Here is a 72,089-nt window from a genome sequence, read left to right as displayed (position 1 = left end):
TGAGATAGTTTTTTTTCATGACGTATTGCACTTCATGACAGTGGTAACATTTATTTCTGAAAATATCGGAAATTTGGCAGAAATTTTGAAATTTTCAAAATTTTAATTTTTATGTCCTTAATCATCAGAGTTTTGTCACATAAAAGAGTTAATAAATAACATTTACCACATGTCTATTTTACATCAGCACAATTTTTCAAACATGATTTCTTTTTGTTACGTAATTAGAAGGGTTAAAAGTTGATCAGCATTTTCTCATTTTTCCATAAAATTTACAAAACCATTTTTTTTACAGACCACATCACATTTGAAGTGACTTTGAGGGGCCTATATAACAGAAAATAGCCAATAGTGACACCAATCTAAAAACGGTACCCCTCAAGGTGCATTCGCAGCATCTCGAAAATAGCAAAGGGTTAATAATAGGACCCTTGAGCGCTGCGAGACTGCCGACCATAGAGAAACTTCATGTAAATGGAAAAACCTGAGGCAAAAATAGACGTATATGATCAGCCATACAAAACCAAGTATGGCAAGTGTCTCTACACACCTGAGTTATACAGATACTATTTGCCTTTTTGTTTTACTTATTGTCTGGGATATACTCTACTCTACCCTCCTTATTTTGATACCTGACAACCGCTTTAAGCTTTATGGTCACCATATGTATTCTATGCTATCCCTTTGATACTCTATATCACTATGGTAATTTATGTCACTATGCCCTACTTTATTTTTACAGTTTTCACGGCTATTGTTCAGTTGACGTGATGAGGGCCCCGCATGCACTATTTCTTCTGTTCAGCAATTGTCGGATTATCCATTTTCGTTTTTATTTTTTCTGTCTAATGTCATGCTATGATATATGATCAGTGATGTATATTTTCATCTTGTTTTTGTTGTATTTTATTTACTTAGGTAAATACCTTGACAAAGGCCTAGGCTTGGCCGAAACGTTGGTTCTGTAAGGCTGATCATATCAATAAATATATGAATTGTGGGGAAAACGCTTATTTTTCCCTCAGGTTTTTCCTTTCACATTAATTTTTTTTCCTGATAGTATTTTCTACTGTGGATTGCTGTCCTCTAACGTCATTGCTGCACCAAACCCAGGAAGCGCCGATGTTTATCTACAGTGGGCGGTTGGGAACCGGTTAAGGCTGTGGATATACAAACTAGTTCACTTGTGTCTTGCTCTTATTGAAAGAAGCAAAATCCAACTGTTAGGTGGATTCATAACTGGCTTAGTGATCGGACCCAAAGAGTGGTTGTAAATGGCTGCACATCCAGTTGGAAGAATATCTCAAGTGGGGTACCACAGGGCTCTGTCCTGGGCCCTGTATTGTTCAACATCTTTATCAACAATTTAGATGAAGGAATTGAGGGTAAACTGATTAAATTTGCTGATGACACAAAGCTAGGAGGGATAGCTAATACTAGAGAAGAGAGAGAGGATTCAAAAAGATTTAAATAAACTGGAGCAGTGGGCAGCAACGAACAGAATGGTTTTTAACAGGGAAAAATGCAAAGTACTACATCTGGGCAATAAAAATGAAAAAAGCATATACAGAATGGGAGGAATAGGGCTAAGCAACAGCACATGTGAAAAAGACTTGGGTAGACTAATAGATCATAGACTGAATATGAGTCAACAGTGTGATGCAGCAGCAAAAAAGGCAAATGCAATTCTAGGATGTATTAACAGAAGCATACAGTCTAGATCACGTGAAGTAATTATTTCCCTCTACTCCTCTTTGGTCAGACCTCATCTGGAATATTGTGTCCAGTTTTGGGCACCACATTTTAAAAAAGACATCAACAAACTGGAGCAAGTTCAGAAAAGAGCAACCAGAATGGTGACCGGTCTGCAAACCCTGTCTTATGAGGAAAGGTTGCAGGATTTGGGAATGTTTAGTTTGCAAAAGAGAAGACTAAGAGGAGACTTAATAGCTGTCTACAAATATCTCAAGGGCTGTCACAGTCTAGAAGATCATCTTTATTCTCATTTGCACAAGGAAAGACTAGAAGCAATGGGATGAAACTGAATGGGAGGAGACACAGATTAGATATTAGAAAAAACTTTTTGACAATTAGAGTGATCAATGAGTGGAACAGGCTGCCACGAGAAGTGGTGAGTTCTCCTTCAATGGAAGTCGTCAAACAGTGGCTGGACAGACATCTGACTGGGATGATTTAGTGAATCCTGCTTTGAGCAGGGGGTTGGACCAGATGGCCCAGGAGGTCCCTTCCAACTCTACGATTCTATGATTCTATGATTCTATGATTCTATGTATCCCTTTAAGTCAATGAGCATTAGTAATTTTTTTATATTAATTAACCTGATGCTTCTAAGAATTAAAAAAAAAAAGAAAATCAGTAATGTAATATTTTTCCTTGCATACAATCAAAACAATACTTATAGCAGAAATTACAATTTTTTACTCATGGAAAAATATTTTATACATTTAATATTTTTAGGAAATGAAACCAAGTAGCAAAGCAACAGCTGTTGTATGTGTCGCCGTTCTGGCTCCCTCTGCATTAGAGACATTATTGAGTATGACAACCTTGCATGTTTAACCCAGTATGATACTCTCGCTTTTAAATAAATAATTCAGGAAAGTGAATGTGTCACCATTAATTGTATGCAAACTATTTCTGTAAATGTACTAGCTGCAGAACAATTGATGACATTTATGCATTTCAGCCTCATGGTAAAAATCATTTAATAAGTGTATAATGTATGCATAAAATTAAAGAGTGGTTGAAACCATTCCTCTGAAAAGACTTCAAAATATCTCTGCTAATTTTTTTTTGTTTGAAACCTTCAATAGAAGAACAACCTCCAGAACCTTAAAGGAGAATTCTCAAGGTGCTCTCGAAAAGCTCAGAGCTATACAGTATCCTATTACTTCCTGGTTGCTTGGTGTGGAGGGTGCTCCTCCTTGACAGTTCTGAGGAGCAACTTCATTTTACTACTACATCTTAATGGTCTGTCAATGTTTGTTCTGAGTCTACATTGCTATCACTATATTTGCATACAGTGATAACAAGGCATTTTTTAACATGCACACAGCTCAGGAAAGTGAGAGCCCTGATTAGGAGAACTGCTGTGGAAACTGCTGATGCAGATGGCTGGAGGATTGTGATTCAAATGCAATGATAGAAGCTTAATCAGGAGCTGAGACAATTATAATTTTGTCCATTTTTCTTTGTCAGAAAAAAAATACAAAATTTATTGCTTGGAAATTCAGAGACATGTTGTCAGAAGTTTATAGACTAAAAGAACAATTTACAAACTGAACATTTGAAAGTGATCTCTTAATTTTTGCCAGCGCAGTATCTACTGCCTTCTATTTTAAAGTTTTTCTTTTTCGTGTTAATGTATTTCTGGTTACACAAAAAGAAATAATATGGATGGAAAGTCAAGTTTTAAAATGACATTTTATGCTTCATTGATTGCAGACCGATCAGCCAGTACTCTAATATTACTAATACATGAAGTGAATAAGATTGATTACTCAAGACAATGGCGCTTTCAAGGACTGAAAGATATTAAGCAAGTGGATAGTGACTAGTAAATGAACAGTCTGTTCTTGAAGTTGATGTGCTGGAAGCAGAAGAAATGGACAAGTATATTGATCTAAACAATTTTGCTAAAGGCCAAGGTTTCATCGCTATACAACAGGCACAAAGCTGGGAAGAATCAACAAGTAAACTAGAGACATTTCCATGGGGGACACACAAGGCTTGTATTGACAGACAAAGTTGATTCAGTCTCACAAATGAGCTACTGTTTTATACTGTAAATTGTTACCCTGGGACTAGCTGCACAAGCAACTACCAACACCTTCATACTCTGCTAAAAGAGGAAGTTACTGTGCAAAACATCATTTTCCACATTATCCTCTCTGAAATATACAGATTTGGGAATCATCAGCAGGGATGAACTTAGCCTCTCTGCTGCCTGAGGCGAGCAACAAAATGACGCCCCCCCCACACGCAAAGTAAATTTTCATATCTATCCTGTAAAACCCAGTACAATAGTGGACATTTTGATTTAGATAAATAGAAAAAAAAGGTGTCCAAACACAAGGATGTCAGCGCCATCACACGCACATACAAGAACAACACAGAAGTATCCAGAACAAGGGTCATTAATGGCAATGGTAGGCCTGGCACAGGGCCGGACTGGGACAAAAAAGCAGCCCTGCCACACAAATCCCACCAGCCCACAAACTATAGCACTCATCAGCCCCGATCAGTGAATTTTTGCTATACTTTGTCATCCCCTCATCACTCTCTTTAAGGAGTTATTTGAAGAGTCACATGTGAATGGCACCACAGTTCATATGATTGACCACAGCTCTATTTACATGGTGCTCTTCAAAGCTACATTTCCTAGGATCATGGGGGTCCCAGCGGTCAGATCCACAACAAACAGAAAGTCATCCCCTATCCCCACATAATGCTCCATACAGTATGATGTGCCACATATATTACTGCATACAGTATAATGGGCACCATATATTACTGCATACAGTATAAAGGGCCCCAAATATTATTTCATACAGCATAATGGGCACCATATATTACTGCATACAGTATAATGGGCCCCAAATATTATTTCATACAGCATTATGGGGCCCATATATTTCTTCATACAGTATGATTGGCCCCATATATTACTACATACAGTATAATGGGCCCCATATATTACATCATACAGCATAATGGGCACCATATATTACTTCATACAGTATAATGTAAACATTGTACACAAATGGCTCCACTCCGTAAACCTTGTACACATGCGGCTTTGCTCCATACACCTTGTACACACTTACTTTCTCAGTTCAGATTCGTTTTTTATTAATTTCATTGTGCATTCAGTGCATATATGGGTGTGACCGCCCTCTTGCTGAGCTGGGAAAACCATCCTGTCTGGCCTAAGCTTTTACTAGTGGTTCAGCTGCTCGATCCTTGTTCACATTCACGTCACTTGGCAAGTGAAAAGGTTTTAAATACTAGAGTAGGGACTGTCCCACAAGGGTTGCCGTGACGTGGCGGGATGGCTTGTACATTATTTTGATCAAAATTATGTTTACTAAATACCCTTATTATTATTACCTTTATTCATTATTTGCAGTTTATATTTTACTTTTTAGTTCAGGATATTTGTGTTTTTTGCTTTTTGTTTACCTTGTACACACGCAGCTCCGCTCCATACACATGCGGCTCCGCTCCGTACACACATGGCTCCGTACACCTCGTACACGTGTGGCTCTGCTCTGTACACCTCGTACAAATGCGGCTCCGCTCTGTACACCTCTCACATGCACTGCTCCACTCCGTACACCTCGCACATGCGTGGCTCTGCTCCGTACACCTCGCACATGTGCGACTCCGCTCTGTACACACACACGGCTCCGCTCCATACACATCTATGCTCCATACACCTTGTACACGTGCGTCTCCGCTCCGTACACCTCGTACACATGCGGCTCTGCTCCATACACCTCGTACATGCACTGCTCCGCTCTGTACGCCTCGCACATGTGCTGCTCCGCTACGTACACCTCGCACACGTGTGGCTCCGCTCCGTACATACACGGCTCCGCTCCGTACACATCTCTGCTCCGTACACCTCGTACACATTCGGCTCCACTCTGTACACATCCGGCTCTGCTCTGTGCACCTCGCACATGCGCTGCGCTGCTCCGCTCCGTACACCTCGCACACGTGCGGCTCCGCCCTGTACACCTCGCACACACGTGGCTCCGCTCCGTACACCTCGCACACGCGCTGCTCCGCTCCGTACACACACGGCTCCGCTCCATGTAGATACACAGCTCCGCTCCGTACACACACACAGCTCCACTCTGTACACATCTCTGCTCCGTACACCTTGTACATGTGCGGCTCCGCTCCATACACCTCGTACACGTGTGGCTCCACTCCGTACACCTCGCACACGTGCAGCTCCACTCCATACACCTCGTACACACACACGGTTCCGCTCCGTACACCTCGTACACACACGGCTCCGCTCCGTACACCTCGTACACATGCAGCTCTGCTCCTTACACCTCGTACACATGTGGCTCCGCTCTGTACACCTCGTACACACACAGCTCCACTCCGTACACCTCACACACTCGCGGCTCCGCTCCATACACCTCATACACACACACGGCTCCGCTCCGTACACCTCGCACACACACAGCTCCACTCCGTACACCTCACACACTCGCGGCTCCGCTCCATACACCTCATACACACACACGGTTCCGCTCCGTACACCTCGTACACACACACGGCTCCGCTCCGTACACCTCATACACACGCAGCTCTGCTACTTACACCTCGTACACAAGTGGCTCCACTCCGTACACCTCGTACACACGCGGCGCCGCTCCATACACCTTGCACACACAGCTCCGCTTCGTACACCTCACACACATGCGGCTCTGCTCCGCACACTGTGTAAGCCCCCCTTGACCCCACACATAAACTTCCCTCATCCAGCACGATGAGAACCAGCACAGACAGCAGAGTCCTGCATAAACCAAGGGCTTGTGCGCACAGGACCTGTGATGAGGTCACAGGAGGGGAGGAGTCAGGGATCACATGATCAGGGGGCCCTGACTCCTTCCCTCCTGTGACCTCATCAATTACAAGCCTCTTGCACGACCGCACCAGCACCAACACCAGCGTACAGAGGCTAAATTGTAGGTGCTGCGGGTAGAGGAGCGCATAATGCCGCCCTCTGCTGCCTGCTGCTTGAGTAGCTGGCTCAACTTGCCTCATTATAGCTGCACCACTGATGATCAGCCCTGTGTCAAGGAGCCCACCTCAGACTGTATGATACACACTTGGCGTCCTTCCAAAATATTTCCTTTTGTTACATTTTTTCATATTTTAATTGGGAGACTTTGTGTGTGTGTAATTAGAGAGGGGAAAGATGCTCATAGTGACAGAAAGCTTGGCTGAGTAAGGAATAACTCGAATAGCATACTATTTGAAGAGTGCCGAATTTATTTGTTCATCACTAATAAAATGATCGAGGATATCAGAAATTCTCCATTAAATGTCACATGATTAACCCCACAGGAAGTAAAGTGCCACTCAAAACCACTAAACCAGACAAATCATTGGGCCCGGATGGCGTATATCCCCAAGTACTGCAGGAATTAAATACCATGATAGACAGACAATTATTTTTAATTTTCAAATATTCAATAACAACACGGTATGTTTTACAGGTCTTGCACATAGCAAATGTGTTGCATGGAATTTTAACCTCTACTGTGGGTAAAATCCTTGAGGGTTTCCTAAGAGATGTTGAAAATGTTCTAGAAGTATTTCTCTCAGAAAATTATTGCAATTACACATTTTTTTATATACATGTTTGTTTCCTTTGTGTGTATTGGGACAATACAAAATACAAAGAAAGAATGGCAAATTAAGCATAATTTAACACAAACCCCAAAATTTGGGCTGGACAAAATTATTGGCACCCTCAACTTAATATTTGGTTGCACACACTTTGGAATAAATAACTGCAATCAGTCGCATGCTATAATCATCAACAAGCTTCTTACACCTCTCAACTGGAATTTTGGACCACCCTTCTTTTGCAAACTGCTCCAGGTCTCTCATATTTGATGGGTGTCTTCTTCCAACAGCAATTTTAAAATCTCTCCACGGGTGTTTAATTGAATTTAGACTCATTTCTTGGTGCTTCTTTAACCCCTTAACGACCGCCGATACGCCTTTTAACGGCGGTAGTTAAGGGTACTAAAACCACAGCGCCGTTAATTCACGGCGCTGTGATTTAAGTGAATAACGCCCCCCAGTGTCGGATTTTCTCTGGGGTCTCGGCTGCCACGGGTAGCCGAGACCCCAGATAACATGAATTGGTCGGTTTTTACCGACCCCCGCTTTTGCGATCGCCGTTATTAACCCTATAACGGCGAACCCAAAAAAAAAGCCGCGATTTTACTTTTAATTTCTCTCTCCTCTGATGTGATCGCACATCAGAGGAGAGAGAAATAGGGTCCCCTGATCCCCCCGGTACCTCTCCATGGCCCTCGGTCCCCTCCCGATGGTCCCACGTCCCGCCGGCATCCTCCGATGGGCGCCGCCATCTTGAAAATGGCGGGCGCATGCGCAGTGCACCCACCGGGAATCTGCCGGCTCCGGCTGGCAGATTCCCTTCATTATTTTGATCACTATGATAAACGATCATAGTGATCAAAATAAAAAAAATAGTACATAACCCCCCAGTTTATCACTCCCTTATATAGGCCAATATAATGAAATAAAGAAAAAATTTTTTTTTTCAGTTTTACATTAGGGTTAGGGTTAGGGTTGGGCTAGGGTTAGGGCTAGGGTTAGGGTTAGGGCTAGGGTTGGGCTAGGGTTAGGGTTGGGCTAGGGTTAGGGTTAGGGTTGGGCTAGGGTTAGGGCTAGGGTTAGGGTTAGGCTAGGGTTAGGGTTAGGGTTGGGCTAGGATTAGGGTTGTGCTAGGGTCAGGGTTGGGCTAGGGTTAGGGCTCGGGTCATGGCTAGGGTTAGAATTAGGGTTAGGGCAAACTAGGATTAGGGTTAGAATTAGGATTAGGGATTAGTGTTGGGATTAGGGTTAGGGTTGGGATTAGGGTTAGGGGTGTGTTGGGGTTAGGGTTGGAGCAAGAATTGAGGGGTTTCCACTATTTACCAACTTTGGGGGTCTAAAAATTGGGGTCTAAAAAATCTCTTTTGTGGAAATAAAAAAGACTTTTTATTTTCACGGCTCTGCGTTTATAAACTGTTGTGAAGCGCTTGGGGGTTCAAAGTGCTCACCACACATCTAGATAAGTTCCTTAGGGGGTCTAATTTCCAAAATGGGGTCACTTGTGGGGGGTTTCCCCTGTTTAGGCCCATCAGGGGCTCTGCAAACACAACATGATGCCCGCAGACCATTCCATCAAAGTCTGCATTACAAAATGGCACTCCTTCCCTTCCGAGCTCTCCCATGCGCCCAAACAGTGGTTCCCCCCACATATGGGGTATCAGCATACTCAGGACAAATCGCATAACAACTGTGCGGGTATGATTTCTCCTGTTACCCTTGTAAAAAATAAAAATTTGGGGGCGAAAAGATCATTGTGGAAAAAAAATAGATTTCTTATTTTCACGGCTCTACGTTATAAACTTCTGTGAAGCCCTTGGGGGTTCAAAGTGCTCACCACACATCTAGATAAGTTCCTTAATGGGTCTAGTTTCCAAAATGGGGTCACTTGTTGGAGGTTTCCACTGTTTAGGCACATTAAGGGCTCTCCGAACGCAACATGGCATCCGATCTCAATTCCAGCCAATTCTGCATTGAAAAAGTCAAATGGCGCTCCATCCCTTGCGAGCTCTGCCGTGTGCTGAAAAAGTGGTTTACCCCCACATATAGGGTATCAGCATATTCAGGAGAAATTGTACAACAAATTTTGTGGTTGATTTTCTCTTTTAACACTTGTGAAAATAAAAAAATTGGTTCTGAAGTAAATTTTTTGCAAAAAAAAGTCAAATGTTAATTTTTTCCTTCCACATTGCTTTAGTTCCTGTGAAGCACTTAAAGGGTTAATAAACTTCTTGAATGTGGTTTTGAGCACCTTGAGGGGTCTAGTGTTTAGAATGGTGCCACTTTTGGGTATTTTCTGTCATGTACACCCCTCAAAATGACTTTAAATATTATGTGGTCCCTAAAAAAAATGGTTTTGTAAATTTTGTTGTAAAAATGAGAAATCGCTGGTCAACTTTTAACCCTTATAACTTCCTAACGAAAAAAAAATTTTCTTAAAAAATTGTGCTGATGTAAAGTAGACATGTGGGAAATGTTATTTATTAAGAAATTTGTGTGACACATCTCTCTGATAAAAATTTAAAGTTTTAAAATTTCAAAATTTTCAAAATTTTCACCATATTTCCGTTTTTTTCATAAATAAACACAAGACTTATCGAAGAAATTTTACCACTAACATGAAGTACAATAAGTCACGAAAAAACAGTCTTAGAATCAGCGGGATCCATTAAAGCGTTCCAGAGTTATAACCTCATAAAGGGACAGTGGTCAGAATTGTAAAAATTGGCCTGGTCATTAAGCTGCAAACTGGCTCTGTCGCTAAGGGGTTAAGTATGTCTGGTGTAATTGTTTACCCACATTTTTGAAAAAGTGCCAACAATTTTGTCTAGTACATTTTTGAGGGTTTGTGTGAAATTGTGTACAATTGCCTTTTTTGTTCTCTGTTTTTTGGTGTTACATACATTTAAAGGAAATAAACATATGTAAAACAAAATATGTAATTTTAATAATTTTCTGGGACAAATACTCCATTTTCATGAACAATTTCAAGGGTACCAACACTTTTGGCCATGACTATATATATATATATATATATACATATTTCTATCTGAACTTAAATATATTAGATATCGACTGTATTTCATAAATTATATACAAGGTATTGTTTAGTGTTCACTTAATTTTTTTGAGCAGTATATTAACACATCTCCACTGCTGGATAAAGGTCTAGCCTTTTTGGAACTTTCCCAGTGCCTTTTGTCCCTATAGATATTTTATCCACATATAGTAAGGAATTACAATAAGCCAATGATATTTGTATCAAAATAAACAAATAAATTGGATAAATACATACAAAAATAAACAAAAGCTATTAACCCTTTTACCTCTCAAGCCTGTTTTCAACTTACCAACCAGGCCAAATTTAACAATTCTTACCAGTTTCATTTTACGAGGTAATAACTCTGTAACACTTTAACTGATTCCACTGATTTTGAGACTATTTTTTGCATGACATATTGTATTTCATGATAGTGGTAACATTTGTCCAATATGGCATGTGTTTAATTGTGAAAAAATTGGAAATTTGATGAAAATTTTGAAAATTTGTCAATTTTCAAACTCTTAATTTTTATGTCCTTAAACCAGAGTTATGTCACACAAAATAGTTAATAAATAACATTTCCCACATTCCTACTTTACATCAGCATCATTTTTTAAACATAATTTTTTAGAAGGGTTAAATTTGAACAGCGATTTTTCATTTTTCCGAAAAAATTTACAAAGCCATTTTTTTAGTGACCACATCACATTTCAAGTGACTTTGAAGGGCCTTTATGACATAAAATTGACACCATTCTAAAACCTGCACCCCTCAAGGTGTTCAAAACCACTTTCAAGAAGTTTTTTCTAACCCTTCAGGTGCTTCACATGAGTTTTTGCAATGTGAAAGGAAAACATCAACAATTAACTTTTTTTACAAAAATTTTACTTTAGACAAAAATTTCTTTTTTTTCACAAGTGTAACAGGAGAAAATGGACCCTGTATGTGGGGTAAAAGTACTGTTTAGGTGCACGGCAGGGCTCAGAAGGGAAGCAGCAACGTTTTAGTTTTTGAACGTAAAATTGGCTGGAATCCAGAGCGGATGCCAAGTCGCATTTTGAAAGCCCCTGATGTGCCTAAACAGTAGAAACCTCCCACAAATGACCCAATTTTGGAAACTAGACCCTTCAAGGAACTTATCTAGATGTGTGATGAGTTCCTTGAACCTCAGGTTAGTCACAGAAATTTATAGCATTGAGCTGTGAAAGCAAAAAATCTAATTTTTTCCACAAAAATGTTCTTTTAGCCCCAATTTTTTATTTTCACATGGGAACATGAGAAAATGGAAGCCAAAAAGTGTTGTTTAATTTCTCCTGAGTACTCCGATTCCGCAAACTTTTGGGAAAATTACTGTTTGAGTGGAGAAATTGCACCATACAATTTGTTGTATATTTTCTGCTGAGTATGCCAATACCCCATATGTGGGGGGAAAACTACTGTTTGGACACATGGCAGAGCTCAGAAGGGAAGGAGCACCTTTGACTTTTTGAATGCAAAATTTGGTGAATCATTAGTGGACTCCATGTAGCGTTTGGAAAGCCCCTGATGTGCCTAACCAGTGGACACTCCCCACAATTGACCTGTTTTTTGGAAACTAAATCCCTCAAGAAATGTATCTAGATTTGTGATGAGCACCTTGAACACCCAGGTGATTCACAGAAGTTTATAACACTGAGCTATGAAAATTAAAAATCAAATTTTCCCCACAAGTTATACCCAATTTTTTTATTCTCACAAGGTTAACGGGAGAAAATGGAACCAAAAATTTGTTGTGCAATTTTTGATGAGTATGCAGGTACCCTATATGTAGAGGTAAACCACTGTTTGGGAGCATGGCAGGGCTCAAAAAGACTTTGATAGAGTGGTCTGCGGGTGTCATGTAATGTGTAGAGAGCCCCTGATGTGCCAGAATAGTTAGACCCTCCCAACAAGTGACCTCATTTTGGAAATTAGACCCTTCAAAGAATTTATCTAGATGTGTGGTCTGCACCTTGAACCCTCAGGTGCTTCACGGAATTTTACAACTTTGATCTGTGAAAATGAAAGAACTTTTTTTTCCTGAAAATATTCTTTTAGCGCCAATTTATTTTTATGTTCACAAGGACAGCAGGAGACAATGGACCCCAAAATGTGTTGTGCAATATCTCCTGAGTACACATAGGTGGTAAAAAACTACTTTTGAGGCACAGTGCAAAGCTAACGCTGGTTTCACACTTGCGTTTTTTTGCGCTCTTTTTTAGCGCAAAAAAAGCATGTGTTTTTTTCCCCCTATCTTTTACATGGGTGCACATAGGTGCGCATACACATGCGTTTGTACGCGCATGCGTTTTTTGTAGTGTGCGCTCGGGTGCACAAAATGCATCCTGTTGCATTTTTTGTGCGTCCGACTTGCCCCCAAAAAACGCATGCGCGCGCAATGCGCATTTTACAGCAAAACACCCATTATAGTCTATGGGTGCACATACGTATGCATTGTAATGCACACGTATGCGCAAAAAGAGGAATGCGTTTTTTTAAAAACGCACTGAAACCTGATGCGTTTTTTTCATGCGTTTGTGTGCGCAAAAAACGCACCGCAAAAAAACGCAAGTGTGAAAGTAGCCTAAAAAGGGAAGACACGCCATATTAGAGTTCAGATTTTGTTGGAATGATTTGAGGGTGCCATGACACATTAGTAAAATAGTAACATAGTTAGCAAGGCCGAAAAAGACATTTGTCCATCCAGTTCAGCCTATATTCCGTCAGAATAAATCCCGAGATCTACGTCCTTCTAAAGAACCTAATTACTATAAGATACAATATTGTTACACTCCAGGAAGACATTCAGGCCTCTCTTGAACCCCTCGACTGAGTTTGCCATCACCACCTCCTCAGGCAAGGAATTCCAGATTCTCACTGCCCTAACAGTAAAGAATCATCCTTCTATGTTGGTGGAAAAACCTTCTCTCCTGCAGACGAAGAGAATGCCCCCTTGTGACCGTCACATTCCTTGGTATAAACAAATCCTCGGAGAGATATTGGTATTGTCCCCTTATATACTTATACATGGTTATTAGATCGCCCCTAAGTTGTCTGTTTTCTAGACTAAATAATCCTAATTTTGCTAATCTCTCTGGGTATTATAGTTCCCCCATCCCCTTTATTAATTTTGTTGCCTTCCTTTGTACTCGCTCTAGCTCCATTATATCCTTCCTGAGCACCGGTGCCCAAAACTGTACACAGTACTCCATGTGCGGTCTAACCAGGGATTTGTACAGAGGCAGTATAATGCTCTCATCATGTGTATCCAGACTTCTTTTAATGCATCCCATGATCCTGTTTGTCTTGGCAGCCGCTACCTGGCACTGGCTGCTCCAGGTAAGTTTATCATTAACTAGGATCCCCAAGTCCTTCTCCATGTCAGATTTACCCAGTGGTTTCCTGTTCAATGTGTAATGGTGATATTGATTCCTTCTTCCTATGTGTATAACCATACATTTATCATTGTTAAACTGCATCTGCCACCTTTCGGCCCAAGTTTTCAACTTATCCAGATCCATCTGTAGCAGAATACTATCTTCTCTTGTATTGACTGCTTTACATAGTTTTGTATCATCTGCAAATATTGACATTTTACTATGTAAACCTTCTACCAGATCGTTAATAAAAAAAAGCTGAAGAGAATAGATCCCAACACTGACCCCTACAGTACCCCAATGGTCACAGTGACCCAGTTAGAAAATATACCATTTATAACCACCCTCTGCTTTCTATCACTAAGCCAGTTACTTTCCCATTTGCACATATTTTCCCCCAGACCCAGCATCCTCATTTTGTGTACCAACCTCTTGTGTGGCACGGTATCAAACGCTTGGAAAAATCAAGATATACCTTGGTCCAGTCTATAGCTTACCTCTTCTTAAAAACTGATTTGATTGGTTTGACAGGAGCGATTCCTCACAAACCCATGCTGGTATGGAGTTAAACAGTTATTCTCTTTCAGATAATCTAGAATAACATCCCTCAGAAACCCTCAAATATTTTACCAACAATAGAGGTTTGACTTACTGGCCTATAATTTCCAGGTTCACTTTTAGAGCCCTTTTTGAACATTGGTACTACATTTTCTATGTGCCAGTCATGTGGAACAGACCCCTCGCTATAGAGTCACTAAATATAAGAAATAATGGCTTGTCTATTACATTACTTAGTTCTCTTAGTACTCGTGGGTGTATGCCATCCGGACCCGGAGATTTATCTATTTTAATCTTATTTAGCCGGTTTCACACTTCTTCTTGGGTTACATTGGTGACCCTTAAAGGGGTTGTCCGGGCTTTTCACATAATCTCAGTACATATCTGGGCTGCAGAATTATGACAATAAGTAATTTACTTTCTGCCAATAGTTTGAACTAGTTCTGAACAGAACGTCCAAGGGGGGTGTTATGGCATTGAAATGAGAACTAGTCGTAACCTAATACTCTACTCCAAACATGCCCTCTATAGCAACAACCCCACCCTCCATAGCTACAGGCCCTCCTGGTCCACATGAAGCAGCCCTCATCACACAGTAACGAATTCTTCCCCTCCAGCAGCCTCAGTGCAGAGAGCAGAGGGCTGCTCCTCCCCCAGACACACACTGAACAGTTATCTATGGAAAGTGAAACTAGTGAGGAGGAGGGAAAATCGTCCTGTATTCTGGGCCACTCCATGATTACAATACATAACTCATTATCAGTAATTCCTTCCCTCACTGTCCCAGGCTGCTGGCAGCAGTGAGAACAGACTGTGTGATGGCCAGTGATGGGGATCTGCAGCTTCTAATCTGCACAGGGGATGGCAGTCACTGATGTAATCTGTTCTGTGACAAAGCCTCTGCTGTGTGATTGAGACAGCTCTGTGTCACTGATGTCTTCACACAGCAGCAGATTTGGTGCAGTGTATTTGTGAGCACTGTGTCTCTAATGACACAAATACTGATACTTCGGAGCAGCCTGTCCCAGAATACAGGATGATTTTCCCTCTTCACTAGTTTCACTTTGCATAGATAACTGTTCAGTGTGTGTCCGGGGGAGAAGCAGCTCTCTGCTCTCTGCACTGAGGCTGCTGGAGGGGAAGAATTCGTTATTGTGTGATGAGGGCTGCTTCATGTGGACGAGGAGGGCCTGTAGCTATGGAGGGTGGGGTTGTTGCTATAGAGGGCATGTTTGGAGTAGAGTAGGAGGTTACGACTAGTTCTCATGTCAATGCCATAACACACCCCCCCTTGGACGTTCTGTTCAGAATATCTAGAAAACCGTGCAAACTATTGACAGAAAGTAAATTACTTATTGTCATAATTCTGCAGCCCAGATATGTACTGAGATTATGTGATAAACCCGGACAACCCCTTTAATATAGGGTTTTCTTTGTCTCTCGGCATTTCTCCTAGCATTTCATTTTCCACCGTGAATACTGTGGAGAAGAAGGTGTTTAATATATTAGCTTTTTCCTCATCATCTACAACCTTACTTTCCTCACAATATTTTAAGGGGCCTACACTTTCACTTTTGATTCTTTAACTATTGATATAGTTGAAGAAGAGTTCGGGATTAGTTTTACTCTCCTTAGCAATGTGCTTCTCTGTTTCCTTTTTGGCAGCTTTAATTAGTTTTTTAGATAAAGTATTTTTCTCCCTATAGTTTTTTAGAGCTTCAATGGTGCCATTCTGCTTTTTACTGTTAATTGTCCCTCTTACTTCTTTGTTTAGCCACATTGGGCTTTTCCTATTTTTTTGTCCTTTTGTCATTTGGCAGAGCCCCTGAGGTGCTAGGCGAGCAGAAACCTACATATATGTGACCTCAGTTTACAAACTACACCCCCACAATGAATTCTCCTAGAGGTGAATCATATTGACACCACATGTGCCTCACAGAATTTTATACCATTAGGCAGTGTAGAAAGAATAATTACATTTATACCACTAAAATGTTGTTTTAGCAGCAGGTTTTTAATTTTTACTAAGGGCTAATAGGAAAAAATTGACCTCAGTCTGTTGTAAAAATTTCTCCTTAGTCTGCCAATACCCTACATGTAATTGGGAAATGCTTTTCAGGCACAGTGCAAAGGTCAAAAGGGAAAGAGCGCCATATTATAGTGCAGATTTTACTTTTATTGTTTGCGGGTGCATGACCCAATAGAAGAGCCCCTGAGGTGCCAGAACAGCAGAACTCTTCATAAGGGAGCCATTTTACAATCTACGCCTCTCAGTGAATTCAAGTAGCAATGCAGTGATCATATTGACACCACAGGTTTGTCACAGAATTTTATTCCATTGGTCAGTGAAGAAAAAATAGTTACATTTTCAACACCAAAATTTTGTTTCAGCTCCAGATTTTACATTTTCACACTGGTAAGTTGGTAAAAATGGCACCAAAATTTGTGACACATTTTCTGCTGAATATGGAAATACTTAATTTGTGGCTGTACTGTAGTGATTAGCCATACAGCGACACTTGGGAGGGAAGGAGTGCTATTTGCCTTCTGTAGCGCTGATTTTCTGAGAATAGTTATCAAATTCCATATACAGAGCCCCTAAGTGCTAGAAAAGCAGAATCTCCCCTCAAGTGACTTCCTTTTGGAAATTATACTCCTTTGGGAATTTATCTTTAGGTGTAGTCATGATTTTGACTCCATGGCAGTTTTCCAGAAATAAGCAGCAGTAGAGATTGCTAAGTGAACGTTGCAAACTGCTGTTGTAGTCCTCAGTATGTTGTAGTTCCCAGTACGTTGTAGTGACCAGTACGTTGTAGTACCCAGCTCATGCTTCTGAAGACACGCACCCATAAATTAGATGGGCTCTGATAGCTACAGAAATGACAAACATGTCTATACTAAATGTGGTTTAGGCACACTGGAATTCAGAAGGGAGGGGGGTATTTGGATTTGGGAATGCAGAATTTACTGATTTTCTTTTGGTGCAAAAAGCCATTTAGATTTTCCAGAGCTTTTGTGCTACCAGTAACATGCAAGTTCCCTATATTTCCATTGACAGATGATGGACCTGAGTGTTTTTTTTTTCAGATTGATTTGAAGCTTTTGTTAGGAACATTTTACATAACATTTTGGATCACATTTATCCTACGCTCAACGCTGAGCACTTATACTGGAGTTTCTATCTAAATATATGCGTGACGTGATACCTCCAAAGGATCCATTCACTATAATGAAACAGCAGAGTTTGTCTGGATTTTGTCTGACCTCTGTTTCTCGTTTGTTTCATTGTGCATTCTGTGCATATAAGGGTGTGACCGCCCTGTCTGAGTTGGAAAATCCATCCTGTCTGGCCTATAGTATTACTGGTGGTTCAGTCCCTCTGTCCTTGTTCACATTTTACATCACTTGACAAGTGGAAAGGTTTTAAATACAAGAGTTAGGACTGTCCCACAAGGGTTGCCGTGACGTGGCGGGATGGCTTCTACATTATTTTGATCAAAATTATGTTAACTAAATACCCTTATTATTACTATTATTACTACTTTCATGCAATTTTTGCAATATATTTTTTTACATTTTTTTACTTTTTTATTCCAGGATATTTGTTTTGTGTTTTGTTTTTGTTTTTCTCTGTGTAATGGTCATGTGTTCATATGCAATTACATTTTGCATGCACATTAATTTACTTTTTCTGCTCAGACCCAGTTTCTCGTTTGTTTCATTGTGCATTCTGTGCATATAAGGGTGTGACCGCCCTGTCTGAGTTGGAAAATCCATCCTGTCTGGCCTATAGTATTACTGGTGGTTCAGTCCCTCTGTCCTTGTTCACATTTTACATCACTTGACAAGTGGAAAGGTTTTAAATACAAGAGTTAGGACTGTCCCACAAGGGTTGCCGTGACGTGGCGGGATGGCTTCTACATTATTTTGATCAAAATTATGTTAACTAAATACCCTTATTATTACTATTATTACTACTTTCATGCAATTTTTGCAATATATTCTTTTACATTTTTTTACTTTTTTATTCCAGGATATTTGTTTTGTGTTTTGTTTTTGTTTTTCTCTGTGTAATGGTCATGTGTTCATATGCAATTACATTTTGCATGCACATTAATTTACTTTTTCTGCTCAGACCCAGTTTCTCACTATAATGAAACAGCAGAGTTTGTCTGGATTTTGTCTGACCTCTGTTTAACAGTGTCCTTCTTTTCAAAAGTGCACAAAACTGTGGCCAATGCACTCTTAAAAAGATGGACACTGCCGAATCATGACATTGTGAGAAACACCAGCAGCTCTGATTGGCGGTAAGATTATTACCACCAGTCAGATAACTGTGGTTCTCACGCTGTCAGCTGATAGTGTGAGCCAGCAGCTGTGACCAGCGGTAAAAAGTTTAACACCGGTCACAGGTGTCAGGTGATGAGAGAGTACTACTTGCATCAGCCTACGCCTGCTGTCACTGATAACATTTTGGTAGAGACCGTATATAATCGAGTATAAGCCAAGTTTTTCAGCACATTATTTGTGCTGAAACCCCCCCCCCTTGGCTTATACTCGATTGAGGGTCCCAGAAGATGGATGTGGAGTGGCAGCGGTGGAGCAACGGGTACAGGAGGCAGGAGCCAGCCGCTGCTGCAAAAGCCTATGCCTGCTGCTAAAGAGAAATGAATATTCACTACGCTGGCACAGTAGTCGCAGCCATTGGTTTCCTGCAGCGGTAGGTCAATCTCGAGTGCTTGCTACTTAAAGGAATGAATATTCACTGCCTTCCATGCCCATGGGCATGGAGGGCAGTAAATATCAATTCCCTTAAGTAGCAGGCACACATGATCTCCCTGCTGTTCCAGCTGCTGGCACAGGGACAAAACACTGCAAGAGACGCTAAGTGGAATGGTTTATTTCTTTTTATTTTTTTCTGATGGGGGCCATTTATACAAGGAAATAGATGAAGAGCCATGCATACCAGGACAAGTATGAGGAGGCCATCCATACCAGAATAGGGATGAGGAAGCCATGCCTAAAAGGAAAAGGATGAAAAGCCATGCATACAAGGATAGAGATGAAGAGCCATGCAAACAAGAATAAGGATGAAGAGCTGTGCATACAAGGATAGGGATGAGAGGGCCATGCATACCAGGATAGGAACGAGGGGGCCATGCATACAAGGATGGGAATTAGCAGCCATGCATACAAGGATAGACATGAAGAGCCATGCATAAAAGGATAGCAATGAGGAGGCCATGCATTCCAGGATAGGGATGAGGAGCCATGTATACCAGGATGGAGATCAGAAGCCATGCATACCAGGATAGGGATGAGAAGCCATGCATACCAGGATAGGGATGAGTGGCCATGCATACCAGGAATACCAGGATAGGGATGAGGGGGGCATGCATACAAGGATGGGGATGAGGAGCCATGCATACCAGGATAGGGATGAGGAGCCATGCATACTAGGATGGAGATGAGAAGGCAGTGCATACCAGGATAGGGATGAGGAGCCATGCATGCCAGGATAGGGATAGAGAGTCATGCATACCGGGAGAGGGATGAGAGGGCCATGCATACAAGGGTAATGATGAGGGGCCATGCATACAAGGATGGGGATGAGGAGCCATGCATACCAGGATAGGGATGAGGAGCCATGCATACTAGGATGGAGATGAGAAGGCAGTGCATACCAGGATAGGGATGAGGAGCCATGCATGCCAGGATAGGGATAGAGAGTCATGCATACCGGGAGAGGGATGAGAGGGCCATGCGTACAAGGATAGGGATGAGGGGCCATACATACTAGGATGGAGATGAGAAGGCAGTGCATACAAAGATAGGGATGAAGAGCCATGCATACAAGGGGAAGGATGAGGGGGCTATGCATTCCAGGATAAGGATGAGGAGCCATGCATACAAGGATAGGGATGAGGGGCCATACATACCAGGATAGGGATGAGGGGGCCAAGCATACAAGGATGGTGATGAGGTAGCCATGCATACCAGGATAAGGATAAAGAGAAAAGCATACAAGAATATGGATGAGGAGGCCATGCATACCAGGATAGGGATGAAGATTCATCTATACCAGGATAAGTATGAAGAGCCATGCATACCAGTATGGGGATGAGAAGGCCATGCACACAAGGATAGGGATGAGGAGACACGCGCACCAGGATATGGATGAGGAGGCATGCATACCAGAATAGAGATGCGGAGACCATGCATACCGTATAGGGATGAGAATCCATGCAGACCAGGATAGAGATGAGGGGCCATGCAGACCATGATGAAGATGAGGAGGCTGCACATACCAGTTTGGGGATAAAGAGACAATACATACCAGGCTTATACTCGAGTCAATAAATTTTCCCAGTTTTTTGTGGTAAAATTAGGTGCCCCGACTTATATTCAGGATGGCTTATATTCGAGTATATTCAGAAAGTGTATCTCTTTTCTATTCTGTTTTGGCTCCTTGGTTATCTCCAATGTGGCTTTTTCATACGTCTATTCTCTATTAATAAATTGGTTTTGCAAATAAATAGCATCTTCTTATTATACCTTTATTTTTTACAGTTGCAACCTACGTGAAGAAATTGGCTTTTTGGGATGCTATTTAACCAAATAGGTAAATGACAACTTGTTATTAATATGAAGGTATTCAAATCCACTTTTTTGTTGTAGCTTTTGATACAAATATGTCAAATGTTTGTTCTCTATATACACTGTTAGATCCAGAATGTTAAAACTATATTTACTATAAGTTGGGGTAATGTCGAGATTCATTTTTGGATTCATGACAGCTCTGGCTCTGCTTTAATTTAAACATTGTTTTTTGCTTTCATGCCAGCAAGGGTTAATGTCAGTTTACTTTTTGGTAGCTGCTGTGTTGCTGGTCAGCTGATGTGGATGGTGACCACTCCCGCCATCCTTTAAATAGACACATGATACATCAGCTGACTGTTGGTAATATAGTTCTCTATGTAGACCAGCCTTGCAGTTGCAGCTGTCTTGTGTCAGTGCTGAATCTGCTACTTCAGTGGAGTTCAGGTTCCTGATTCCGTATCCTCTGCGGTGAGGAGCTTGGCAGCCTGGAGCTAAGTTGCTTGTTTATTTACTTTGTCTGTCTCATGCTTGTCACTATCCCATGTGTTTGTACCATCTGCATTGGTGAGGCTAGCATCCTTGCTGGCCAGTGCACTAGCCGGGTTTTAGTGAGGTGACAACTAGGGACCGGGCACGTGATGGCCGCGGGGGGAAGGTCGCGCATAGGGCATTGGGAGAGCTCAGGGATAGGCACAGGGTGTGTTAGGAGGTGCCCCATCCCCTGTTCCCTACTATTAGGGCCTTCCTCTACCTTTTCCCATCCCGTTGTTGGTGTTTGTTGTGCCGTCCACTGGACCGACCCTTATGGTTTGAATAGAGAAATCATATGTGTTAATATATAATAAAGAACATTCCATTTGTGTAGAGTAACTTACCCATGAGTCCACTTGCATGATAATTTTGTCAGTTCCAATTATTTCCAATTGTAATCCCTAGTACGATTTCTGAGATTTCTTAAAATGACCATAAGCAAAGCAAATTATACCACTATCACTGCTGGTAAGTCCTGTAAAATTAAACTGCATGTACTTAATCTAATCTGTAATTGTTTTCTATAAAAAGAAAGCACTCAAATGATTCACTTTCACAGGTTTTCCCATTTGAAAAAGTGAAGATGTTTTGCTGTGCCATTATTTTATAATCAGTAGAGGTATGAGCTGTAAAACTCTCATTGAGTTTGAAAATGAAAGGGTCACATGGCTGACTAATTATTGTATTCCCTTCTAAGTTTTGACAGCACAGTGGTGCTTCCATCAACTGACATTCATAGAATGGCAGTCAGCCCCATTCAGTTGGATGGGGCAATGCTGATGGACAAGGCATCCCTGTGCAGCAGATCTATGAAATATAGACAATATTTTTCCTTCTCCCTTTTTATCCGATTGGAGAGATCCAGTCTTCGCTAACCATTAAGTGATAACAATAACAAAAAATGACTGGCACATCCAAGTTAGTGTGAATAGGTGCTAACTAAGGAGCAGCTATCTCCGTACAGAATATACAAAAAAGTTGCGCTCTATCGTGTTAAAGCACGTCAATGTGAAATATATGAAATATGAATAGCTATACGGCTTCTGAATACTAGGAAAAAAAATGAGACGCTTTGCACACAATTTGGCTGTTATGTCTGCCCATCAACCAGCGTCAAGATGGTCTCAGAAAAAAACGATGGGCCCTATCCATGTGAATACCTCTCTTAAACTGATGATTGAAATCCTGGGTGAATGTGGACACCTCTCTCAGCATTGCCTGCATTTATGGGTAGGTAGGAACCTGCTGTAATTAACTATTAAGTGATGGCATATCCTATGAGCATACCAGTTCTTGCAAATATTTCTGTGTATTCTTCCCACACAGGCATTTAGGTATTTAAGGTTCAGATGGATTTAGAGCCTACACCTAGAAGAACCTGGTGAGTAGATGGGTCTACAGAGTGAGCCATTTATATGGATATGTGAAAAATGAGGATGAATGAACTCATGGAGATCAACATCCAACACTGCGGAGACACCATCACATGTTTCTCAATGCAGTGATTCTAGAACATTGCCCCCATCCCTTATGGAAAATATGTAAAATATGCAAAGCACAAGCCGCGGAGACACCATCACATGTTTCTCAACGCAAGCAATGACTAGCCAGGTCTTTCCCTGGGAAGGAACAACCACGGGAAGGGCAGTCTTCAATGAAGGAAACCACCTATGCCAAAACATGGTATCCATCCACAGACAACTGCTTCGGGATATTGCCCCTCATCAGTGTGGAGTAGGAAACTGGCCAGTAGGAGCAATGCCTAGTAGAAGACTGTGAAAAATGAGGATGAATGAACTCATAGAAATCAACATCCAACACTGCAGAGACACCATCGCATGTTTCTCAGCACAGTGATTCTAGAACATTGCCCCCATCCCTTATGGGAAATATGTAAAATATGCAAAGCACAAGCCGCGGAGACACCATCACATGTTTCTCAACGCAAGCAATGACTAGCCAGGTCTTTCCCCAGGAAGGAACAACCACAGGAAGGGTAGTCTACAATGAAGGAAACCACCTATGCCAAAACATGGTATCCATCCACAGACAGCTGTTTCGGGGTATTGCCCCTCATCAGTGTAGTAGGAGTAGGAGTAGGAAACTGGCTAGTCATTGCTTGCATTGAGAAACATGTGATGGTGTCTCCTCGGCTTGTGCTTTGCACATTTATATGGATACACCTAAATAAAATGGGAATGCTTGGTGACTCAGATCGTCGCGCTGAATTTGCAGAATGGGCAAAGCAAAAATTGAAACAGGGACCCTCAGTTTACACAGAACATTATATTCAGTGATGAGGCAAACTTTTAGGGTGGGCCATTTACAGTGGGGAAAAAAAGTATTTAGTCAGTCAGCAATAGTGCAAGTTCCACCACTTAAAAAGATGAGAGGCGTCTGTAATTTACATCATAGGTAGACCTCAACTATGGGAGACAAACTGAGAAAAAAAAATCCAGAAAATCACATTGTCTGTTTTTTTTTCATTTTATTTGCATATTATGGTGGAAAATAAGTATTTGGTCAGAAACAAGCAATCAAGATTTCTGGCTCTCACAGACCTGTAACTTCTTCTTTAAGAGTCTCCTCTTTCCTCCACTCATTACCTGTAGTAATGGCACCTGTTTAAACTTGTTATCAGTATAAAAAGACACCTGTGCACACCCTCAAACAGTCTGACTCCAAACTCCACTATGGTGAAGACCAAAGAGCTGTCAAAGGACACCAGAAACAAAATTGTAGCCCTGCACCAGGCTGGGAAGACTGAATCTGCAATAGCCAACCAGCTTGGAGTGAAGAAATCAACTGTGGGAGCAATAATTAGAAAATGGAAGACATACAAGACCACTGATAATCTCCCTCGATCTGGTGCTCCACGCAAAATCCCACCCCGTGGGGTCAGAATGATCACAAGAACGGTGAGCAAAAATCCCAGAACCAAGCGGGGGGACCTAGTGAATGAACTGCAGAGAGCTGGGACCAATGTAACAAGGCCTACCATAAGTAACACACTACGCCACCATGGACTCAGATCCTGCAGTGCCAGACGTGTCCCACTGCTTAAGCCTGTACATGTCCGGGCCCGTCTGAAGTTTGCTTGAGAGCATTTGGATGATCCAGAGGAGTTTTGGGAGAATGTCCTATGGTCTGATGAAACCAAACTGGAACTGTTTGGTAGAAACACAACTTGTCGTGTTTGGAGGAAAAAGAATACTGAGTTGCATCCATCAAACACCATACCTACTGTAAAGCATGGTGGTGGAAACATCATGCTTTGGGGCTGTTTCTCTGCAAAGGGGCCAGGACGACTGATCCGGGTACAAGAAAGAATGAATGGGGCCATGTATCGTGAGATTTTGAGTGCAAACCTCCTTCCATCAGCAAGGGCATTGAAGATGAAATGTGGCTGGGTCTTTCAACATGACAATGATCCAAAGCACACCGCCAGGGCAACGAAGGAGTGGCTTCGTAAGAAGCATTTCAAGGTCCTGGAGTGGCCTAGCCAGTCTCCAGATCTCAACCCTATAGAAAACCTTTGGAGGGAGTTGAAAGTCCGTGTTGCCAAGCGAAAAGCCAAAAACATCACTGCTCTAGAGGAGATCTGCATGGAGGAATGGGCCAACATACCAACAACAGTGTGTGGCAACCTTGTGAAGACTTACAGAAAACGTTTGACCTCTGTCATTGCCAACAAAGGATATATCACAAAGTATTGAGATGAAATTTTGTTTCTGACCAAATACTTATTTTCCACCATAATATGCAAATAAAATGAAAAAAAACAGACAATGTGATTTTCTGGATTTTTTTTTCTCAGTTTGTCTCCCATAGTTGAGGTCTACCTATGATGTAAATTACAGACGCCGCTCATCTTTTTAAGTGGTGGAACTTGCACTATTGCTGACTGACTAAATACTTTTTTTCCCCACTGTATATGGATACACCTAAATAAAATGGGAATGGTGACAGTTTTCTTGCGTAAGATGTCTTGCATTGAGATCTGCTGCAATGACCCGGGTACTGCGCTCACCAGACATCAACACAATTTCTATCCGCTCCTCACATGTTAACCTCTGCAGCATGTCAATGGCTGTAAGCAAAAAGAAACTTGTAAATAACTCAGGAAAGAATAAAGTTATGTTAAAACCAAGCACACCATTGTTTTTCTTGTGAAATTCTCAATAAGTCTGATGACCCTCTTCCCATTGAAAAAAATAAAGTTGAATCCTAAATGGCCAACTTCAAAATGGCCACCATGGTCACCACCCATCTTGAAAAGTTTTCCCCCTTCCATATACTAATGTGCCACAAACAGAAAGTTGATATCACCAACCATTCCCATTTTATTTAGGTGTATCCGTATATATATGGCCCACCCTGTACTGCCCCTGTAAAATATAATAATTTGCGAGTTTAGAATTACACCTAGAATATCACCATTAGAGCTGTTGCCTAAATATTTAATCCAACACATAATAGTGATTAATAACCTTTTTGATATGCAATGTAATAATCTTTATTGCACCCATATGGAGGTTAGGACTGGAGGATCATCATGCAATTTCAATAACCCAAAAAGACCAATGAGGTACATGAGATTTCAAGCCCTCTGAGAAGCAAAGTTTGTGGCAGGTCACTTACCAAAAGAAATCATTGTTAAAACGTGAAAAAATACTATAGTGCCATCATGTAAGTAGTAGAACTATGGATTTACTCGTTTGGCCTTAATTTTCTCCTTACATGTCCGGACTTGCATAATTGTAGTGAAATCAAGTTCCATTTAAATATTTAATCTATTTCAATGTGCATCCATCTGCAAAAGGATTCCAATGCTTAGGGCATATTAGATAAAGTGTAATATGTTTTGTGTGCAGTTGGCTATATAAAGGAATACCGATTCAGTCTTATTCCATGCATCATGCTTCAGAACCCTTTTGTGCATCTTGTATAACTTTGTCTTGGAGTAATGTTGGCATAGCAACTGGTTTCAGTTCACACTTGTCTCGTTATTGATTGCAATAATCTTAAATGACTGTTTATCCCAAAAGCTTCTAACCTTTGAATGCAGTAGCAAAAGCAACAGCTATGGAAGCTTTAAGGGTGTGTGCACACGCTGCGGATTCTGCTACGGTTCCGCAGCGGATTTGGTTTTTGCTGCGGTGTACAGTACCATTATTCCCTATGGGAATTAAAAACCGCAGTGCAGACGGTGCGGATTTTTCCGCGCGGTTTTCCTGCAGTTTTGAAACCGCAGAAAGAATTGACATGTCGATTCTTTCTGCGGATTCCGCTGCGATTTGCCATCTCCTCCATTGAGGAGATGAAAAACCGCAGGGCAAAACCGCAGCGCAATCCGCAGGTAAAACCGCAGGTCGTTTGACCTGCAGATTTACCTGCGGATTTTACAAAATCCGCGCGGCCAAATCCGCACTGCAATCCGCAGCGTATGCACGTAGCCTAACACATCAACTTTTCCTTTTGAGGGATGAAACTCTTTTTTATCAAATGATTGTGGTCCTGATGCCAATTATTAACATGTATTCTTTACATATTTTTCTGTTTAAAGGACCAGAGAAATAAATTTGAAAGCTCTGATAAAAGTAAACCCACTGAGCTTATGAATTTCTATGCATTCATTTTATATATCCCAAAGCAATCAAGTAGATTACACGTGATGCTTTTTTGTAAGCAAAATTAGAATAACTGAGACATCTGTCACGGCCGTACTGAAAAAGGAAAAATCATCTTATGTCGGAAATCCTATTAGCATCGACAGAAACAAATTATCCCAAAGCCTTAATCGGGTCTGACTAATGATCCAACAAAATTATCCAAAAGTAGCTGTAAGAAATTAGGAGCATCAGTTCAGTAACTTCCTTTGTTCACATGAACTTATTTTGCAGTTTTCAGAGCAGAAACTGAGCTAAAACTCCAAGTTTCATAGCAGTTTTGTGACTTGAGGAATTGCAGTTTGCGCTCAGTTTTTGCTCAAAAAACTCTTTCAAAAACTGTGTGTGCACATACCCCAAGACTCCTTGGGGTGACTTTGTCTTATGCTGATGAAGATATGAAATGGCTTTCAGGAAGGCAAAGTAGACTTCAATTGATCATTAAACATATGTTATAGCCTTAGGCTACGTTCACACCACATGTTAAGATCTTTGATTAATGTATATGCTAGGAAAGACTTCCCAGATACAGTATATGACCGGGGTCACACTAGTGATGAATACGGACGAGTGTTATGCACAGAATCGGACTAGAGCACCTTGGGCCCACCAGAGAAAAACATTCTTGGGGCCCACTATGTAACTACATAGAAATAAATACAAGATCACCAATTGTGTGGTAAAACACGCTAACATCAGGGTATAATATAAGGTAGTACACGTATTAATTATGTAGCAGGGGTTGGTGTAGAATCATAGAATCATCATGGGTAGCCTCCCTCATAGAATATAATGTAGCCCCCTCTTAAAATAATGTAGCCCCCTTCATAAAATATAATGCAGCCCCCTCTCATAGAATATAAGGCAGCACAACACAAAATATAATGCAACTCCCTCATAAGGTATAACGCAGTCCCCACCATAGAATATAATGTAGCACCCTCATAGGGTATAATGCAGCCCCCCTCAATATAATGCAACTCCCTCATAAGGTATAATGCAGTCCCCACCATAGAATATAATGTAGCACCCTCATAGGGTATAATGCAGCCCCCCTCATATAGTATAATGCAGCCCCAAAACAGAATATAATGCAGCCCCCTCATAGAGTATACTGTAGCCCCCTCATAGGGGATAATGCTGCCCCCCTCATATAGTATGATGTAGCCCCCCAGAATATAATGTAGTCCCCTGAGAGAATAATGCAGCCCCACCACAGAATATAATGCAACCCCCCATAGAGTATACTGGAGCCTCCTCATATAGTATGATGTAGCCCCCCAGAATATAATGTAGTCCCCTGAGAATAATGCAGTCACCCCACATAATATAATGTAGCCCCCTCATAAAGTATAATGCAGCCCCTTTCAATGATCATCATTGCCCTCATCACCACCTCCATCATTGCCTTCTCCCCCACCACCCCTATTATTCTCTCCCACCACCCCATCACTGCCCATTCCACCACCTCAATCATTGCCTCCTCCCCCACCACCATCATTGTCCATTTCATCACCTCCATCATCACCTCCATCATTGCCTCCCCCCACTATCATTGCCCATTTCATCATCTCCATCATTGCCTTCCCTGTTGTGAGTTCATTTTCCCCTCCGTCACTGAGGCCTGGTGAACTCCCTATTCTAGTGAAGGAAGGTAGTGAGCCTGATTATCAGACACCTGGGACTAATGAAGATGATTGGCTGAGTGGAGTCACTGACTGGATTTAAGGCAGCCTACGCCCTTTCTGCCCTGCGGGTGATTTCTCTGTGGACTCTTGGACACCAGTCTGATTCCTGCTCTCCTAAAGCTAAGTTTTCTGTTTTGCCTTTTTGCATCTAAGATTTGTTTTTGTTTTTCTTGCTTTTTGGATTCTGCCACTCCCTGCTGGAGTGTGCAGTGTTCCGTGAGCTCTGTCTTCTGAAGGTACCTGAGTGCTGATTTAGTTTTTGAAGCTTAGTTGCTTCAGGGCCATTTTTATATCAGCTTGTTGGCTTTTGTTTCTGATAGGGTTTTGGCAGATTGCAGACAGCAGCCTTCCTATCCGTTCCTATCTAGGTAGATTTTGGGCCCCGTCTTTGCTCAGCCTGTCTTTCTGTCTGTGTAAGTGTTTTCATCTTGCTTCACCGTCATTATATGTGGGGGGCTGCCTATTGCTTTGGGGTCTGCTCTGGGGCAGTTAGATTTCCCCTTTCCTTCTTTAGGCCTATGTATCTCTCCGGCTGTGATCGAGGGGTCTAGGTCATCGTAGGAACCCCCCACGGCTACTGCTAGTTGTGTTGATAGGTTCAGGGGTCTGCAATCTGATAGTTGCCAACTTCTCTGGTTTTCAGGACTTAGCTAGCATTTCTGTTTTTGCCTCCTATGGTGACTCAATCATAACAGAATCACCCGCCCAACCGCAGATCCTGGGGTACTCAATAGCAGGAAAGAATTGTGTTTAAAAAAAAAAAAAAAAAAGTGTGTGTATATTCTTTCCTCTATATCTCTGAGGCCGTAGGGGGAATTTTTTTTTTTCTCTCAATGGAGATAAAGCAAGTGTCTGATCGTGTGGAGCAGCTCGCTGCTGAAGTGCGAGGAATTTCCGCCTATCTTGCTCGTTCACATGCTGTTGAACCAAAGATCCCCACACCCGATGTATTTTTTGGGGATCGATCTAAATTTTTGAGTTTCAAAAATAATTGTAAATTATTTTTTGCTTTGAAGCCTAACTCGTCAGGGAGCCCCGCGCAGCAGGTTAAAATTGTCATCTCTTTGCTGCGCGGCGATCCCCAGGATTGGGCGTTTTCTTTGAAACCAGATGACCCTATTCTGACTAATGTGAACGCATTTTTTCAAGCCTTGGGGTTGCTGTACGACAAACCTAATGCTATTGATCAGGCTGAAAAGACCCTGTTAGCATTGAACCAGGGTCGAGAATCTGCAGAGTTGTACTGTCAAAAGTTCCGAAAGTGGGCGGTCCTTACTACCTGGAATGATAGTTCCTTGGCTGCTCTCTTTCGGAAGGGTTTGTCAGAAGCCGTAAAAGATACTATGGTGGGATTTCCTGTTCCCTCTGAACTGGACGATTCTATGTCTTTAGCCATTCAGGTTGATCGGCGTTTACGTGAACGCAGGATTACACGAGAGGTGTTGCCACCGGTTGAACAGACGTCTGAACCTATGCAATGTGATAGAGTTTTGTCTAAGGCGCAACATCAGGAATTCAGAAGGCGTAATAAGCTATGTTTTTTCTGTGGAGATGCCTCACATGTTATTTCTGTTTGTCCTAAACGTGAAAAACGCTTTGCACACACGTTTTCTGTTGGTGGGGTTCAGCCTAAGTTTCTTTTGGCGATTACTCTGATCTGTTCCCTGTCCACATTTTCCGCCAAGGCTTTTGTGGATTCAGGAGCAGCGCTAAACCTAATGGACTTGGATTTTGCTAAACGTTGTGGATTTCCGTTGACACCTCTGCAGACGCCTATCCCTTTGAGGGGGATTGATGCTACCCCTCTGGCTAAAAATAAACCTCAGTTTTGGACCCAGTTGGTCATGCGGGTCGCCCCAGACCACCAAGAAAATTGCAGATTTTTGGTGTTGCATGGTCTGCATGATGCCGTTGTTCTGGGGTTTCCCTGGTTGCAGATTCATAATCCAGTTTTGGATTGGAAGTCTGTCTGTGATGAGTTGGGGTTGCCGGTGTACCTTTAGTGAGGCTCCGGTTTTTTCCACCTCTCCTCAGTCGCATGAGGTTACTGACTATTTGGCGGACTACTATGATGTATTTAGTGAGAATGAGTCTGTGTCCTTGCCTCCTCATAGGAGTTATGACTGTGCAATTGAACTAAACCCGGGGTGTAAATTTCCTAAGGGTCGGCTCTTCAATTTATCTGTACCCGAGCACGAGGCTATGCGGTCCTATATTAAGGAGGCGTTGGAGAAGGGTCATATTAGACCATCCTCTTCACCCTTAGGTGCCGGTTGTTTTTTTGTGGCCAAGAAGGATGGTTCTTTAAGGCCTTGTATTGATTATCGTGCCCTCAATAAAATTACTATTAAATATCAGTATCCGTTACCCCTGATTTCGGATCTATTCTCTAGAGTCAGAGGTGCTTGCTGGTTTACCAAGCTTGACCTCAGGGGGGCGTATAATCTTATCTGCATTAAGCAGGGGGATGAATGGAAGACGGCGTTTAATACTCCGGAGGGACATTTTGAGTACCTGGTGATGCCTTTTGGGCTCACTAATGCCCCTTCTGTCTTCCAGTGCTTCATGAACGATATTTTCCGAGACTTTGTCGATGAATTTTTGATTATCTATCTGGATGATATTTTGATCTTCTCCAAGGATTGGGATTCTCATGTGGAGCATGTTCGGACTGTGTTCCGGATCTTGAGAGAGAATTCTCAGTATGTCAAAGGATCAAAATGCCTTTTTGGAGTACAGAGAATTTCTTTTTTGGGATTTATTTTGTCTCCGTCAACTATTGAAATGGACCCGGCCAAGGTACAGGCCATTTATGATTGGGTTCAGCCCACTTCTTTGAAGGCCCTCCAGAAGTTTTTGGGTTTTGCTAATTTTTATCGGAAATTTATAGCAAAATTTTCTAGTATTGCCAAACCATTGACTGACCTGACCAGGAAGGGTGCGGATGTGTTGAATTGGTCTCCGGAGGCGGTTGCTTCCTTTCAGGAGCTGAAGCGTAGATTTACCTCCGCCCCGGTTCTGCGGCAACCTGATGTCTCACTCCCGTTCCAGGTAGAGGTGGATGCTTCTGAAATTGGTGCAGGAGCGGTGTTGTCCCAAAAGGATCCGGTAACATCTAAAATGAATCCCTGTGCTTTCTTTTCCCGTAAGTTCTCTTCATCTGAACGTAACTATGATGTGGGGAATCGGGAACTGTTGGCTATGAAATGGGCATTTGAGGAGTGGAGACATTGGTTGGAGGGAGCCAAACATCAAGTTGTGGTCCTCACTGACCACAAAAATTTGATTTACCTAGAGTCGGCTAAACGCTTGAACCCTAGACAGGCTAGGTGGGCCTTGTTTTTTACACGTTTTGATTTTGTGGTCTCTTTCCTTCCTGGAACTAAGAATGTCAAGGCAGACGCCCTCTCTAGGAGTTTCTTTGCTGATTCTCCTGTGGTGACCAAGCCTGCCACCATCTTAGGCGAAGGGGTAGTTCTTTCTGCCATCTCGCCCGATTTGAGACTTGCTTTGGAAGAGTTCCAGGAGGACAAACCTGAGCGTTGCCCCAGTGGAAAGTTGTATGTTCCTGACCAGTGGAAGAAGAGAGTGATGTCTGAAGTTCATTGCTCTGCATTGGCTGGTCGTCCAGGTATTTTTGGTACTAGAGATCTGGTGAGTCGCTCTTTTTGGTGGCCCACCTTGTCTCATGATGTCAGGAATTTTGTGCAGTCCTGTGGGACTTGCTCCCGGTCTAAATCTTGTTCTCGCTCTAGTGGGTTGTTGATGCCTTTGCCGGTCCCCAGGAGGCCATGGACCCATATTTCAATGGATTTCATCTCTGATATGCCGGTCTCTCAAAGAATGACTGTTATTTGGGTGATTTGTGATAGGTTCTCTAAGATGGTTCATCTTGTACCACTCCCTAAGTTGCCATCTTCCTCTGAGTTGGTGCCTCTGTTTTTGCAACAGGTGGTTCGCTTGCACGGGATTCCTGAGAACATTGTATCTGACAGAGGAGTTCAATTTGTGTCTAAATTTTGGAGGACGTTCTGTTCCAAGTTGGGAATTCAGTTGTCCTTCTCCTCTGCTTTTCACCCTCAGACCAATGGGCAGACAGAGAGAACAAACCAGACCTTGGAGTCGTATTTGAGATGTTTTATTTCCGCTGATCAGGATGATTGGGTTTCATTTTTGCCCTTGGCCGAATTTGCTTTAAATAATAGAGCTAGTTCTGCCACTTTGATGTCACCTTTTTTTTGTAACTTTGATTTTCACCCTCGATTTTCTTCAGGGCAGGTGGAGCCTTCTGCCTGCCCAGGTGTTGACACTGTGGTGGAGAGAATGCACCAGATCTGGGACCAAGTGGTGGATAAGTTATCTCTCTCCCAGGAAAAGGCCCAGCGGTTTTCCAATCGACATAGGACCATTGGTCCCCAGTTTAAGATTGGTGATATGGTGTGGTTATCATCAAAAAATATTGCTATAAAGGTGGCTTCTCTTAAGTTTAAGCCTAGATTTATTGGACCTTACAAGATTTTGGAGATTATTAATCCGGTCTCTTTTCGTTTGGCTCTTCCTGTCACATTTAAGATCCATAATGTGTTCCATAAGTCCTTGTTGAAGAGGTTTGTTGAGCCAGTTGTGCCTGAGGTGGCACCTCCGGACCCTGTATTGGTTGAAGGTAACTTGGAATATGAGGTAGAGAAAATTCTGGATTCCTGTCTGGCTAGACGGAGACTCCAGTAGTAAGTGGAAGGGTTATGGTCAGGAGGATAATTCCTTGGTCTCTGCCTCTGATATTCATGCCAAAAGATTGGTGCGTGCCTTTCATCGGGCTCACCCTGATCGCCCTGGTGGCGTTGTTGAGGGTTCAGTGACCCCTCCTCAAGGGGGGGTACTGTTGTGAGTTCATTTTCCCCTCCGTCACTGAGGCCTGGTGAACTCCCTATTCTAGTGAAGGAAGGTAGTGAGCCTGATTATCAGACACCTGGGACTAATGAAGACGATTGGCTGAGTGGAGTCACTGACTGGATTTAAGGCAGCCTACGCCCTTTCTGTCCTGCGGGTGATTTCTCTGTGGACTCTTGGACACCAGTCTGATTCCTGCTCTCCTAAAGCTAAGTTTTCTGTTTTGCCTTTTTGCATCTAAGATTTGTTTTTGTTTTTCTTGCTTTTTGGATTCTGCCACTCCCTGCTGGAGTGTGCAGTGTTCCGTGAGCTCTGTCTTCTGAAGGTACCTGAGTGCTGATTTAGTTTTTGAAGCTTAGTTGCTTCAGGGCCATTTTTATATCAGCTTGTTGGCTTTTGTCTCTGATAGGGTTTTGGCAGATTGCAGACAGCAGCCTTCCTATCCGTTCCTATCTAGGTAGTTTTTGGGCCCCGTCTTTGCTCAGCCTGTCTTTCTGTCTGTGTAAGTGTTTTCATCTTGCTTCACCATCATTATATGTGGGGGGCTGCCTATTACTTTGGGGTCTGCTCTGGGGCAGTTAGATTTCCCCTTTCCTTCTTTAGGCCTATGTATCTCTCCGGCTGTGATCGAGGGGTCTAGGTCATCATAGGAACCCCCCACGGCTACTGCTAGTTGTGTTGATAGGTTCAGGGGTCTGCAATCTGATAGTTGCCAACTTCTCTGGTTTTCAGGACTTAGCTAGCATTTCTGTTTTTGCCTCCTATGGTGACTCAATCATAACACTTCCCCACCACAATCATTGCCCATCACCTTCATCATTGCCTCCCCCACCATCATTGCCTCCCCCACCTTCATTGCCTATCACCTCCATCATTGCCTCCCCCCACCATTGCCCATTTCATCATCTCCATCATTGCCTTCCCCACCACCATCATTGCCCATCACCTCCATCATTGCCTATCACCTCCATCATTGCCTCCTCCACCATCATTGCCTATCACCTCCATCATTGCCTCTCCCACCATCATTGCCCATCACCTCCATCATTGCCTCCCCCACCATCATTCCCTATCACCTCCATTATTGCCTCCCCCACCTTAATTTCCCATCACCTCCATCATTGCCTCCCCCACCATCATTGTGCATCACCTCCATCATTGCCTTCCCCACCGCAATGATTGTCCATCACCTCCATCATTGCCTTCCCCCACCAATATCATTGTCCTTCCCCACTACCCCTCTCTCACACACACACAGCACCGCATCACTCTCTCACACTCACACACAAAGCACCGCACCACATACATGCAGACACACAGACACACAGCACAGCTCACCTCCACGCAGCCGCAGCACATCCCGGCAGCCTCTTCCTCGCCGGCAGCTTTCTGTCTGAGACAGCGCACTGGATGATGACATCGGCCAGCTGGGTTGTCTCAGACAGGAAGTGCTGGGCAGGAAGCAAGACGCCGGGATGTGCTGCTGCTGCAGGGAGGTAAGCTGTGCTGTGTGCCTACATGTGTGTATGTGGTGCGGTGCTTTGTGTGTGTGTGTGTCGTGCGGTGGTGGGGCTTTACATGTGGGTAGTAGAGTTGAGCGAAACGGGTCGAAAAAATTGAAAAGTCGCTGACTTTCGCCAAAGTAGGGTTTCATGAAACGAAACCCGATCGCTGACTTTCGCCAAAGTAGGGTTTCATGAAACGAAACCCGACCGTAGCGTGAGGTCGGCCATGAGGTCGGCGACTTTAGAGCCAAAGTCGCATTTCAAAAGATGCTTGAGCGCCCTTTTTGCAGCCAATCAGGAAGAACGGACACTGTGGGCAACGTGATGACATAGGCTGCGGTCACCACCATCTTGCAGAAGGGCAAGCAAGTGATTGGCTTGCTTTGTGGGGCGTCACAGGGGGTATAAAAGGGCGGGGACGCCGACCGCCATGTTACTCATGCTGATCTCAGAATAGGGAGAGCTGCTGCTGATTCTGTAGGGAGAGTGTTAGGCAGTGAACAAGATACCAAAAACTGATTCTGCTGCAAGCGATTTTGCCTGTACAACACACCAGTCACTGTGCAGTGCAAGGGGAGGTTACATTTTGGTGCATCAGCTCTGTTTGTTATTAGGTTGCCTTTTAAGGCTACCTGGTAGCTGCATTGCTGTGTGCCCACTGCTGAGCAAACTTCTTTTTTCAAAGCAATCCAGATTTTATTGTTTTGTCCTTGTGAGTTACTGAGCGTTCATTTTTCACACACCGTACAGCAGTGTACGCTCCTCTCTCAGTACCGTGTAACGGCTGTTATCACGGCCACAGTAAAGCTATCTGTGTGTGACTCTGTAACGATAAGTCGAGGAATTGTTCCATTCTTACAGACCTCCACCTTATAGTTTGGTCTGGTTTTCAAACAGTTTAGTATATTTGCTGTTTGATTACATTCAAAACTATACAGAGACAGTGTGTGTCAGTCCATATACTAAAACACGGAGCTTGACAATTTTACATACACTGGACAGCGGTGTATGTGCACGCTCCTCTCTCAGTACTGTGTAACGGCTGTTATCACGGCCACAGTGAAGCTATCTGTGTGTGACTCTGTAAGGATAAGTCAAGGAGTTGTTCCGTTCTTACAGACCTCCACCGTATAGTTTTGTCTGGTTTTCAAACAGTTTAGTATATTTGCTGTTTGATTACATTCAAAACTATAGAGAGACAGTGTGTGTCAGTCTGTATACTAAAACACGGAGCTTGACAATTTTACATACACTGGACAGCGGTGTATGTGCATGCTCCTCTCTCAGTACCGTGTAACGGCTGTTATCACGGCCACAGTGAAGCTATCTGTGTGTGGCTCTGTAAGGAAAAGTCGAGGACTTGTTCCATTCTTACAGATCTACACTGTAGGGAGATTCCAGTTCTGCCCAATTCTATATACACCTTGTAGTTTGTCATACACTAGGCAATTTCTGCCGGTCACATTGCGGTGTTAAATAAACAGGGCCTGACTGAATCCCACAGTGTCCTGAAGTGTAGAGACATTCCAATTCTACACAGTCCTCTATACACCTTTCTAACAGCATAGATAATCTGCCTGTCATATTGCGGTGTTAAATAAACAGGGCCTGACTGAATCCCACAGTGTCCTGAAGTGTAGAGACATTCCAATTCTACACAGTCCTCTATACACCCTTCTAACAGCATAGAGAATCTGCCTGTCATATTGCAGTGTTAAATAAACAGGGCCTGACTGAATCCCACAGTGTCCTGAAGTGTAGCGACATTCCAATTCTCCACAGTCCTTTATACACCTTTCTAACAGCATAGAGAATCTGCCAGTCATATTGCAGTGTTAAATAAACAGGGCCTGACTGAATCCCACAGTGCCTGAAGTGTAGAGACATTCCAATTCTCCACAGTCCTCTATACACCCTTCTAACAGCATAGAGAATCTGCCTGTCATATTGCGGTGTTAAATAAACAGGGCCTGACTGAATCCCACTGTGTCCTGAAGTGTGGAGGCATTCCAATTGTCCACAGTCCTCTATACACCTTTCTAACAGCATAGATAGAGAATCTGCCTGTCATATTGCGGTGTTAAATAAACAGGGCCTGACTGAATCCTACAGTGTCCTGAAGTGTAGAGACATTCCAATTCTCCACAGTCCTCTATACACCCTTCTAACAGCATAGAGAATCTGCTTGTCATATTGCGGTGTTAAATAAACAGGGCCTGACTGAATCCCACAGTGTCCTGAAGTGTAAAGACATTCCAATTCTACACAGTCCTCTATACACCCTTCTAACAGCATAGAGAATCTGCCTGTCATATTGCAGTGTTAAATAAACAGGGCCTGACTGAATCCCACAGTGTCCTGAAGTGTAGAGACATTCCAATTCTCCACAGTCCTCTATACACCTTTCTAACAGCATAGAGAATCTGCCTGTCATATTGCAGTGTTAAATAAACAGGGCCTGACTGAATCCCACTGTGTCCTGAAGTGTAGAGACATTCCAATTCTACACAGTACTATATACACCTTGTACCTTGTTTTACAGTACCAGAGAGTTGGTGTAAATTTGGGTAAATTTTTCCAAAAAATGAGGAAGTGTGGTGGAAGAGTCCATGGAAGTGGGTGGGGGTTGGCAGCTGGTAATGATGGTGTTGGTGGTGGATCTGCTGGTAGTGGCAAAAGCAAAATAGCACATAATACTGGAGGTGTTGAGGCTGCGTCATCGTCTGTCTCCACAAGGCCTCGAAGGCTCCCTTTTCAGGGAGTAGGTAAACCGCTTATAATGCCGGAGCTTCAAGAACAAATTTTGGCTTACATTGCTGACTCAGCCTCCAGCTCTATCGCCTCCTCTTCTGAAGCTTTAAAAAATAAAAGCACTGAGTCATCATTGGAGGCTCATGGTCATGAACCACAACTTTCCTTATGTCCTTCACCCCTAGCAAAATTGAAGGATGCGGTAGGCCGCACTACAGATTACTCCATGGAGCTGTTTTCACATACCATGCCTGGATTATCAAGTCAAATCGTGAATTACCCAGGCCAAGATGAATCTGACATGGAGGGCACTGATGCACAGCCACTGCTAGATTTATCTGCTGGTACATTCACTCAGAGCACTACATTGTCCTCGCAGTGTACTGAGCCAGAATCTGACCCTGATGAAACTCAGTTGCCCCCTCCCGCATAATATACCACCATACGTGGTGACACAGAGGAAGGTGCACATGACATTGAAGAGGAGGTGATGGATGACCCAGTTGTTGACCCAGATTGGCATCCATTGGGGGTAGAGTGTGCCGCTGCCAATAACTCAGAAGAGGAGGAGGAGCATCCGCAGTGGGCATCGACATCGCAGCAGTTATCTGGCAGGCCCGGAGCAGTCAAAAAACGGATTACAAAAACCCAAAAAATGGCATGACAGCTTGGCCAGATGGTCAAAAAAGCACAGCGTGCAAGGCCTCAAACTGTCTTCCCTAGTAGGAAGAGTGCAGTGTGGCACTTTTTTGTACAAAATCCTAATGATCAGGCAAAGGTAATCTGTAAGAAGTGCGCAAATACCTTTAGCCGAGGGAAATATCTGAGAAATTTGAATACCAGTTGCATGCTAAGACATTTAACCACAATGCACTTGCAAGCGTGGATGGACTACCAAAACTCACATGCCACATGTGCTACTGCTCCCAAAGAAGGTAGTCAGCAATGCAACATTGTTTCTCCCACTGTAAGTCCACCAGTTAGCACACCACCAGCAGCAAATGTTGAGTTGTCGTCGCAAGGGCAAATCATTCAGGGAATCACACTGTTATTGCAACGAAAGACTGAATCTAGGCCATCAGAAAGAACACCAACTCCATCACCATCATCAACCCTCTCTCAGTCCGCCATGTCCACCGCTACTTCCAAAATATCCAGCTCTCAAGTCCAGCTCACCCTACCAGAGACTATGAGTAGGACAAAAAAAGTACTCATCCTCTCATCCGTGTACACTGGCTTTGAACACCCACAGTGCCAAACTAATCTCGTTAGAGATGATGCCCTATCGGTTGGTTGAAAGCGCAGCTTTCCGCGAACTAATGGCCTACGCAGTTCCATGCTATGAACTACCCAGTCGCCACTTCTTTTCTCGCAAAGCCATCCCAGCCCTCCACCTTCATGTGAAAGACCGCATTGTCCATGCACTCAAGCTGTCAGTGAGTGGAAAGGTACACCTCACAACTGATGCATGGTCCAGTAGGCATGGCCAGGGCCGTTACATGTCCATCACTGCGCACTGGGTTAATGTGGTGGATGCAGGGTCCACAGGGGACAGCGGTGGTGGCACAGTGCTGCCTAGCTCACGGTATAGGAAACAGTTGGCTGTAGGCATTCGACCCTCCTCCTCCTCCTCCAGAAGCGAAAGCTGGTCCACAGAGCGCAGTCGCACGAGCACTGCATCCGCAGTTGACAGTGTTGCAAACGAGGTGTCCCCCTATCGATCAGCTAGTGGAAAGCGTCAGCAGGCTGTGTTGCAGATGATGTGTTTGGGCGACAGACACACCGCAGAGGTACTGGCTGACTACTTTCAGCGACAAACTGAGTCATGGCTGGGCAGTCTACATCTTGAGGCAGGCAAGGTAGTTAGTGATAACGGCCGGAATTTTGTGGCAGCCATAGACCTTTCAAAACTCAGACACATACCTTGCTTGGCTCACACCTTGAACATGGTGGTGCAGTGCTTCCTCACTAATTATCCGGATTTAACAGGCCTGCTCCTTAAGGTTCGAAGACTGTGCTCGCACATCCGCCGGTCGCCGGTACACTCCAGTCGTATGCAGAAGCTGCAGCGATTGCTCCACCTTCCCAAGCACCGCCTAATTATCGACGTTGCAACAAGGTGGAACTCCACCCTGCACATGGTTGAGCGGCAGTGCGAACAAAGGCAGGCCGTAATGCATTTGTGGGAGGATACACGGGCAGGCATTTTGAGGGCAGACATGGAGTTGACAGGTGTGCAGTGGTCAAAGCTGAAAGACCTCTGTAAAGTCCTTCAGTGTTTTGAGGAATACACACGGCTGGTAAGCGCAGACGATGCCATCATAAGCATGAGCATCCACTTATGCGTCTGCTCATGCAAACTTTGACGCACATTAAGGAGCAGGCGTCTGCAGGTTGATGAGGAGGAAGAGGAGGAGGGAAGCCTTGATGACAGTCAGCCATTGTCTAGTCAGGGAACTGTCGTGGACGAGGTGGAGGAAGAGGAGGAGGATGATGATGGGGATGATTATTTAGGGGAGGAGGATGCTTCTCGTGGGGCAAGAGAAAATGTTGGCTTTGCAATGTCTGGTACAGGGTTTGTGCGTGACTGTAGGGATGTGGATTTGCCAGAAAGTGCTCCTCCACCCAGCACTCATAGTGCATCATTGACACCAGGAACATTGGCCCACATGTCAGATTATGCCTGGCAGATCCTAAAAAGGGACCCCCGCATTGCCAAAATGATGAACGATGATGACTACTGGTTGGCCAGCATCCTGGATCCACGCTATAAAGGCAAATTCCAAAACATCATGCCACAGGAGAACCTTGACCTAATATTGGCTAACAAACAAGCTACTCTGGTAGACCGGTTGGTTGAGGCATTCCCAGCACACAGCAGCGGTGATGGTTCTCACACAAGCCGTAGGGGTCGGGAGCAACTTGGAAGCGGAGTTGGTGGTGGACACATCAGAAGTGGCATTGGAGACAGGGGTTTCATGACCATGTTGTGGACTGATTTTTCAAGTCCCGCTCACACGACTGGTAATACTGCATCGATTGAAAGTGACAGGAGACAGCACTTGTCAAGTATGGTTACAAACTACTTTTCCTCCCATATCGATGTTCTCCCTCACAGGTCATTCCCCTTTGACTATTGGGCAGCTAGACTGGACATCTGGCCTGAATTGGCACAATATGCCTTACAGGAGCTCGCATGCCCAGCTGCAAGTGTGCTATCGGAAAGAGTCTTCAGTGCTGCTGGATCAATACTGACAGAAAAAAGGACCCGTCGGTCGACCCAAAATGTGGATGATCTAACCTTCATTAAAATGAACCATGCATGGGTTTCCAAGGATTCTGGCCCACCTTACCCTGATGACACATAGGTTGCCAGAAAAATTGTTTTCTTTGGTCCGCCTGTTCCTGGGACTTGACCAATTTCGCCTTTAGCAGCAGGTGAATTGCCAACATATGCCATTTTGTAAACCTCCCTAACTGGGCAGCCTCCTCCCCTCAATGGCCGGGGTCACCACCAAGCGCATGCAACCGTGCGAGTGCCATTGCCCTGGACAGGTAGGTGGGCCGACTCGTGGGCGCGAGCACTGGCACAGGGTTCCTCATAGTGCAATCAAGTGTCTCTGACGGTGGTGGTGCACACCCACCATCAGACACACCACCGTACTATGAGGGGCCCAGTGCCAGTGCCGACGCCGATGAGTGGGCCCCCCTTGCTTGGGCAGGGCCCCTGCATTTGCAATGTTTACCTCTCCCAGCTCCTCCGCTGTGTAGTCTGGGCTGTCAAATCCATCACTGGGACTGGCACTTCAAATTTGGTGAACTGATAGAAGATGATGGTTAAGATGTACTGTAGCTATGCCCTGTCCCACTGGCCGGGATCCAGCTTCAGATGATCAATGGCTTCCATTTCTTATGGACGTTGACGCACAATGAGATGCAGTGGTGGTTTCTCATCAGCTTTAACAGTTTTCCTACCCACAGACGTGTGACATTCCAGCGCACATTTTTAAATGTGCCCTCCCTCTCATGCCAATCCAATTGAATCGCCTACGGCCTGTGGCTTCTGTGTTTTGCACTCCAAAGTTACGTGACAGATCATGATAGGCAGTGAGCACCATGTTTACATCTCTCCCTGTGATCAAAATTGGATGGATATGAGTAACGGCAATGGGATCAATGGTACTGCGATACAGCAACACTTTCTTCACAAAGAAAGGTTTTTGCTGTGTCCACACACTAATTAATTGAGGGTCAGCATCGCCTCTGAGAATTGTGACAGAAGTTGTTCCCGTGAATAGTAATTCGTAGATTTCTGCAATCACTAAACTTTAGGTAAATAATTGTATGCATCTAATTTCCTAGTGCAGAGAGTCTGGGCTGTCTTACTGAGACAGAAATATAAATGAAGATTTAAAAATACCACCAAAAGTGTATCATGGTGTATGCTTGAAATACATTTCCTTTTTTCTAGTTTTTAGATTGTTGTGTAATCCATGCAGAGAACACGGAGATTTTAAATGTTTAAACTATGCTCTATATACCTGCTATCCAGTGATAATTTACCCTATCTCAACTTTGTACAATCTGGTCTAATCCAAACTGGGCCTGAGACTGTCTGAGCCTGCCTCCTGATCGATACACATAGGTTTTTAATGTGTAAACTATGCAACATATATACGTGTTATCCGGTGAAACTGTACCCTTTATCAACTTTCTCGAATCTTGTAGAATCCATACTGGGCCTGAGAACGGCTGCAGAGCTGTTACAGCACCTGTGGTTTGGACACGTAATGTTTTGCATTTTTTCTGGAATGGCGGTTAGGCCGAAATCAGGAATTGCTGTTGACCTGCACTTACTGGGGAATCATCGTTCACGGCGAATTATTGGAATCTCAGATCCCCATCACTAACGGTGTTCAGCAGGTTATCTGCACCTGTAAGCGACAAAAGATGGTCCTTTCAGTGTAGCACGCATGTAGCACCAGACATGGAAGGCCATGATAGCCCTGTTATTGCTCGATCGCGTGTGCCAGAGCATCGCGTATCCCTCTATTAAGCTTTACGCGTACCGCAGGGGCATGCCGGAGTCTTGATCGTTAACAGAATAAAGCTTACCAATCGCTAGCACAACTACAAACGGACATACCACACCACACACACACAATCGAAAAAGCTTTCAATGTGTGCATCTTTTTTTGAGGTGGCATGGTTGTTGTTTCCCGGGTGGAGTCCAATTAAGCCGCAGGCTCCAATCCTGGTGGTGCCCTTTTGGACATTCCTTTAAGGTTCAGCTTTGCAATCATACTGCCCCCGGAAAGCAAACACTTTGGCTTCATGGACGCTGTTTGGAGGTGCATGGGAATAACGCCGCCCGATCGCCAGTTGACATAATTTATTGGTGGGAAGTACGACGGTATATGATCGTGTTCGTTTTCAGATTTTGTTTTTTTGGGTTTGGTTTTTACATTTTTAGTCCAGACTTTCTTGACTTCATAAGGGCATGACAAGCCTAGATCTGTGTCTCCTCCACCTCCTCCTTTTACTCCTCCACCTCTTTTGTAAATGTAGTTGCCCTTTTCCATATGTTATTTTTGGCTTCTGAGCATTTTGTCGGCTTTGGGACACCTTTTAAGGTGTTTTGTAATTGTTTTCTATGTGTTAGTATGTGTTTGTGTTTGCCTGCCATTGTTTTAAGTGTGGTTCGACGAACATTCGACGAACTTGCCTCCTGTGCGGCGAACCAAAACACTAGCGGGGTGGCTCAACACTACTCATGATATATAGACGTACATTGTTAATGTTTAAACTATGCTATATATACCTGCTATCTGATGATACTGTACACTTTGTCTACTTTTTATATTCTTGTCTAATCCATACTGAGCCTCGGAGTGTCTCTGTGTGACTGATGGAATATATATGGAGATTGGCAATTATCCTTTGACTGAATAGAGCTGTACGCTTCTGATACAGTACCATATATGTGATGTTATTTTGTGTCTATTTTGTGCTAAATTTGGAAGTTTGGTGGAAGAGGCTGCGGACGTGGGCGTGGGGGGGCCAGCTGGTGCTGATGGTGGTGGTGCATCTGCTGGTAGTGGCAAAAGCACAATAGCAGCTAAGGCAGGAGGTGTTGAGCCTGCATCATGGTCTGTCTACGGAACGCCTGGAAGGCTACCTTTTCTGGGTGTAGGTTAACCATTTTTAAAGCCGGAGCATGAGGAACTTGTTTGGGCTTACATTGCCGAAACAGACTCCAGCAAATATGCCCTCCTCTTCTGAAGTTTCAAAAAATGCAAGCACTGAGTCGTCAAGTGCTGGCTCCTGGTCAGGAAGAACCCCTTTCCTTGTCTCCTGCACCCCCACCCAAAGTGAATGATGCAGCAGACCACACTTCACATTAGTCCATGTAGCTCTTTCTATCATACCATGCATGGGTTATCAAGTCAAATCGTGAATTCCCCAGTCCAAGATGAATCTGACATGGAGTGTGGGTGGCCAGGCAGGGCAGTGGGGTTAATCGGTACCAGGAAGATGTCTCCCTGGGATGTGTCACAGTGGTGGTGACCCGTTCCGTGGCCCTGGGCGTCCATGCAAAGGGGTGAATTACATTTATAGGTGAATGATACGTGACGCCACCTGTGGTTTCTGAGTAGATTGACCAGCGCTGCAGTGGCGCTTCTCTGGGACAGAAGTTGTGGTGCAGCTAAGATTTAGAAGCCCTGCACAGGTATGGCCATTGTCGCAGGGCACATGAAAGAGTTGGTAGATGGTGTGCAGTACAGGATGTAGCAGAGCCGTGTGCCAGGCGCAGGAGAAAGAGGACAGACACAGTCGTGCAGTTCCTTTACCTGTACTTGGTAAGTGCCGTCCAGGACCCAGAGTACAAATGGAGAAGGAGTTGGTCAGCCTGGAAGCCAATTTGGAATTCTCTCTCTGCAGATAGGTAGTGTTGCCTTTGTTCTAGCGCTTATCTGAGGTACTCACAGTGCTGAGTTCAATGAAGTTCCCCCTGTTGACTCTCTCTTGGAACTTTCTCGTATGGCAGGCAGCCGTAGCCTTTTCCTTCTGGCTCCCACACGTCGCTGCTGGGGCCTCCGAGCCTTAGTTGGGTACAGAGCATTTACAGCTGCTACTTCCTCCGGTTTCTGCTGCAGGAACGTCAGTGTCCCTACAAACTCGGAGACCGGAATCCGGACCATGCGCTCCAGCTAGGAGTGAGCCTTAACTCTGCTCATCCTCCAGCTCCCCTTCTCACATCCACACACTTCCCCTTCCCTTCACAGACTGCCCTAACTTACCTCCTCCCGACCACAGACAGCAGCTTCTCAGCAGTCAGGTTCAGAGGTCTCCCTGCTGGCCTGGAGTGGGAAATGTGTTGTGTGTTGGTTTAACTGCTAGACAGATCCTTCGTTGCTCCCAAGCATGGCATCACACTCCCTAGGAGGAAGGTAATGCCACTGTGGCGACCATACTCCTGGGGGCGACACAAGTGCACTGAGGCCCAGCCACTGCAAGATGATTCTGCTGGTACATTGACCCAGACCACTACATTCCCCTCGCACTCTACACAGCCTGAATGTGACCCAGATGAAACTCAGGTTACCCTTCCCATATACTGTACCACCTTACATGGTGACAAAAAGGAAGGTGCAGCTGAAAGTGCAGGTTCGACCCACCCGCCGTCAGACACACCGCCGTACTATGAGGGGCCCTGTGCCAGTGCCGTCGCCAACGAGTGGGCCCCCCTTGCTTGCTCTGGATCACAGCGCTTGCAAAGTTGAAATACTTATCTCTCCCTGCTCCACCGCCATGACGTCTTCTGCGTTTCCTGACAGCGATATTCTGATCAGAGAGCGCAATGACATCACGTCTGTACGCCCAGACTAGTACAGGGATTCCCTAGCGAGGAGACTTATTTGAGGAGACTTATTTAATTGTTTTCAATGTTGGAACAGCAATTTTTGGGGAGCACTATACTCTGGAGAATGATATATGGGGCCCACCATACACTGGAGCATTCCAAAGGTGGACATCAGACATTGGAGCAGCATTTACAGGGCCCATTATACACTAGAGCATTAGAAATGGGGCCCATTATATATAGAGCATTATTTGGGCCCATAAGACAGTGCAGCTTCATCCATGGGGACCAACATATACTGTAGCATTATGTGGAGCTCATCATATACTGTTTCAAACATTATATGGGACCAATGATTCTGTATGGTGAAATATATGGGCCTCATTACTCTGTATAGCGCACTATGCAGTGGCCATAATACTGTATGGAGTAAGATACTGTCTGTTTTGGGAGCTATTGGAGAATTTAAAATGGATATCAGTCATGAGATGTAAAAAGTGAAGTATTTTTCATTTTACTATACCGCTATTTCTCTGCCGTATCGGAGCATCATGAGCTGTGGTATGTGTTAAAGGGGCGCTCTTTGGCCGAGGGCACATGAAAACCTGGAGCCAGCCCTACCCCCCACAATTTAGCCAAATAACCCCCATTTTTCAGTGCGTAACTAGTATTATGAAGTAAATTAAGGTTGAAAAGCTTCAGCAATAAGATTTGATGTTTTTGGCATTCAAAAGGGCACGGTAGGTGTGTTTCCTGGCCTCCACTCCCTGCCGACTTTGCTTCCCCATTGACTTGCATTGGGTTTCGTGTTTCAGTCGGCCTTCGACTTTTCACAAATATCGGCCGATTTCGTTCCACCTGACTTTTGCGAAAGTTGGGTTTCATGAAACCCGACTCGACCCAAAAAAAGGCAAAGTCGCTCAACTCTAGCGGGTAGTGTTAGCTGCAGCCTGCTGCTAACGCTGCCCACTATTATAGAGAAATGGTATTCATGGGCGTGGGGAAGCGTGAATATTCATTTCCCTTTAGCAGCGGGGACAGGATCCTGTCTCTAGCTGCTGCTACGCTGGCACAGTGCAGGCCTCCTTGACTCAGGGGTCCCATAGCTACTGGGTAGGGGCCCCTGAAGCAGTAGGGGCCCTTGGAGCAGTGGGGGTCCTAGGCAGCTGCTGGCCACTATGCCAGCAGGTGTCAGTGCCTGGGCCCACCGGAGAATCCTCCGGTTCTCCAGTTGGCCAGTCAGAGCCTGGCTATGCGATAAAACATTGCATAGCACTTGGACCAGTATTCATCTCTGGGGCAGCTCACATCAGAGATTTTTTTCTCAGCTCACTCACACCCATGTAACGGGGTGGCGTTGCTATGGACCATAGAGACATGCTGCCACTTTAAGAGACAGCACCCCCCTTGGTTAGAGCAGTGGAACATTCTACACTTCCCTGCTGTAAAAACTGTGTGGTTTCTTCTGGAGAGGGGAGGGTGTTGTGAGTTCATTCTCTGGTTCACCAGTTGTGAGTTCCCTTTCTGGACTCCCTCTGGTGGTGACGGGAGGTGGTGCGGCTGGTTTGATCAGTGGAGATCGGCCACCTGAGAATGAGGATGACGATTGGATCTCAGGATTCTCAGATTGGATTTAAGACAGCCGACGCCCTATTCAGTTGCAGTGATTCCTTCTGGCTTGTCAGCTCTTGGTTTTCAGCTCTGTTCCAGTCATCTAAAGCTAAGTTTTTCTGCTAATGTTCGCACTTGATTTTGTTGGTCTATTCAGTTTTTTGTGTGGTCTGCCAGCCCCGGCTGAGGGCTGAGCTGAATTTCTTATTTATCAGTATTTTGCCAATTAGCTTTTTGTCCCTTACTAGTTCGGTCTCTTTTTGCTCTGTCTCAGAATATTTCAGAGTGCTGATATAGTGGGAGAAGTCTAGTGACTTCAGGGTTAATTTTGCTATCAGAAGTGTTGGACATTAATTTTGTAGGGTTTTTTGCAGGTTGCATACAGTGTCTTCCCTTTCCTTTCCTGTCTAGTTAGTTGGGCCCCATCATTTGCTCAGCCTATTTTCCTGCCTGTGTTTGTGCCTTCATCTTGTTTCACCGTCAATACATGTGTGGGGTGTTGTGAGTTCATTTTCCCCTTCACCATTGAGGTCTGATGAACTCCCTCTTCTGGTGAAGGAAGGTAGTGAGGCTGATTACCAAGCACCTGGGCAGGATGATGATGACTGGGTGATGGGGATTACTGACTGGATATAAGGCAGCCGATGCCCTTCTGCCTTGCTGGTGATCTCTCTGAGGGATTCTAAGAGACCAGTCTGATTCCTGCTCCTCAAAAGCTAAGTTTTCTTCTCTACTTTTTGCATTTGTGTTTTGGTTTTGTTTTGCATTGTTTTTCCTTGATTTCTGCCATTCCCTGCTGGGGTGAGCTGAATTCCTTTTGCTCTGTCTTCAGAAAATACCTGAGTACTGATATAGTCTTTTTGAAGCCTAGCGTCTTCAGGGCTTTTTTCCCTATCAGCTGTTGGCTCTTGTTTTGATAGGGTGTTGGCGGATTATAGACAGCAGCTTTTCTATCCTGTCCTATCTAGTTAGCTTGGGCTCCATCATTTGTTCAGCCTATCTTTCTATCTGTGTGAGTGTTTTTTCATCTTGCTTCACCGTCATTATATGTTGGGGGCTGCCTATTGCTTTGGGGTCTGCTCTGGGGCAGTTTAGATTTCCATTTCTGTCTTTAGGCTATGTAGTTCTCCGGCTGTGATCGAGGGGTCAAGGGCACCGTAGGAACCCCACACGACTACTGCTAGTTGTTGTTGATAGGTTCAGGGGTCTGCAATCCGACAGCTGCCAACTTCTCTGGTTTTCTGGACTTAGCTAGTATTTCTGTTTTTGCCTCCTATGGTGACTCATTCATAACAGAATCACCAGCCATACCGCAGATCCTAGGGTACTCAATAGCAGGAAAGAATTGTAAAAAAAAAAAAAAATGGTGTGTATATTTTTCCTCTATATCTCTGAGGCCGTAGGGGGAATTTTTTTCTCTCAATGGAGATAAAGCAATTGTCTGATCGTTTGTAGCAGCTCGCTGCGGAAGTGCGGGGAATTTCCGCCTACCTTGCTCATTCACATGCTGCTGAACCAAAGATCCCTACTCCTGATGTGTTTTTTGGGGATCGGTCTAAATTTTTGAATTTCAAAAATAATTGTAAATTATTTTTTGCCTTGAAGCCTAACTCGTCATGGAGCTCCGCGCAGCAGGTTAAAATTGTCATCTCTTTGCTGCATGGCGATCCCCAGGATTGGGCGTTTTCTTTGAAACCAGATGATCCTATTCTGACTAATGTGAACGCATTTTTTCAAGCCTTGGGGTTGTTGTATGACGAACCTAATGCTATTGATCAGGCTGAAAAGACCCTGTTGGCATTGAGCCAGGGTCGAGATTCTGCAGAATTGTACTGTCAAAAATTCCAAAAGTGGGCGGTCCTTACTACCTGGAATGATAATGCCTTGGCAGCTCTCTTTCGGAAGGGTTTGTCAGAAGCCATAAAAGATACTATGGTGGGATTTCCTGTTCCCTCTGGTCTTGATGATTCTACGTCATTAGCCATTCAGGTTGATCGGCGTTTACGTGAACGCAGGACGCACGAGAGGTGTTGCCACCTGTTGAACAAATGTCTGAACCTATGCAATGTGATAGAGTTTTGTCCAGGGAGCAACGTCAGGAGTTCAGAAGGCGTAATAAGCTGTGATTTTTTTGTGGAGATGCCGCACATATTATTTCTGTCTGTCCTAAACGAGAGAAACGTTTTGCACACACGTTTTCTGTGGGTGGTGTTCAACCTAAGTTTCTTCTGGCAATTACTCTGATCTGCTCCCTGTCCACATTTTCCACCAAGGCTTTTGTGGATTCGGGAGCAGCCCTGAACCTAATGGACTTGGATTTTGCTAAGCGTTGTAGATTTCCTATGACACCTCTGCAGTCGCCTATCCCTTTGAGGGGGATTGATGCTACTCCTTTGGCGAAAAATAAACCTCAGTTTTGGACCCAGGTGGTAATGCGGGTCGCCCCGGACCATGAAGAAAATTGCAGATTTTTGGTGTTGCATAATTTGCATGATACCATTGTTCTGGGGTTTCCCTGGTTGCAAATTCATAATCCAGTTTTGGATTGGAAATCTGTGTCTGTGGTGAGTTGGGGTTGTCGGTGTGCCCTTAATGAGGCTCAGGTTTTTTCCACCTCTCCTCAGTCGCATAATGTTCCTGACTATTTGGCGGATTTTTATGATGTATTTAGTGAGAATGAGTCTGCATCTTTGCCTCCTCATAGGAGTTATGACTGTGCAATTGAACTGAGCCCGGGGTGTAAATTTCCCAAGGGTCAGCTCTTCAATTTATCTGTACCCGAGCACGAGGCTATGCGATCCTATATTAAGGAGGCGTTGGAGAAGGGTCATATTAGACCATCCTCTTCATCCTTAGGTGCTTGGTTTTTTTTCGTGGCCAAAAAGGATGGTTCATTAAGGCCTTGTATTGATTATCGTGCCCTCAACAAAATTACTATTAAATATCAGTATCCGTTACCCCTGATTTCTGATCTATTCTCCAGAGTTAAAGGTGCTTGCTGGTTTACCAAGCTTGACCTCAGGGGGCGTATAATCTTATCCGCGTTAAGCATGGGGATGAATGGAAGACGGCATTTAATACTCCGGAGGGACATTTTGAGTACCTGGTAATGCCTTTTGGGCTCACTAATGCCCCTTCTGTCTTCCAGTGCGTCATGAACGATATTTTCCGAGACTTTTGGATACATTTTTGATTATCTATCTGGATGATATTTTGATCTTCTCCAAGGATTGGGATTCTCATGTGGAACATGTTCGGACTGTGTTCCGGATCTTGAGGGAGAATTCCCTGTATGTCAAAGGATCGAAATGCCTTTTTGGGGTACAGAGGATTTCTTTTTTGGGATTTATTTTGTCTCCGTCAACTATTGAAATGGACCCGGCCAAGGTACAGGCCATTTATGATTGGGTTCAGCCCACTTCTTTGAAGGCCCTCCAGAAGTTTTTGGGTTTTGCTAATTTTTATCGGAAATTTATAGCAAAATTTTCTAGTATTGCCAAGCCATTGACTGATCTGACTAAGAAGGGTGCTGATGTGTTGAATTGGTCTCCGGAGGCTGTTTCTTCCTTTCAGGAGCTGAAGCGAAGATTCACTTCTGCCCCGGTTTTGCGGCAACCTGATGTCTCACTCCCGTTCCAGGTAGAGGTGGACGCTTCTGAGATTGGTGCAGGAGCTGTTTTGTCCCAAAAGGATCCTGTAACATCTAAAATGAATCCCTGTGCTTTCTTTTCCTGAAAGTTCTCTCCATCTGAACGTAACTATGATGTGGGGAATCGGGAACTGTTAGACATGAAATGGGTATTTGAGGAGTGGAGACATTGGTTGGAGGGAGCTAAACATCAAGTCGTGGTCCTCACTGACCACAAGAATTTGATTTACCTGGAGTTGGCCAAACGCTTGAACCCTAGACAGGCTAGGTGGGCCTTGTTTTTTACACGTTTTGATTTTGTGGTCTCTTTTCTTCCTGGCACTAAGAATGTCAAGGCTGACGCTCTCTCTAGGAGCTTCTTTGCTGATTCTCCTGTGGTGACCAAGCCTGCTACCATCTTAGGCGAAGGGGTAGTTCTTTCTGCCATCTCGCCTGATTTGAGACGTGCTCTGGAAAAGTTCCAGGAGGACAAACCTGAGCGTTGTCCCAGTGGAAAGTTGTATGTTCCTGACCAGTGGAAGAAGAGAGTGATGTCTGAAGTTCATTGCTCTGCATTGGCTGGTTATCCAGGTATTTTTGGTACTAGAGATCTGGTGAGTCGGTCTTTTTGGTGGCCCGCCTTGCCTCGTGATGTCAGGAATTTTGTGCAGTCCTGTGGGACTTGCTCCCGGTCTAAACCTTGTTCTCGCTCTAGTGGGTTGTTGATGCCTTTGCCGGTTCCCAGGAGGCCATGGACCCATATTTCAATGGATTTCATCTCTGATATGCCTGTCTCTCAGAGAATGACTGTTATTTGGGTGATTTGTGATAGGTTCTCTATGATGGTTCATCTTGTACCACTCCCTAAGTTGCCATCTTCCTCTGAGTTGGTGCCCCTGTTTTTGCAACAGGTGGTTCGCTTGCACGGGATTCCTGAGAACATTGTATCTGATAGAGGAGTTCAGTTTGTGTCTAGATTTTGGAGGACTTTCTGTTCCAAGCTGGGAATTCAGTTGTCCTTCTCCTCTGCTTTTCACCCTCAGACCAATGGGCAGACGGAGAGAACAAACCAGACCTTGGAGTCTTATTTGAGATGTTTTATTTCCGCTGATCAGCATGATTGGGTTTCATTTTTGCCCTTGGCCGAATTTGCTTTAAATAATAGAGCTAGTTCTGCCACTTTGATGTCACCTTTTTTTTGTAACTTTGGGTTTCATCCTCGATTTTCTTCAGGGCAGGTGGAGCCTTCTGCCTGCCCAGGTGTTGACACTGTGGTGGAGAGAATGCACCAGATCTGGTACCAAGTGGTGGATAAGTTATGTCTCTCCCAGGAAAAGGCCCAGCGGTTTTCCAACCGACATAGGACCATTGGTCCCCAGTTTAAGGTTGGTGATATGGTTTGGTTATCATCAAAAAATATCGCTGTGAAGGTGGCTTCTCCTAAGTTTAAGCCTAGATTTATTGGACCTTACAAGATTTTGGAGATTATTAATCTGGTCTCTTTTCGTTTGGCTCTTCCTGTCACATTTAAAATCCATAATGTGTTTCATAAGTCCTTGTTGAAGAGGTTCGTTGAACCAGTAGTTCCAGGGGTGGCACCTCCGGACCCTGTATTTGTTGAAGGTAACATGGAATAGAGGTAGAGAAGATACTGGATTCCTGTCTGGCTAGACGGAGACTCCAGTATTTGGTTAAGTGGAAGGGTTATGGTCAGGAGGATAATTCCTTGGTCTCTGCCTCTGATATTCATGCCAAAAGATTGGTGCGTGCCTTTCATCGGGCTCACCCTGATCGCCCTGGTGGCGTGGATGAGGGTTCGGCGACCCCTCCTCAAGGGGAGGTACTGTTGTGAGTTCATTTTCCCCTTCACCATTGAGGTCTGATGAACTCCCTCTTCTGGTGAAGGAAGGTAGTGAGGCTGATTACCAAGCACCTGGGCAGGATGATGATGACTGGGTGACGGGAATTACTGACTGGATATAAGGCAGCCGATGCCCTTCTGCCTTGCTGGTGATCTCTCTGAGGGATTCTAGGAGACCAGTCTGATTCCTGCTCCTCAAAAGCTAAGTTTTCTTCTCTACTTTTTGCATTTGTGTTTTGGTTTTGTTTTGCATTGTTTTTCCTTGATTTCTGCCATTCCCTGCTGGGGTGAGCTGAATTCCTTTTGCTCTGTCTTCAGAATATACCTGAGTACTGATATAGTCTTTTTGAAGCCTAGCGTCTTCAGGGCTTTTTTCCCTATCAGCTGTTGGCTCTTGTTTTGATAGGGTTTTGGCGGATTACAGACAGCAGCTTTTCTATCCTGTCCTATCTAGTTAGCTTGGGCCCCATCATTTGCTCAGCCTATCTTTCTATCTCTGTGAGTGTTTTTTCATCTTGCTTCACCGTCATTATATTTTGGGGGCTGCCTATTGCTTTGGGGTCTGCTCTGGGGCAGTTTAGATTTCCCTTTCTGTCTTTAGGCTATGTAGTTCTCCGGCTGTAATCGAGGGGTCTAGGGCACCGTAGGAACCCTCTACGGCTACTGCTAGTTGTTGTTGATAGGTTCAGGGGTCTGCAATCCGATAGCTGCCAACTTGTCTGGTTTTCTGGACTTAGCTAGTATTTCTGTTTTTGCCTTCTACGGTGACTCATTCATAGCAGTGGGGGCTATCTATTCCTTTGGGGTCTGCTCTGGGGCAGTTAGTTTTCCCTTTTCTTGCTTTAGGCTTATGTAGTCCTCCGGCCGTGATGAGGCATCTAGGTTCATTGTAGGCATGCTCCATGGCTACTGCTAGTTGTGTGGTAAGATCAGGGATCTGCAATCTGCATAGTTTCCAACCACTCTGGTTTTCTGTGGCTTAGCTTGTTTTGCTTTTTTCTGCTCGGTGACCCATTCATAACAGAATCAACAGCCATACCGCAGATTCTAGAGTACTCAAAAGCAGGAAAGAATTGTAACAAAAAAAAAAAAGTGTCAGAAATTTTTTTTTTTTATACGTATATTTTTTCCTCTTTTTCTCAGGGGCCGTAGGAGGATTTTTTTTTTAATGGAGATTAAGCAATTGTCTGATCATGTGGAGCAGCTCACTGCTGAAGTGTGGGGAATTTCCACCTATCTCGCTCATTCACATGCTGCTGAACCAAGGATCCCTACTCCTGATGTGCTTTTTGGGGATCGGTCTAAATTTTTGAATTTTAAGAATAATTGTAAATTATTTCTTGCCTTGAAGCCTAATTCATCGGGGAGCTCTGCGCAGCAGGTTAAAATTGTCATATCTTTGCTGCGCGGCGATACCCAGGACTGGGCGTTTTCTTTGACACCTGAAGATCCTATTCTGACTAATGTGGATGCATTTTTTCAAGTCTTGGGGTTGCTGTATGATGAACCTAATGCTATTGATCTAGCTGAGAAAGCCCTATTGGCATTGAACCAGGGTCAGGATTCTGCAGAGTTATACTGTCAAAAATTCCAAAAGTGGGCGGTCCTTACTACCTGGAATTATGGTGCCTTAGCAGCTCTCTTTCGGAAGGGTTTGTCAGAAACCGTAAAAGATACTATGGTGGGATTTCCTGTTCCCTTTGGTCTTGACGATTCTATGTCATTAGCCATTCAAATTGATCGGCGTTTACGTGAACGCAAAACTACATGAGAGGAGTTGCCACCTTTTGGACAAATGTCTGAAACTATGCAATGTGATAGTGTTTTGTCTAGGGCGCAACGTCAGGAGTTTAGAAGGCGTAATAAGCTGTGTTTTTTCTGTGGAGACTCTCATATTATTTCTGTCTGCCCAAAACGAGAGAAACGTTTTGCACACACATATGCTGTGGGCATTATACAACCTAAGTTTCTTTTGGTAATTGCTCTGATCTGCTACTTATCCACATTTTCCACGAAGGCTTTTGTGGATTCAGGAGCAGCATTGAATCTGATGGATTTGGACTTTGCTAAACGTTGTGGTTTTTCCATGATGCCTCTGCGGACGCCTATTCCATTGAGGGGTATTGATGCTACTCCTTTGGCGGAGAATAAACCTCAATTTTGGACCCAGGTGACGATGCAGGTTGCCCCAGACCACCAAGAAAATTGTAAATTTTTGGTGCTGCATAATTTGCATGATACTATTGTTCTGGGTTTTCCTTGGTTGCAAACTCATAATCCAGTTTTGGATTGGAAATCTGGGTCTGTGGTGAGTTTTGGTTGTCAGTGTGTTCTTAGGGACGCTCCTGTTTTCTCCACCTCTCCTCAGTCTCATGATATTCCTGATTATCTAGCCGATTTTTCTGATGTATTTAGTGAGAGCAAGTCTGCGTCTTTGCCTCCTCATAGGAGTTATGACTGTGCAATTGAGTTGATGCCTGGGTGTAAATTTCCCAAGGGTCGGCTTTTCAACTTATCAGTACCCGAACATGATGCTATGCGATCCTATATTAAGGAGTCATTGGAGAAGGGTCATATTAGACCATCCTCGTCACCTTTAGGTGCGGGGTTTTTTTGTGGCCAAGAAAGATGGTTCATTAAGACCGTGTATTGATTATCGTTCCCTTAACAAGATGACGGTTAAATATTAGTACCCGTTACCTCTGATGTCTGATTTATTCTCCAGAGTTGAGTGTCTGTTGGTTTACTAAGCTTGACCTCAGGGGGCGTATAATCTTATTCACATCAAGCATGGGGATGAATGGAAGACGGCGTCTAATACTCCGGAGGGACATTTTGAGTACCTGGTGATGCCTTTTGGGCTCACTAATGCCCCTTCTGTCTTCCAGTCCTTTATGAATGATATTTTCCGGGACTTTGTGGATAAGTTTTTGATCATCTATCTGGATATTATTTTGATCTTTTCTAGTGATTGGGATTCTCATGTGGAACACGTCTGGACTGTGTTCCGGATTTTGAGGGAGAATTCTCAATTTGTTAAGGGATCGAAATGCCTCTTTGGTGTACAGAGGATTTCATTTTTGGGATTTATCTTATCTCCATCGACTATTCAAATGGACCCGGCCAAGGTACAGGCCATTTATGATTGGGTTCAGCCTACTTCTTTGAAGGCCCTCCAGAAGTTTTTGGGTTTTGCTAATTTCTATCGTAAATTTATAGGTAATTTTTCTGGTATTGTCAAACCACTGACTGATCTGACCAAGAAGGGCGCTGATGTGCTGAATTGGTCTCCTGAGGCTATCTCAGCATTTCAAGAGCTTAAGCAAAGATTTGCTTCAGCTCCAGTTTTACGGCAACCTGATGTCTCACTTCCATTTCAGGTGGAGGTAGATGCTTCTGAGATTGGTGCAGGAGCTGTTTTGTCCCAAAAAGACCCTGTGACTTCTAAGATGAATCCCTGTGCCTTCTTTTCTCGAAAGTTTTCCCCATCTGAACGCAAATATGACATGGGGAATCGGGAATTGTTGGCCATGAAATGGGCATTTGAGGAGTGGAGACATTGGTTGGAGGGAGCTAGACTTCAAGTTGTGGTCCTCACCGATCACAAGAATTTGATTTATCTGGAGTCGGCCAAACGCTTGAATCCTAGACAGGCTAGATGGGTCTTGTTTTTCACGCGTTTTAATTTTGTGGTCTCTTTTCTTCCGGGCACTAAGAATGTTAAGGCAGACGCCCTTTCTAGGAGTTTCTTTGCCGATTCTCTTAGTGTGACCGAGCCTACTACCATCCTAGGTGAGGGGGTAGTTCTTTCTGCCATTTCGCCCGATTTGAGAGGGGCCCTGGAGGAATTTCAGGAGGATAAACCTGAGCGTTGCCCTATGGGAAAATTGTTGTCATGATACCAGTGCAGGGTGACCGGCACTTCTGGGGTTAATGTTCTGATCGCAGTGCAGACTCTCACCTGCACACCTGGGACCTATTATGGTGGCCTCTCATTGGTTCTGGGGAGGCTTCTTATAGCCTCAGGAAGCTACCATCCCCCGTCAGTTATGCTTTCTCCCTTGGCATTGTGTGGTGACCCCTGAGTGTGTTAGTGCTGTGTTCTGGTTGCTTGATTCTCTGTGTATGACTCGGTCTGTTCTCTGGATATCGCTTTGGATTCTGCTTGGTACCTTCTATGTCCGTTTGGTTTTTGATCTCTGCTTGGCCCTGACTGTCCGTTCTGTCTCATCCCTGGTACTGTATTGATATCTTGTGTATGACCTTTGGCTTTGTCTATAAAAAATTTTGGCACTCAACTTGTTGCAAAGTGAAGATTTTATTTGCAGTCTCAATAATTAGACGTTTCGGCTTTTACAAACAAGCCTTCATCAGTTAGCTGCAAATCAGATACAAGTGTACAATACAAGTCAGAGGCTACATAGTGTATAGTCATTTAAGATAACATCCAGATCTCTCTTGATTTAGAACACTAATTGAGATATCCCATCTCACTCTGTCGCAGGAAACTACAATATAATTTTCTCCAGTATTGGTCTAATTAGTGAAATATAGATTGTTTGATTTGCATACTGTTCACATTAATTATTCCACTACAATCATACATCTTGCCCATTTCCTTCAGACATAGCTTCACTTAAATGCAATACCACATGCATATCCCCTCATTTTCCACCTCTTACAAACTTCCTCCCTGTGCAACAATCTAAAGAGCACGGACGTTTGTTTACATACAGTGGGATGACGTGCACTCCAGCGCCACCTCCCACAACACGCCCCTACATTCCTCTAACCCTGTCCGCACATTCACATGGACGGCAACGTCACTTCCGGTGACGCGGTCCAGTCAGTCCAGGGGAGTCCCGCCCACCGCCTATTTAAAGTCTACATTACAAGCCATGGGCACCCGGGTTACAAGCGGTGGATACCGCGTTCTCCAGGGCATACTACGCCGCCACCCACCAACGGTAAGCCCATCTTAGCCTAGCACTTCTATACATGGGAGTACTTTGAAGTGGTACTTAACCCCTCATGTACCATGTATCTCTGTTAACAGCCACATCAAACAGTGTGGTAAAGGTTATTCTATGGAGCATGAACTCACAGGTGACTCCTAGCCTGACACTAAGTGAGTAGATTCATTGGGGGCATGTTGACTATTCAATTCTGAGTACATTGAGTGAAATTCCTTTATCCTTCTCATGACTTACAGACCCCTCATATAGGATTCCTTACGGCATCATTACCTGTCAATCCAGTTACAAATTCTTACCGGTTGGTATCTATAATACTTCATTTGCACTTGTCACAATAGTTTGGTGCATTTATATGGAAGCTTTCTATTATAGTTATAACCCCCCTTTTTTTCTTATCCTTTCTATTTAAGATAAATATAAGATTAATCACTAACACGGATCAGACTATTTACACCATTATTACAGTGGTGTCCTGATACTGAGTGAGTAGTGACAGATCAATGATTGATTCACTTTATCTCTTTTATACAAATTGGCGCAATCATTATATATACATATATATATATTTTTTTTTATTTCAGTCACTTCAGATACATTGCAAATCTTTCCAAGAGAGCAGTCTGGGTAGGTTATATACCTCCTTTTTTTCCCTCCAATTCCCCCCCCCTTTTTTCTCCATTTTCCCTTTATTCCCTTATACCTCAACCCGTCCCACCTGTCACTATTGCACTATTGTAAATTTGTTTTGGTATCCACTGGATGTTATCTTAAATGACTATACACTATGTAGCCTCTGACTTGTATTGTACACTTGTATCTGATTTGCAGCTAACTGATGAAGGCTTGTTTGTAAAAGAGTGGGTAGGGACACTTGAGTACTGACTTATATGTCAAAACCACAGACCGTAACAGTCTGTTACACTACAAGAGCTTACACCCCCCCTCCACCAAAAGATCTATACCTGTGTCACAATTCAAGAGGGTCGAACGGATAGTCTCTGATCCGACAATCAGCAATATCAGATTGAACGAGATGCATAATAAGTTTCGCACAAGGGGCTACCCTCCAGACCTACTAGATCAAGCACGACAACCCCCGGCCCGGAATCATAGTGGGGTCTCAGGACTTTTACCCTTTGTCCACACATATCATCCGTATGTGCAGATCTTACATCGCTCCATACGAAGACATTGGGGCATTCTAAAGGAGGCTCATCCAGAGGTTACAGAATTCCAAAAGAATTTTTTACCGTGCTACAAACGCCCCAAAAACATTAGGGACACCTTAATCAGAGCAGACATAGGCCCAGGAGTGAGATCAACCACACAAAGATTCCTTTCCACACCCAAAACAGGTACTTACCCATGCCTACATTGTAATCAATGTAATAACGTACTAAAGTGAGATTATTTCCATCACCCCCACTCTGGGAAACATTACCAAATCAAGGACTTCTCCACTTGCGACACATCACATGTGGTTTACCTGATTAAATGCCCTTGCGGTCTTTTATACATTGGGGAAACCACCCAGTCTGTCAAGGACCGCATAAGCAAGCATAAATTCACAATCAGGTGTGGAAACACATTATTACCTTTACCACATCATTTTATTACGGCTGGCCACACCATCCCTCAACTAAAATTTTGTGTTATTGAGCATGTGCCCTTCCCACGAAGAGGTGGCAACCGTATCCAACTCTTAAAAAGAAGAGAGGCCTTTTGGATACATGAACTACAAACTTTAGCACCAATGAGCCTCAATAGAGACTATGATTTACGGTCCTTCATATAATGGGTCTGTGACTACATAATTACATAGTCTTGGGATCGTAACAAACATATATATGGTAATGTGTTTTGTCACCAAGTCATGTTATCATTGCCTGATCCTAACGCATTGTCTTAATCTTGCAGAGTCGTCAATTCTGAACAGCCACATCACACAGCGTGGTAAAGGTTATTCTATGGAGCATGAACTCACAGGTGACTCCTAGCCTGACACTAAGGCTGGTTTCACATTCGCGCTTTTTAAGCGCACGCACGGCCGGGGGTAGCTCCGCCCCCGAGCCAGCTCTCTGCCCGGCGTGCCCGCCCCTTCCTTGTAGCGCCGCCTCCTAGCGCACAGCGGCGCCTGCGATCGGCGCACCCTATCTTTAGCATAGGGTGCGCAGATCGTGCGCAGGCCGTGCGCTAGTTGCGCTTTGACCTGCGCTGCGCACTTTTGACGGTGCGCTGTGCGCGCCAAAATCCGAAAAGTTTGATTTTGGCGCGCACGGCGCACCGTCAAAAGTGCGCAGCGCAGGTCAAAGCGCAACTAGCGCACGGCCTGCGCACAATCTGCGCACCCTATGCTAAAGATAGGGTGCGCCGATCGCAGGCGCCGCTGTGCGCTAGGAGGCGGCGCTACAAGGAAGGGGCGGGCACGCCGGGCAGAGAGCCGGCTCGGGGACGGAGCTACCCCCGGCCGTGCGTGCGCTTAAAAAGCGCGAATGTGAAACCAGCCTAAGTGAGTAGATTCATTGGGGGCATGTTGACTATTCAATTCTGAGTACATTGAGTGAAATTCCTTTATCCTTCTCATGACTTACAGACCCCTCATATAGGATTCCTTACGGCATCATTACCTGTCAATCCAGTTACAAATTCTTACCGGTTGATATCTATAATACTTCATTTGCACTTGTCACAATAGTTTGGTGCATTTATATGGAAGCTTTCTATTATAGTTATAACCCCCCTTTTTTTCTTATCCTTTCTATTTAAGATAAATACAAGATTAATCACTAACACGGATCAGACTATTTACACCATTATTACAGTGGTGTCCTGATACTGAGTGACTAGTGACAGATCAATGATTGATTCACTTTATCTCTTTTATACAAATTGGCGCAATCATTATATATACATATATATATTTTTTTTTTTTTCAGTCACTTCAGATACATTGCAAATCTTTCCAAGAGAGCAGTCTGGGTAGGTTATATACCTCCCTTTTTCCCTCCAATTTCCCCCCCCCCCTTTTTTCTCCATTTTCCCTTTATTCCCTTATACCTCAACCCGTCCCACCTGTCATTATTGCACTATTGTAAATTTGTTTTGGTATCCGCTGGATGTTATCTTAAATGACTATACACTATGTAGCCTCTGACTTGTATTGTAAACTTGTATCTGATTTGCAGCTAACTGATGAAGGCTTGTTTGTAAAAGCCGAAACGTCTAATTATTGAGACTGCAAATAAAATCTTCACTTTGCAACAAGTTGAGTGCCAAAATTTTTTATATTATCTATACTGGTGTGGGAACCTTCTTTTGTGCACCAACGCAGTAGTGCCACGATATATTTGTTGCTTTGGCTTTGTCTGACCTTCCATCTGTTTATCCCTCCTGTACCTCGCTTGCCTGGATTGTGCTTGACCTCTGCTTTGCCCGACTCTGAGTTTTCTTCCTCCTCTGAAAGCAGGATGCTATGCCCCTCCCCCTTGCAGTCACACGACCGTTCACATGACCGTAGGTCCTGTGCCTGCTTTCTAAACTTCTACATTCAGGTCCCGTGCATCTTTATTGTCCGGCTGTTCTTGTCCCCAGGGGTCCCTACGGTGCGGGTGAGTCCCTGCTTAGCGGAGGCTGTTCGCCGGCGCTGTCAGGACCCTGACAATTGTATGTTCCTGACCAGTGGAGAAAGAGAGTGATGTCTGAAATTCATTGCTCCGCATTGGCTGGTCATCCAGGTATTTTTGGTACCAGAGATTTGGTGAGTCCGTCCTTTTGGTGGCCTGCCTTATCTCGTGACGTCAGGAATTTTGTACAGTCCTGTGGGACTTGTTCTCTGTCTAAACCCTGTTCTCGTTCTAGTGGGTTGCTGATGCCCTTGTCGGTGCCCAAGAGGCCATGGACCCATATCTCAATTGATTTTATTTCTGATTCTTCCTGTCTCTCAGAGAATGACTGTTATCTGGGTGATTTGTGATAGAATTTCGAAGATGGTCCATCTTGTACCACTCCCAAAGTTGTCATCTTCTGCTGAATTGGTGCCTTTGCTTTTACAACAGGTGGTTCGGTTACATGGGATTCCTGAGAACATTGTGTCCGACAGAGGAGTCCAGTTTGTTTCCAGATTCTGGAAAGCCTTTTGTTCCCATCTGGGAATTCAGTTATCCTTCTCCTCCGCGTTTCATCCCCAGACCAATGGACAGACTGAGAGAACAAACCTGACCTTGGAGTCTTATTTGAGATGTTTTATACCTGCTGATCAGGATGATTGGGTCTCATTTTTGCCCTTGACCAAATTTGCACTGAACAATAGAGCTAGTTCTGCCACTTTGATGTGACCCTTTTTCTGTAATTTTGGGTTTCATGCTCGATTCTCTTCAGGGCAAGTGGAATCTTCATTCTGCCCAGGTGTGGACACGGTGGTTAAGAGAATGCAGCAGATATGGGACCAAGTGGTGGATAAGTTGTCACTCTCTCAGGAAAAGGCCCAGCGATTTTCCAACCGGCACAGGACCATTGGTCCCCTGTTTAAAGTGGGTGATATGGTTTGGTTGTCATCTAAGAATATTCCTATTAAGGTTGCATCTCCTAAATTTAAGCCAAGATTTATTGGTCCTTATAAGATTTTGGAAATTCTTAATCCTGTTTCGTTTCGATTGGCTCTTCCAGTTACGTTTAAGATCCATAACGTTTTTCACAAATCTCTGTTGAAGAGGTTTGTTGAGCCAGTGGTTCCTATGGCAGCACCTCCTGACTCTGTGTTGGTCGAAGGCAATGTGGAATATGAGGTAGAGAAAATATTGGATTCTCATTTGGTTAGACGGAGACTCCAGTATTGGGTGAAATGGAAGGGTTATAGTCAGGAGGATAATTCTTGGGTCTCTGCCTCCGATATTCATGCCAATAGATTGGTTCGTGCTCTTCACCAGACCCATCCTGATCGGCCTGGTGGCGTGGATGAGGGTTCAGAGACCCCTCCTCAACGGGGGGTACTGTTGTGAGTTCATTCTCTGGTTCACCAGTTGTGAGTTCCCCTTCTGGACTCCCTCTGGTGGTGATGGGAGGTGGTGCAGCAGGTTTGATCGGTGGAGATCTGCCACCTGAGAATGAGGATGACGATTGGATCTCAGGATTCTCAGATTGAATTTAAGACAGTCGGCGCCCTATTCAGTTGCTGGTGATTCCTTCTGGCTTGTCAGCTCTTGGTTTTCAGCTCTGTTCCAGTCATCTAAAGCTAAGTTTTTCTGCTAATGTTCACACTTGATTTTGTTGGTCTATTCAGTTTTTTGTGTGGTCTGCCAGCCCCAGCTGGGGGCTGAGCTGAATTTCCACTCTTATTTATCAGTATTTTGCCAATTGGCTTTTTGTCCCTTGCTAGTTCGGTCTCTGTTTGCTCTGTCTCAGAATATTTCAGAATGCTGATATAGTGGGAGAAGTCTAGTGACTTCAGGGTTAATTTTGCTATCAGAAGTGTTGGACTTTATTCTTGTAGGGTTTTTTGCAGGTTGCAGACAATCTCTTCCCTTTCCTTTCCTGTCTAGTTAGTTTGGGCCCCATCATTTGCTGAGCCTATTTTCCTGCTTGTGTTTGTGCCTTCATCTTGTTTCACCATCAATACATGTGTGGGGGCTATCTATTCCTTTGGGGTCTGCTCTGGGGCAGTTAATTTTCCCTTTTCTTGCTTTAGGCTTATGTAGTCCTCCGGCCGTGACGTGGCGTCTAGGTTCATCGTAGGCACGCTCCACGGCTACTGCTAGTTGTGTGGTAAGATCAGGGATCTGCAATCTGCATAGTTACCAACCACTCTGGTTTTCTGTGGCTTAGCTTGTTTTGCTTTTTTCTCCTCGGTGACCCATTCATAGCAAGAGGGGTTGCTTTTCTGTGTGTGAAGAGAGAGCCGAGATTCCCGCAGGAAGGAGACGCGCCTGAGCTGTGAAGGAAAGACTTTGTAAACTCTCCAGTGGCTTCCCTGTGTTGTCGTGAGGAGCCACAAAAAAAGGCAAGAAAGGAAACTAGAGGAGGGAATCCACAGTTTCTAGGAGCATCACTGGACTTGCACACCAGGAAAAGACCATGTTGCACTGAGCTTCCAGGAAGAAGTGCACACTATTTTGCAAAGCTGCAGGGGCCCCCTGGGATTGGACTGAGATACCAACGCTACTGTGAGTGTTAACCCCTTCTGTGCACATGCTAGGGTTAGGATAGGCTGCAATAGATAGAGCACGGCAGCCGTGTGGCCTGGTTAGCAAAGGCCAGATAGGTAATAGTTAGTGTAGCATCATACATTACTTTACTGTAATTCTAAATTCTGTGGAGGGTCGGTCACCTATTGTTTTTTCAACTAATTTTAGTACTGATGACTACAGGATTGTTCATATTATTAAAACATTCCTCCCTATTTTGTATGTTGATGATACATTGAAGAATATACTGAAGGATGGGATCAAATTTGTTTCAAGGAGGAATAAAACTATTGCTAATAAGGTATCTCCAAGTGATCATACTAGTGTCAATAGACATGCTAACAAATATTTTTCAGACAGTTCAGCAAGTATAACTAATTGGTTACCCACTTGTGGATCTTTTAAGTGTGCTCAGAAAAACTGTGGGCTTTGTAGGTTTATGTGGAACACAGAAAAAATAGTATCTTCTGTTAATGGAAAGGAATTTAAAATAAAATCTTTTTTGAACTGTGGTTCCACTGGTGTGATCTATGTCATAACATGCGTGGATTGTAATATTCAGTATGTGGGAAATACTTCACGTACCTTGAGACGTCGTATTTCCGAGCACGTATATGACGTAGGTCACACTACTACACGCCGTTTGTCTGCTGCCTCTCGACATTTTTTGCATATACATAAAGGAGATCTTAGCAACTTTAGGGTTAATGCCATAGAGAAGGTGCAGACAAGGAGGGTAGGTGGAAATTTAAATGATTTATTATTACGCCAAGAGGCAAAATGGATGTTATTGTTACAAAGCAGGGTTCCAACGGGTATGAACATTAGGAGTGAGATTTTGAGTGTTTTGTAAGTGTGATTGTTACTTACTACCTCCCATTAATCAGCTGCCTATGTTTAGTCTTGATTGTTCCTTGACTTCCTATGTTTCCTTTTAAAAGCATGTGTTCAGATGTATTATGTGTTGTCTTAGAATAAGGACTGGTTTTTTGTCCGAAACGCGTCCAACTACACGTCCTGATGCGTCTCTTATCATGATGGAGAATCTTATGATTTTTTTTAATTTTGGAATAAAGGAATAAAACATTTTTTTAAAATTTAATTACTGATCTGGATGCTGGAATTTTTTCCATATCACGCTTTGCTGCAGAGGGATCCTGTTTCCACATTCCGTGCACCGATTGGACTTATAGCTGTCTTCTTTGGGGTGAGCTGAAAAAATTCTCTTTTTTACCTTATTGTTTGGTTTCCCTATTTTTCATGCTCCCCTTATTTTGATTGTGACATATCCTTTTTTATTCATAAAAAGGAATTTGGAGATGGCTACCAATATTTCTGATGACATCAGTGATGATTTTTTCAATGTGAACAATCGACAACGACTAGACAAGGCTGCTAACATTTTTTCTACTATACATGCCTATACACCTGAGGATGAAAAGGATTTGAAACCACTTATGTGGGATCTTGAAAAACTTATGTCATCACGACTCAGGGTGTGGTGGGACCACAAAACCTTACAGGCTTATATGAACAGCAATATGATTCCAAGAGGTTTGCGCATCAAGAAGCGCCCTACTACGGAATATGACCCTGAATTTGTAAAAGAATGGGACAATATTCTTAGTGACTGTTCTATTAAGCTGATGAATTTGATTGTGAAGAGAGAGGAAGCCAAGATGTTAACTTTGGAGGAATCTATTAAAATGATTGAAAGTGATTTGGTAAAATATAAAGATTCTTCTTCTTTTATAATGACTAGAGACAAAATTAATGACAATCTAAGTAAAATGGAGGACTCTATTACAGTGATAAAAGAAAAGAAATTCAAAAGAGATAAAACTGATTACCAGAATAATCATATTTATGACTGGCATGATTATAGAAGAAAACGTAATAACATTTACCCTTCTATTCTCAAACGCAGAGATAATAGGGTAAGCTTTTCCTCAACGGATATGGATAATACGGATGTTAATACTGACACTTCTGATACTGAGAATTTACCATCTAATAGTTCCACGTATGCACGGGATGTGGGGCAGCGGATTTCACAAAGCAGTAGTTTTCCAAAAAACGGTTCAGGAAAAAGAAAAAACGTCAAAGGAGATCAGGGAGGAAACACTCCCATCATAAGAGAATTCAGGAGACCAGCGCGGAACAAGCATGCTTAGATACAACTGACGATTTTACAGTCCTGAACCTTTCTGCATCGATTTTATCGAATGATCAAATTAATATCCTTGAAAGGGGTCTTAATTTTGTGCCTACAGCGAAAATGGACCTATTCAACACTATGCTTGATGTTAATCATTTTATGAGAAGATTGACTCTTAGGAGACATTTTTTTGCAGAGGATGTGGAATATGAAAAAACTTCCAATATTAATGATGAACATGTTGATAAAGTTCCTGAGGAATTTATGCCTACTTCTTTCCAGGAGCAAGTTACCCTAAAGAATTTGAGGGACTTGTCTGAATCTGGTTCTAAGTTAATGTATTTAACTGATGTTAATTTTTCCTCTAGAGTCCCTAATCCTAGATATTATCCTGAGCAGTCAAAATTGCAAGTTATGGATGATTTTCAATTTCTTGTTGAAGATGAACTTATGAAAATTTATAATGCTAATCAGAATGGTCGTTCTAACATTTCTCGTACTGAGAAACAGGCACTTGATTTGTTATCTGCCAATGTCAATATCATGGTAAGAAATTCTGGCAAGGGGGGATCTGTGACCATATTAGATACTGGGCTTTATGAAAGAGAGGTGAGGGCTATGCTTTTTAATAGTGAAGTATACAAGGGAATTAATTATAACCCCACAGATAACATCAGAATTGAATTACAGGAATTGTTACATAGGGGTTTTAGTTTGGGAATTATTAATCAAAAACAATGTGAATTTTTCTGTCCTTTATATCCCAGAGTTCCTTTGTTACATGCACTTCCAAAAGTTCATAAGGAGGTTTTTCCACCTTTGTTCCGTCCTATCATATCGGGCATCGGATCTCTTAATGAAAACTTGTCGGAATGGTTGGACGCAAGATTAAAACCTCTAGCCACTATTTCACCTAGCTATGTGCAGGATTCCAAACATGTTCTTAGTATTTTTTCTCAGGTGGAATGGCGAAGTTCCTTTTGTTGGCTCACTTGTGATGTACAAAATTTGTACACTTCCATCCCACACGATTTGGCTATTTTGGCTCTTACCACTTATTTACAGAAATACAGTAATTTTTCAGAAGATTTACAGATGTATTTGATTGAAGTGACCTATTTTTTGTTAAAAAACAATTTTTTTTCTTTTTTGGATGATCTCTATTTACAGGTGCAAGGCTGTTCCATGGGTTCCAAGTTTTCACCGTCTCTTGCTAATATTTTTATGGCGTGGTGGGAGGAGGAGTACATTTTTTCTGAAAAAAATCCTTTTTCTTCTGATATTTTTCTTTTTCTGAGATTCATTGATGATGTTATAATTGTGTGGGATGGAGATGTATTTAATATTGAGAATTTTATGTTCTATATTAATAATAATCCATGCAATATACGTTTCAAACATCAATTTGATGCCAAGATAATTTCGTTTTTGGATATTCTTTTGTCGGCAAATTTGGAGGAAAGAAAGATTGATTGTGATATTTTTAGAAAACCTACGGCAGGCAATTCACTGTTACACGCATCTAGCTGCCATCCACGTCATGTTATAGCTAATATACCTACAGGGGAGTTTGTAAGAGCAAAAAGAACATGTACCACGCCTAATCTATACGATAAACAATGTGAGATCATTGGTAAACGTTTTATAAAGAGGGGTTATACTAAGGTAGACATTCAGAAAGCTAAACATAGAACGGATGAAAAAAGTAGAGAGGATTATTTGCAGAAAGAAAGTAGAAAAACACTAAATTCTGTGGAGGGTCGGTCACCTATTGTTTTTTCAACTAATTTTAGTACTGACTACTACAGGATTGTTCATATTATTAAAAACTTCCTCCCTATTTTGTATGTTGATGATACATTGAAGAATATACTGAAGGATGGGATCAAATTTGTTTCAAGGAGGAATAAAACTATTGCTAATAAGGTATCTCCAAGTGATCATACCAGTGTCAATAGCCATGCTAACAAATATTTTTCAGACAGTTCAGCAAGTATAACTAATTGGTTACCCACTTGTGGATCTTTTAAGTGTGCCCAGAAAAACTGTGGGCTTTGTAGGTTTATGTGGAACACAGAAAACATAGTATCTTCTGTTAATGGAAAGGAATTTAAAATAAAATCTTTTTTGAACTGTGGTTCCACTGGTGTGATCTATGTCATAACATGCGTGGATTGTAATATTCAGTATGTGGGAAATACTTCACGTACCTTGAGACGTCGTATTTCCGAGCACGTATATGACGTAGGTCACACTACTACACGCCGTTTGTCCGCTGCCTCTCGACATTTTTTGCATATACATAAAGGAGATCTTAGCAACTTTAGGGTTAATGCCATAGAGAAGGTGCAGACAAGGAGGGTAGGTGGAAATTTAAATGATTTATTATTACGCCGAGAGGCAAAATGGATGTTATTGTTACAAAGCAGGGTTCCAACGGGTATGAACATTAGGAGTGAGATTTTGAGTGTTTTGTAAGTGTGATTGTTACTTACTACCTCCCATTAATCAGCTGCCTATGTTTAGTCTTGATTGTTCCTTGACTTCCTATGTTTCCTTTTAAAAGCATGTGTTCAGATGTATTATGTGTTGTCTTAGAATAAGGACTGGTTTTTTGTCCGAAACGCGTCCAACTACACGTCCTGATGCGTCTCTTATCATGATGGAGAATCTTATGATTTTTTTAATTTTGGAATAAAGGAATAAAACATTTTTTTAAAATTTAATTACTGATCTGGATGCTGGAATTTTTTCCATATCACGCATTACTTTATTGTGTTGTCTTGCCAGTTGGATAAATACACTGAGCAGTGATAGTTAGTGCTCCGTGCTGTTTGACGGCCCAACTAGAATAATAATAATAATAATAATAATAATAATAATCTTTATTTATATAGTGTCAACATATTCCACAGTGCTTTACAGTTTAACAGTTTCAAAACACAAGTCATAAGTAACAACATTAACAATACATTAATTAAAGCAAAATAAGACGACCCTGCTTGTGAGAGCTTACAATCTACAATGAGGTGGGGGAGATACAAAGTACAGGTGTGTATTTACAATGGTGTATTTACAATGATGGTCCAGCCATCTTGAGGGAGTGAGGGATGGATGGAGATAGTGAATGGGCTACACACGCACACTTACACATAGAATGACTTTGATTAGTGAACGTGATAGGCCGCTTTGAACAAATGTGTTTTGAGGGAGCGCCTGAAACTATGCAAATTGTCGATAGTCCTAATTTCTTGGGGTAGAGCATTCCAGAGGATTGGCGCAGCACGGGAGAAGTCTTGGAGTCGGGAGGTATGGATTAGTGCAGAGGTTAGTCGAAAGTCTTTTGCAGAGCGCAGCGGTCGGTTAGGCAGGTAGACAGAAATGAGGGAGGAGATGTAGGGGGGTGCCACACTGTGGAGAGCTTTGTGGGTGAGAGCAAGTACTTTGAATTGGATCCTATAATGAATGCGCAGCCAATGTAAGGACTGGCGAGAGCGGAAGTGTCTGAGAACCGATTAGCCAGATAGATGACCCTGGCTGCTGCATTAAGTATGGACTGGAGAGGGGATAGTCAAGTAACGGGGAGGCCAATTAATAGAGTGTTGCAGTAATCCAGGCGGGATCAATGCTACAGTGAGGGTTTTTGTTGTTTCCATGGTGAGAAAAGGGTGGATTTTAGAGATGTTCTTTTGGTGTAAGTGGCAAGAGCGGGCAAGAGATTGTATATGGGATGTGAAGGAGAGATTGGTGTCAAACAAAACACCTAGACAGCGCGCCTGCTTCCGGGTTGTTATTGTGGTGCCTCCCATGGAGAGGGAAATGTCAGGTTTAGGGAGGTTAGTAGACGGCGGGAGAAGAAGTTCAGTTTGGAGTGGTTGAGTTTCAGATAGAGAGCAGACATGATGTTGGAGACTGCGGACAGACAGTCTCTGGCGTTCAGTAGTACAGAGGGGGTAAGGTCGGGGAATGACGTATATAGTTATGTGTCATCAGTATAAAGATGATACTCGAAGCCAAATCTGCTGATGGTCTGTCCAATTACGGCTGTGTAGAGAGAGAAGAGAAGGGGGCCAAGGACTGAGCCCTGAGGTACCCCGACAGCGAGAGGAAGAGGAGATGACGTGGAGCCAGAGAACAAAACTGAAGGAGCGGTCAGAAAGATAGGAAGAGAACCAGGAGGGAGCAGAGTCCTTAATGCCTAGTGATTGAGCCTAGAGAGTAGGAGATGGTGGTCAACAGTGTCAAAAGCTGCAGATAGGTTGAGAAGAATGAGCAGAGAGTGGTCACCGTTACGTTTTGCTGTCAGAAGGTCATTGGTCACTTTGATGAGTGCAGTTTCAGTCGATTGCAGAGAATATTATCCTTGTAAATTGTCTGTTTCCATAGCATACCCCTGTTTCTGCATTTTACTAAACACTGCATTCCTTGCCTGTAAATAAATTAACCCTTTGTTGTTTGCACCTCATCTTGTATACCGAAGTCTCCCTGCATTGTGGTGGTCCCCCCGGCCATCGCTTCAAGCATATAAGCCTATGGGTGCCAGTGAGACAACGCACATCACTCCGATATCATCCGAGTGATGTGTGATATATGCTGACCCCGGCAATAAGGGGATGGAGAAATTCATTTCTCCACCTCCTCTGCAGCTGTGCTCTGATCCACTCTGTGGCTCTCACATCGGATGCCATACGCTAATGTGACCCTGGTCTATGTTGTACAATGGCTCTGCCATTTATAACTCAGTGACATGTTAAACAAAGCATCTCTTTGAAGGATATATTTTTTACTCAATTCTTAAGTGTTTGCTACCATGAGCGCATGCATCATACAAGTGCTATTCAATGTTTTGTCAGATTGCACTAACACCAGTGTTATTCTATGGGGCAGTGCTAATCTGCACTTTTCTTCTCTTTCCAATTTGGCATGAGGAGAAAAATGACAGCATGCTGCGATATGCAGTGCACACACACATTCATGTCTACAGGTGCGTGGAAATCATTGGATTGCACTCGGAAGGCATCCTTGATCTCACACAGTGGAGAAGATGGAGAAATTTTCTTCCATATCTTCTCCTCATCTGTGATACGATTCTCTGAGAGAATCAGATCATATTAAGGCTTCTTTTACACTTGCCATGTTTTTGCGGCCCGTCTTTGCAGCCCCAATAGATTTCTATGGCGCCGCAAAATCGGGCCGCAAAAACATGGCAAGTGTAAAAGAAGCCTAAGCTGACACCTTGATCAAACTCAGATTAGAGTTTGATCGGAGTGTCATGATCATAATTGATCCGATTCTCTTGAAGGAAATAATATACGCTATGTAATCCGAGGACAGCATGAGATAGGAGTTAAAACACTGACACCAACAGTGTGTCACTTTGGCTGTATGATTTTGTTTACTTACAGTGAACATTTTATCATCAGGACATTATCATCGCTATGACAAGCTGGCACGTGCGTGATAGTCCGACTTTGCACCCTCATCTGATAAGCAGCTTAGGCCTCTTTCACACATCAGGTTTTCGCCGTCAGGCGCGATCCGGCGCTTTTGACAGAAACCGGATCCGGCGAAATGCAATGCCGGATCCGGTTTCCCCCCCATTGACTTGCATTTGCGCCGGATCGCGCCGGATGGCCATGCGTTTCATCCGGTTTTCGCCGGATCCAGCAATGTGTCGCGATCCGGCGTCTGGAAAAAACGGCTACTGTAACGTTTTTTGTCTCCGGCGAAAAAGCCGGACACGCCGGATCCGGCGCGTCCGGCTTTTTCACACAGTGAAAGCCTATG

The sequence above is a fragment of the Dendrobates tinctorius genome, unplaced genomic scaffold (assembly GCF_039654945.1).
Source record: "Dendrobates tinctorius isolate UK_male_01 unplaced genomic scaffold, ASM3965494v1 ptg000005l, whole genome shotgun sequence".
NCBI lineage: Eukaryota > Metazoa > Chordata > Amphibia > Anura > Dendrobatidae > Dendrobates > Dendrobates tinctorius.
The sequence above is the reverse complement of the archived record's forward strand: the minus strand, read 5'-3'. Positions refer to the sequence as shown.